We start from the raw sequence: 69,412 nt of genomic DNA, 5'->3' as shown, positions 1-69,412 counted from the left end.
TTAAATACTTTTTTATTTTCATAGTTGAATGTGCTGACAACAAAATCACACAAAAATGATCAATGGAAATCAAATTTATCAACCCATGGAGGTCTGGATTTGGAGTCACACTCAAAATTAAAGTGGAAAACCACACTACAGGCTGATCCAACTTTGATGTCATGTCCTTAAAACAAGTCAAAATGAGGCTCAGTGGTGTGTGTGGCCTCCACGTGCCTGTATGACCTCCCTACAATGCCTGGGCATGCTCCTGATGAGGTGGCGGATGGTCTCCTGAGGGATCTCCTCCCAGACCTGGACTAAAGCATCCGCCAACTCCTGGACAGTCTGTGGTGCAACGTGGCGTTGGTGGATGGAGCAAGACATGATGTCCCAGATGTGCTCAATTGGATTCAGGTCTGGGGAACGGGCGGGCCAGTCCATAGCATCAATGCCTTCCTCTTGCAGGAACTGCTGACACACTCCAACCACATGAGGTCTAGCATTGTCATGCATTAGGAGGAACCCAGGGCCAACCGCACCAGCATATGGTCTCGCAAGGGGTCTGAGGATCTCATCTCGGTACCTAATGGCAGTCAGGCTACCTCTGGTGAGCACATGGAGGGCTGTGCGGCCCCCCAAAGAAATGCCACCCCACACCATGACTGACCCATCGCCAAACCGGTTATGCTGGAGGACGTTGCAGGCAGCAGAACGTTCTCCACGGCGTCTCCAGACTCTGTCACGTCTGTCACATGTGCTCAGTGTGAACCTGCTTTCATCTGTGAAGAGCACAGGGCACCAGTGACGAATTTGCCAATCTTGGTGTTCTCTGGCAAATGCCAAACGTCCTGCACGGTGTTAGGCTGTAAGCACAACCCCCACCTGTGGACGTCGGGCCCTCATACCACCCTGCTAGAGTCTGTTTCTGACCGTTTGAGCAGACACATGCACATTTGTGGCCTGCTGGAGGTCATTTTGCAGGGCTCTGGCAGTACTCCTCCTGCTCCTCCTTGCACAAAGGCGGAGGTAGCGGTCCTGCTGCTGGGTTGTTGCCCTCCTACGGACTCCCCCACATCTCCTGATGTACTGGCCTGTCTCCTGGTAGCGCCTCCATGCTCTGGACACTACGCTGACAGACACAGCAAACCTCCTTGCCACAGCTCGCATTGATGTGCCATCCTGGATGAGCTGCACTACCTGAGCCACTTGTGTGGGTTGTAGAATCCGTCTCATGCTACCACTAGAGTGAAAGCACCGCCAGCATTCAAAAGTGACCAGAACATCAGCCAGGAAGCATAGGAACTGAGAAGTGGTCTGTGGTCCCCACCTGCAGAACCACTCCTTTATTGGGGGTGTCTTGCTAATTGCCTATAATTTCCACCTGTTGCCTATTCCATTTGCACAACAGCATGTGACATTTATGGTCAATCAGTGTTGCTTCCTAAGTGGACAGTTTGATTTCACAGAAGTGTAATTGACTTGGAGTTACATTGTGTTGTTTAAGTGTTCCCTTTATTTTTTGAGCAGTGTATATATATTGTTTTTGCAGGAACTTCTTTGTTGTTGTAATATCGCAAATGGAAATGGCAGTTTCACCACTAAGGATTCCAGCTTTAACCTACAAATATTGTCTATCATTTTACATAGACATATGTTGTCTATCATTACGTATACATTTCATTATATTTAAATTTATTTTTTCCATGTTCGAATTAAATATTCCTTCCTGCAACCCGCCTCACGGATCTTCTATTTTTTTAGACCTTATAATTGGAATCTACATCAACAGCTAGCCAGCTAATTAGCTACTTGCTATTTAGTTATTGTTAGCCACTGCTAGCGGTCTTTACCTTTAGCTCAGACACCAGACGCTTTAGCCCGGATAGCCTGGATAACCAACTACCTACCTCATCCCCATATTTGTTTTGGTTTTTCTGCTCTTTTGCACACCAGTATTTCTACTTGCCCATCCTCATCTGTACATATATTACTCCAGTGTAAATTGCTAAATTATAATTACTTTGCCACTATTGGCCTATTTATAGCCTTACCTCCTTACTATATTTGCACACACTGTATACAGATTTTTCTATTGTGTTATTGACTGTACGTTTGTTTTTCCCATGTGTAACTCTGTTGTTTTTGTCGCACTGCCTTGCTTTATCTTAGCCAGGTCACAGTTGTAAATGAGAACTTGTTCTCAACTGGCCTACCTGATTAAATTAAGGTAAAATAAATAAAATAGCAAGCCACCCCGGGCGGCGTAAGCGGCACACAGCAATTTACCGCGTGCTAGTGAACACGAGCTGTAATCTTACATCTGATATCTAATCTTAAACATAAATATTAGCGACTAGTTAGGGGTTTTCTGGGACAAGCGACCACAAAAAAAATCGGCCTAGTATGTTGTGTCTCAAAATCCGCCACGTATGTTTTATGGCTACTTTTATGATACGATCTGTAAAACATTTGAGCAACAATATACATTTTGACCACACATTCATCCAGTCACAATTTACGACTTTGAGGAGGAAACGGCAACGATGTTTGAATCCGAAAGTGTGGCAAGTGAAGTGTGTGATAATGATAGTGAAATCAAAGAACGGAACAAAACAAGCAAAAGTTGTAGTAGAAGACACGAACTAGTCCGAACAATGCATTTCTTCTTGGGCTGTGTTTTTTGTGCGAATAGTCTGGGTAGCCATTTGACAAGATGTTCATGAGTTTTTTGGCTTGGGGGAAGAAGCTGCTTAGAAGCCTCTTGGTCCTAGACTTGGCGCGCCGGTACTGCTTGCCGTGTGGTAGCAGAGAGAACAGTTTATGATTAGGGTGGCTGAAGTCTTTGACAATTTGTAGGGCCTTTCTCTGACACTGCCTGGTATAAAGGCTCTCGATGGTGCAGCTGTAGAACCTTTTGAGGATCTGAGGACCCATGCCAAATCTTTTCAGTCTACTGAGGGGGAATAGGTTTTGTCATGCCCCATTCACGACTGTCACGGTGTGCTTCGACCATGTTAGTTTGTTGGTGATGTGGATACCAAGGAACTTGAGCGCTCAACCTGCTCCACTGCAGCCCCGTCGATGAGAATGGCGGCGTGCTCGGTCCTCTTTTTACTGTAGTCCACAATCATCTCCTTTGTCTTCATCACGTTGATGGAGAGGTTGTTGTCCTTGCACCACACGGCCAGGTCTCTGACCTCCTCCCTATAGGCTGTGTCGTTGTTGTCGGTGATCAGGCCTACCACTGTTGTGTCATTGGCAAATTTAATGATGGTGTTGGAGTCGTGCCTGGCAGTGCAGTCATGAGTGAACAGGGAGTACAGGAGAGGGCTGAGCACGCACCCGAGGGGCCCATGTTGAGGATCAGCGTGGCGGGTGTGTTGTTACCTACCCTTACCACCTGGAGGTGGCCCGTCAGGAGGTCCAGGATCCAGTTGCAGAGGGAGGTGTTAAGTCCCCGAGTCCTTAGCTTAGTGATGAGCTTTGAGGGCACTATGGTGTTGAACGCTGAGCTGTAGTCAATTAACAGCATTCTCACATTGGTGTTCCTTTTGTCCATGTGGGAAAGGGCAGTGTGGAGTGCAATAGAGACTGCATCGTATGTGGATCTGTTGGGGCGGTATGCAAATTGGAGTGGGTCTAGGGTTTCTGGGATGATGGTGTTGATGTGAGCCATGACCAGCCTTTCAAAGCACTTTATGGCTACAGACGTGAGTGCTACAAGTCAGTAGTCATTTAGGAAAGTTAGCTTAGTGTTGGGCACAGGCACTTTGGTGGTCTGTTTAAAACTTCTTTGGGATAGGGGGTGTGCCCAAAAGCATGCCCAAAATAAACTGCCTGTCACTCAGGCCCAGAAGCTAGGATATGCATATAATTGGTAGATTTACAAACATTCCAAAGTTTCTAAAACTGTTAAAATTATGTCTGTGAGTATAACATAACTGATGTGGCAGGCAACACCCCGAGGACAAACCATCCCCTCAAAAAAACAATTTCACCTTACCACTGTTTTCAATGGCTAGTACTATAATTATAAGGCCAAGTTCTCCAAAATTGCAGTTCCTAGGGCTTCCACTAGATGTCAACAGTCTTTAGAAAGAGTTTCAGGCTGTTTTTTTTTTTTATTACCCAGAAATTGTAGTTTTTGTAGGTGACTCCCATTTTGGCTGTAGTGTTTCCAAGCGAGTGGAGGAAAGAGCGTTCTTTCTTATTTATTTTCGGTGTCATGAAGTTGCCCTCTTTGGGTACAGCGAGTACCATCCCCCTCTCTCTGTCTCCTACAACTAGGCTCCTGTGGTCAGAGAGGTTGTAAATTCCGGGAGGAGATTATCTCCTCATGGCCACAGTATAGAGACATAGTGAATTTTCATAGAGAACAAAGGAATTTCTTCCACCTCACAGAACTTCAGGTCCGAATCACATTTATGTTCTGGAGAAGGTATGAAATATCGGTGAAGAATCCAGCTACAAACTGGTCCGTTTGGTGTAATTTTGGGGGGCTCATGGAAGACGGTGCGGCCACATTACCATAACGCTGTTTATATAATAGGTTCAGATATGAGGTTTACATCTAATTGTTGTATAAGATGAATGAGTGAGGATGATACTGTTTGTAAAATTGTGCAATGTGATTTTGGACTGTTTAATGAAGGAAACTCCAATTCCCTTTTGAGGTTAACTAAATCAGAGGACCACCAATGAGCCCAGTTAGGGCCGGGCATCCTGGGACAGGCCCTTTTCTGCAGCCCCCGAATAAAACCCCAACTTTGAGAATTTCTCAACAGACCATGTTTCCCTCAATTACGAGAGGACAAAGGTTGCAGACCAGACTGCTGAATCTTTGAACCATACCACATGGTTAAACTCTTAGTCTATCGATACCGACAGAATAAGAACAAGTCTTTGATATTAATTACTAGTCTGCAGCTAGGAATTCGGTATCATTGAACGCAAAGAACGACAACCGCCTAAACATCTATCCATAACGACATGAATGAATGTCACTCTGAACTATCTATTCTAACCATAGAGAGAGATGGACAATTCTACAAAAGAAACAAACTTTTCAGCAGAGATCCCAATGACACACTGAGCGTAAATGTATATATTGATTGCAATTGTTCCCAAATAAGTGAGCGTTCATGTGCAAAGGATTAGCATTTCAATGGTTATAATTATCAACTGTGTGTTGTCTTATCTCAGTCGACCCCCACTTCCCTTTTGTCTAACAAGCCGCCATGCCGGTTTAGCCCATTAGGGCACATTCTCCTATCATTTCTTGCAACCATATTTACTTTGTTTGTGTGTGCACTTCTGTGATTGTTTAGTTAGTTAATAAATAATTTAAGAAAATGGATGTATGGCTGACTCATAGTGAAGACTGGGTTTGTGCAGATAACCAACGATTGACGACGTTTGGAATGAGACTAATGTGAGGTAAAATAAATAAATCATTAATTCAGAAGACTATTGATCAGATATGAAAATATCTGAAAAGTTATATTAGGAAAATTATAACTTTGTAATCAGAATATTTTCCTTGGTGCCCCGACTTCCTAGTTAATTAGTTACATGATTAATCAGTTTAATGGTGTAATACTAATTACAGAGAATATTTAATAAAAACTAAAAGTATTCAGTTAATGATAGTAAAGACACGACACCGGTATCATTTATTTGCATATTAGGATACCTAAAGTTTGATGATAAACGTTGTTTGACTTGTTTTTTTAAAGGTTTATTAGTAATGTTTGGGATTCATTTGGTATGCATTTTGAGGGAGGAAACTGGATGGAATATTGACTGATGCGTGCCAGCTAAACTGATTTTTATTATCGAACAAAATTACCATTTGTGATGTAACTGGGACTGGGACTGACTTTCTTGTCGCACCTGCCTGGTTGAAATATGTTTTTCATGTGTTGGTATGTGGGGCGCTGTCCTCAGATAATCGCATGATTTGCTTTCGCCGTAATGCCTTTTTGAAATGTGACATGGCGGCTGGAATAACAACAAGTTAAGCTTTATTTTGATGTATTACACTTGTATTTTCATGAATGTTAAATATTTATAGTAAACTAATTTGAATTTGGCTCTCTGCAATTTAACTGAATGTTGTTGAGTTGTTCCGCCATTACAGACTCGGACAGGGAGAGGTTGATAATGTCAGTGAAGACACTTGCCAGTTGGTCAGCTCATGCTCACAGTACATGCTAAAATGTTAATTGTAACTCCACATTAACACCCTCTAATGTGTTTATGCTTTGTGTATTCCAAAACAAATATTCCAACAGAGATGAAGTGATATAAAGTTGATTATAAACTGGGTGGTACTAGCCCTTAATGCTGATTGGCTGACAGCAGTGGTATATCAGACCGTATACCACGGGAATGACCAAACATTTATTTTTACTGCTCTTTACGTTCAACAGAACAGTCTGCAGTCTAGGCAAAATGTAACGCCCTGGCCCAGAGCTAAGTACAGTCCAATGTTATCCACTGACTGGGTTCGAACCAATCCTTTGTGTGTGTGTGTTGTAGTCAGCCTCCACTTCCCCCCAGCATTTCAGAACTATGTCAAAGTCAGCCATGATCTGAGGAGAGTGAGGGACGCTGAGGAGTTACATGACATACAGTACAAGGCTGGGTTTGTAAATAATAAATCCTCAAAAGAAATAAAATGTTATCTATTTCAATGACTTAAATAAACCGAGAAGTAGAAGCTATTTATTCCCAAAGTTTTTCAATGTCTTTGAAATGGACATTTTTGAAATGCCTTCAATTGAAATTGACCCCAGCCCTGTTTCAAATGCTTACAGTAGGAAAGCTAGTATTTTCTTTGCCAAACATTCAGAGTGGGTTAGTAAGACAGACTCAAGCTGAGTAGAGAACAGATAAATAATCATTTCAAACAGAACCAATGAAGCAGGCAAAAACACAGGAAATGATATGGTGTTAATTTACATTATAATGCTAATTCAGTAATACATTCATCTAATCTAACATATGACAAGTCTACGCAGCAAAACACTATAGAAACTGTCAGCCATAAAGCTTAGTAGTGAGAGGGTAGTGTAGGGATTGCATGCTATCAGAGGACATAAGTGTTAGGAGTGTTTTAGGGGAGAGTTGAACTAACCGACTGAAGACAGTGAGTCAGCAGCGCCACATCAGTGGAGCCAAAGCAATATAGAAGCAAGAGGATACAGTACAGTAGCTTGGTTTGCTTACTGGGTTAGATAATACATGGCATGCAACACTGACATGTTGAACTTGCCAATAATGTAATAAAATATTAAATTCCAATGTTTTTAATCCATTAAAAAGGATATTTTAAAAGGAAATATTGCAGTAACTAAGCGAAAGGTCCTTTGCCAATAGCTTTTCATAAACCTTGTCCTCATAGGATTGTATACCCACAGGTCATAAATGGTCAGTCCACACATAGTAGTCAGCCATAAAATAAAGGCCCTCCACACAGCCTTTTAGAGCTAATCACCTCTCTACTCTCAACAAGATAGCTTAAGATAGAGGCATCAAACTGATAGATTGAGTTGTAGTCTCAGGATGTGTTCCCATTGTAGGTTTCCGAGCACCGTAAGTCCACCTGCTGTTGCGTTGTGCTCGCATAGCCTATAGACCAGGGCTATTCAAATCTTACCCTACGAGGTTTGGAGGCTGCAGGTTTTCTGTTCTACCGGATAATGAATTCCACCCACCTGGTGTCCCAAGTCAAAATAAGTCCCTGATTAGAGGGGAACAATGAACAAATGCAGTTGAACTTGGTTTGAGCTCCAGAGTGTAGTTTGTGAGCTCTGGACTATGGGCCTTCTGTGTACATGTATGTGTTGGTTTCTCTTTACTCGTGTCATCTTCAGCTTGACTGTCAGTGTATTTGATACAGGTCAAATAGTTGACAGAAAATACATTTGGGTTACAGCACCAGCTCACCCAAACTCTCACTGATGATGAGAGTACTCTGTGCTTTTGCAGCCTTAACAGTAAATATGTTAACAGAGCGAGTCTCTCTGCACTGTCTCGTCTACTGAAACGCAATTGAATTAAGATGAAGCAGCTGTACAGAGTCCATTACGAAAGAAACTCTGACTGTGTAAAAAAACGGAGATATGAAGCTATACTCTCCTATCATTGGTACTGGATCTGGAAGTGTACGGTGCTACATTATATTGAATGATCCCTGTCTACTGTGCTACATAGTTTTGCCTGGTCTGTTTCAGAGAGTCATGGAGCTAGAAGCAAGATGCAGTGCATCATGAGCCAATATATTTTGACAAGGCAGGTTAGAAAAACAAGGTGCGGTGGCAAAAACATAATCTGACACCATGTCATCATCAATGTCCCGTGATAACATGGTGGCAACATAATGTGTGTGGCTATTAGTTAAAATGGCATTCTTCACCATCATGGAACCCTAAACCCTTACAATGGGTAATGAAGAAATATTTTCTGTATGGCGTTGGAAGGTGTACGATTGCCAGCCCCACCAACGCATGCCCCTTCTACAGGCAATAGAGGAGGCTTGTGTAGATATCGATTAGGTGTAATGCCAGGGCTGGATACGACACTTCAGGTGATATTTTCCACAATGCATCGCTCCAGACATCGCATGTGACGTGATGAAGTCTTCTTGTCGGACTGACAAAGGTGGCGAGATGTATGAAAAGATATGTAACTTATTTGTTTGATAGCACAAATGTTTTTTTTTTTTTTCCTATTGCGGTTGTTGTTTTAGGATTGTTAGAACACTGGGGAAATTATTGGTATTGAGTGTGTTATGTTTGGAATACACATCCATAATTTACACATTTTGATACCTGTGTTTATTTCGGTTTGCAACATGTATTAGAAAACTTCCTTTCAAACTGCTATGCCCTGCACACAGGAAAAACCTGTGTTTGTAAATTTATATGATCAGTGCGTAGGTGGTGCTTTGTGTGCTGATTCAAATGATGGTTTGTGTTTACTGTATGGATGCAAAAACACTTTTTTTGTGAAGAGGTTGAAGAGTTTAGCAAGAATGGATTGTTTTAGCAAGAGATGTATAATGTTTTGGTTGTTAGTGTGTAGAGATGAAAAAAGAAATAGCCTATAGTTTCAAAGATTGTGCCTGAGCAAGCCAGAAAATAAACGGTAATATACTGTTTCGCAAGAGTGGTGAGGAAGCTAATTTGAAGTATACATTTGTTTATGTAATATACTTTTGCAACTACAATATGATTGATATTGACTGCATTAACGTGTCATTTATCCTTCATGTAGTCACATGCATGTGACTGATTTTTGGGTAACACTCCACTTGCTACACCAAAGCCTACTGTGAACCTCTTGTAGCCACATATCAATTGTTAGGCAGTTTGAAGACTGTTAAAGTGCCTTGTTGGCATGGTCAGTATTATGATCTATCATAAATTAGGCAACTGTGTTTTAAAGGCCATTATAGGCACAAGTTATAGGTCAGGCTACTTGAATACAAGCCATGTCAAGCTTATATGAAGTAGTGAGTAAATAAGAATGATAAATACATGAAAGGTCACATTGGGCTCATGCTATTTCAAAAGCCTATAACTTACCATACTGGGATAAAGTTACCCAGTGAAGTGTGCTGGTTGTTGAGAAGCCATTTTATGAAGAAGTGCACATGTGAAGTTACGTCCAGGTCTTTCAGGCAAATTACTTGCAGGTGTTCACACCAATGTGTGTAGTTGTGTGAATAGATTAGAAATGGTAAATAGTTGGGTGAAAAAGGATGCTATCAGGTCTTCACTGACTGGACTGTAAAAGTAAAGGCTAAATCTTAACTGAGCTTTCAAGCATTTGCGCTCTAGAGCTGCATTTACACAGACAGGGTAAAATGTCCCCTCACCCGACTAATTGGTATTGTCTTCAATCAGCTCAGGTTTGTATTAATGCCATATTGAGGTTTTCAGGTGGTGTCCTACATGAATGATGGTTTTGTTCATGAAACTTGACAATGATCTAAAATGTCACAGATACATTTGAAGAAAATATGTAACTAATGTGCAGCTCCAAAATACTACTCTCATGAGTCATTGGGAAATAGACTTTCAACCAAAAGAGGCAACTGTTTCAGGCTGGCAGGTGTTCACCATGTGGAGGTAATGAATGTGAAATGGTAGGTTAATCATGCTTAGAAAATGTGTATATGTGATGGTGTGTAAACAGAAAAGTATTCCATCAAATGTGAAAGGAAAGTAAAGGAGTGTTAGCCTACTATTTACTAAGCATTTGTTCGGTTCCCCAGGTAGGAAAGGATGGGAAATCTTCTATGAGAGTTTTATGGGGATGGTGAGAAGTAATTTAAGTTGGTATAGATACGGTGGTTATTTGTCATGGGAAATTATCTCAAGTGATTGAAGGCAGATCAGGCTAAGAGTAGTAAACTCTTCCATCCTGGGGATCTCCCTACTCTTGCTGTAACTATTATTGAAAAGGTAAAATAAATAGGGTATTGATGTCTCAATAATATTTGGTGGCATTGATCTGTAGATTAGTAGTATAGAATCAATAAAATACTTTACGAAGCATCAAGGTATTCTCAAACAGACAAAGGGAGATGTAGCCATTTTATGTAGTATAATCAGACAGTACTACTTACAACAGCATCTAGGGTTAGATGTTAACCAGGCATTGGCAAAAGCGCTAGGACATGGGTGAAAAGTTAAACATTCAGTGTGTAAATAGCAAAAAAGCTAGGTTTTAATGCCCCCAAAACCAAAAAGTTAATAGTAAGAGAAAATATGTCAGGGGTAAGAAATGGTTAACCCAAGAGATTGGGAGGCAACAGAATGATTAGCTCTACCTGATAATTAATTACACCCACCTGTTGTGTCACACCTAAACGATTCCATGATTAGAGAGGGATAATGAGCAAATGCAGGTGAAACGGGTTGGTGCTCCAGAGGTGAGTTACAGGGTAGGAGTTAGTGAAATGGTGAACTAATCCATGGGAGACATACGTGTTGAAAAAGGAAAAGACATAAAACCACTGCAAAGAAGTCTATATAGTCTAGTTGAGGTGTCTTTGGTGGATGGTGTAGCTCAGAAGTGGTTCCACCTGTAGTGGTGTTAAGTCATAGGCATAGAGGAGTTAGAAAAGCGGCACGTACTTTGACGTGAAGGGCCAAAGTAGTTGAGCTCACCTTGTCTCTTTCAAAAGCGTGTCAGAGAGAGAGAGAGAGAGAGAGATAGGCTTGTGGCCTTCTCGCAGTCCTTCCTCGCTTGACTCCGCAGCGTGACTCACTCGTGCCGGTCTTTGTGTCTGTGGGTCTTGGTGTCTGGCTGTGCGGCCGGCGCTATGGAGGCTGGCACCCCATGTGCTTGTCCGCCCTGATATAGGCATAGAGAGAGAGAGAGATTTGGAGCCTATCCTTCTCTCTCCTCCTCCCTCTTGTACAGGTGTAAGGGATGTGAAACGGCTAGTTTCAATCGGTGACGTCACTTGCTCTGAGACTGTTGTTGATGATGTGTGCAGAGGGTCCCTGGTTCGGCCTAAAGTTATACTGCTACACAGGCTCCAGTCATTGGAGCACGAGTGGAATCCCACTCACTGTGTTATACTGGCATGCTCACATTCCTACCCTATTCATGTCAGCATCATTTATTCCCTCTCCCCCCTTTTTGACATGTCCTCCACACACACACACACACACATGGATTTGCTCTTTTCACTGACAGGGTGGGTGGCTCTTAAAAGAGCCTTTGGGTTACTACAGCACTCCAAATGGGCTGTTTACTTGGAGCTGGTGTACTTGGTCACGGCCTTGGTGCCCTCGGACACTGCGTGCTTGGCCAGCTCTCCGGGGAGCAGCAGGCGCACTGCGGTCTGGATCTCCCTGGAGGTGATGGTGGAACGCTTGTTGTAGTGGGCCAGGCGAGACGACTCTCCGGCGATACGCTCGAAGATGTCGTTCACGAACGAGTTCATGATTCCCATGGCCTTGGAGGAGATGCCGGTATCGGGGTGGACCTGCTTCAGGACTTTGTACACGTAAATGGCGTAGCTCTCCTTCCTCGACTTTCGGAGTTTCTTGCCGCCTTTCCCTGCGGTCTTGGTGACGGCTTTCTTGGAGCCCTTCTTGGGCGCGGACTTTGCTGGCTCGGGCATGATGCTGATGTCTCGTTGCTTCTCACAAACGAATGAGGGGGTGGAGAGCCCTTTCCCTCTTATGAAGACAAAGCTAAGCTAATTCGCCGGCCGTGGACACACCCCTGCTTTCTCATAGGCGCCCCTGCCATTTGCCCAGTGGAGCTGAGCGCGCATAAGAGCCTTCCACTCAGAGGCTTGCTTCCCTAACAAAGACCATAGCCTATGCTCTGTCACTGGTGGGAAATGGTGTGTTTCCAAAAAAGTCCTACAATGGCCAGACATAAGCCCCCCCTTTTTGGACTTGGTGGGGATTTCCCAGCCGTGGTGCCTTTATTTCGGGTGTCTCGTAATACGACTGTACGCAAAGCCTGCACTGAACATAGCGTCCTGTCCACTCAGAGTGGCTCATGGTTTAATACGACTGTACGCAAAGCCTGCACTGAACATAGCGCCCTGTCCACTCAAGAGTGGCTCATGCTTTCCTACGATAATGGATTTGGCCCTTTTGAAGCGGATGTGGGTGGCTCTTAAAAGAGCCTTTGGGTTCAAGTCGGGATGTTAACGTTCCGAGAAGAGTGCGTTTAACCGCCGAAACCGTACAGGGTGCGTCCCTGGCGTTTCAGAGCGTAGACCACGTCCATGGCCGTAACGGTCTTCCTCTTGGCGTGCTCGGTGTAGGTGACGGCGTCACGGATCACGTTCTCAAGGAACACCTTCAGGACACTGCGGGTCTCCTCGTAGATCAGCCCGGAGATACGCTTCACGCCGCCACGGCGAGCCAGACGGCGAATGGCGGGCTTGGTGATTCCCTGGATGTTATCGCGGAGAACCTTACGGTGACGCTTGGCGCCTCCTTTTCCGAGTCCCTTGCCGCCTTTACCTCTTCCAGACATCGTGTGTTCGCTAGTTGCGTTCAAGTGAATGAATGACGTAATTTTCGGTGCTTGGTGCTCTTATTATCTGCGTTTGGTGGACCTGATTGAAGCCAGTGGCACAGAAAGTGCACTATTTTGCCTGGCCTCTGCTGCAAAGGGGAGGGCGTTCGTTCTAGGGAACTATGGAGGAAGAAGAAATCAAAGCTACTTACATGCGCGGGAAACACACTCAAATACTGAGCTATGTTGAACACAAGGCCCAACTGTGATGTCCCACTCTTCACATTGATTGGTGTTGTTCTACTTGTTGTTGTTGTTGCACCTGATTCAACTCTTTCTATCAGCTGTGCCTCTCCAGGGCTACCACAAAAATGGCTACTCTACCCCTGCCTGGAGTTGGGAAACACTGAACTAGTAGGATTCAACCCACTGCAGTTGCCAGTCACACCTAATAGAGATAGGCGTTAAAACCTCAAATAGTGTCACAAGTACAAAGGAGAAACGAAGTGGAACATACGGGAAACAAATACACAAGGAATGCCACAAATCCTAAGGGGTCCATAATGTCACCTCAGCAGTCATGTAGCTCTTGAAGGCCATGTAATAACATCATTCTTCTTTTTCTTCCCTAGACAGGATCCAGGTGGCCATGGGAAGGGTGGTGATACCTCTGCAAGCTGAAACGCAGTAAAACATTCCTCAGACACCCACCCAACACACACACAATAAAGGGATCATTTTCCTATGCGTACAGAGGTAATAGGGATGTGCAAATATTGTATGGAACTTTTTTCAAAAAACAATAACATAGCCTTTTTATTATGGAAATAGTGGTATGAGGTGGATCCTTTATAGGCCAGATAGCCTCAGATGTTGCATCGAATGATCTCAACAGGTCATTTCAAAGGGGACAAATGAGGCCCAAGGGCACATACTGGCGATTGACCAATCGGTGCAGTTGATTCACATCTCAGATGTGACTAGGTATCATCTTACAACTTATTGTTGCCATAATTGTCTCTTACATGTACTTAGTGGCTGCCGGCCCTCGGTTTAGTACATCGAGCAACAGAGGTTGCCTTTTAGGAGAACGACTGACAAGCGTTCAACTAGCTGGGATGCAGCTAGTGTCATCAAAGCACTTTGTCATAGCAAGTTAGAAGAAATAGGTTAAGGTTACGAAAAGGCTTAGGCTTACCCCAAATGTCACGTTCGTTCGTAGCTGTACTCCGTGTAGGCACAACAAGTCATCACACAGAGAGCACACTTGAAGCACAACTGCACTGCCTGGAAGGCCGCAACGGACTGAATTGGAATCCCTCAAACAGCACGCTAACTACATTCCGCTTTATGATGTCACAGTCAGCCCCTTGGAACACTGGTCCTCAACAATCTCAAACACCTTGGATACCCAAGCCAAACATTCTCGAATCACTCACATTCACAAATCAACCAGGGAGAAGAAGGCTGCCAGGAATTGAATGCTGAAAAGCTAACCTCCTTCACAGAGCAACATCATAGGACTGGGAGTTTGTGTTCAACAGCTTGCGTTCCCCTATTATCAAGGGCTTAGTTCCTCTATAGGCTACAGTGCAGATACTTCACATGCAGAGTACAACAACAAATAACAGAGGGCCTGTTACCACAAAAAAAGGCCATGCTGGCAAAGTAAATACAATATAGCAAGTAAAACACTGGAATGGTACATTTGCAATGGAAGAAATGTGCAAAGTAGAAATAAAAATAATGCGGTGCAAAGGAGCAAAATAAACACATTCATTAAATACAGTAGGGAAAGAGGTAGTTGTTTGGCCTAAATTATAGGTGGGCTATGTACAGGTGCAGTAATCTGTGAGCTGCTCTGACAGTTGGTGCTTAAAGCTAGTGAGGGAGATAAGTGTTTCCAGTTTCAGAGATTTTTGTAGTTCCTTCCAGTCATTGACAGCAGAGAACTGGAAGGAGAGGCGGCCAAAGAAAGAATTGGTTTTGGGGGTGACTAGAGAGATATACATACACCTGTTTAGCAGATGTCGGGAAATGCTTGTGTTACTAGCTCCAACAGCACAGTCAAGTCTAACAAGTAAGATCTAACCATGTTCCAACATTCCACACAATACACCCAAATGCAATTGGAATACATCAATATATGGACGAGCAATGTCAGACCGTCCGTAGACTAACATACCTTACAATACAATACTTTATATATCCACATGACATGAGCTATGCAAACCACCTCCACGTTAGGAATGTGCCCAGTGATATCTAACAAAAACACACACCTCCGTGGAACCCACATGGCAAGACAGGAAGGAAGACATGCAGAAGTGCTCATGAAGAGGACATGAAGAAGACCGGAATCATCTCCAATCAAGTGAACAATGTCAAAGGAATAGGTCAAGTCATACAGATAGGGAGGCATTTCACCGCCACCCGCTGGACCACAAGTAATTTTGCCAACACTGGCTCATCATTCAAAGCCACATAGGGAGGGATCTTAACACCACCTGCTGGATCAGAAGTGCCACTCACAATGGCCAGACAGAGCATTTCTCCCTCAACCTGATGCAATTGTCACAACAAGTATGTGGTCAAAATCAAACATTAACTACAACAGATCATCAAATAGGCAAACACATGCTCATGTAGAGTACCTCAAATTGTACAGTTACTTTGTCACCAAACCTAATCTGTCATTCATCTACAAATACATGCTCTTCTAAAGCCACAATGCAATGTTCACATGGTACATTTCATTTCTTACAATCTATGTCACTATTACTTCATTTGACTGCTCTTAAATCATATTCACTTAACCCTTTTCTTCACCTGCTGATTTTCTGCTGGTTTTGTCTCTTGCAGATTTGGATGTTATGTGAATCTATGTTTCTCAAGTATCAAAAGAGAGTAAGTTACATTGACCTACTTTATGAAAAACGGAATGCTACTTTTCTCTCTAGCCTAGTGCACTCTTTATCTGTAAGCTCCCCTACTGGTGTAGGTAGCTCCAAAAAAAGGTCCAGATGCCATTACCCCGTGTAGCCTATAGAACTTTATCTCGACGACCACATTTTACACCAATGCACCCCGACAATCGGTTGGTGGTCGGGAATCAAGTGGATGATTCTGGGACCAATTACAGGACGGGGTCTGTTGGATGAGGGGTGTACTGAACTGTGCCTATAGCATGTCAAAAATCCCTCCAACGGGAAATAGGCCTTGGCAAATGGCCAGGGGCGCTGTCCTTTTCAGCACCACGGAGCTCCGCTATTACCTGTCTCATGAGTGAAGATGCAACAGTAGACAATTCCTGCTCTTTTGTCCTGCAATGACACACTTTAGCCGTGTCATTGCTGCATTTAACTGGCAGCCTGTATTTCAAATCAAATCAAATTTTATTTGTCACATACACATGGTTAGCAGATGTTAATGCGAGTGTAGCGAAATGCTTGTGCTTCTAGTTCCGACAATGCAGTAATAACCAACAAGTAATCTAGCTAACAATTCCAAAACTACTACCTTATAGACACAAGTGTAAGGGGATAAAGAATATGTACATAAAGATATATGAGTGATGGTACAGAGCGGCATAGGCAAGATACAGTAGATGGTATTGAGTACAGTATATACATATGAGATGAGTATGTAAACAAAGTGGCATTGTTAAAGTGGCTAGTGATACATACATGTATTACATAAAGATGCAGTAGATGATATAGAGTACAGTGTATATACGTATACAGTGCCTTGCGAAAGTATTCGGCCCCCTTGAACTTTGCGACCTTTTGCCACATTTCAGGCTTCAAACATAAAGATATAAAACTGTATTTTTTTGTGAAGAATCAACAACAAGTGGGACACAATCATGAAGTGGAACGACATTCATTGGATATTTCAAACTTTTTTAACAAATCAAAAACTGAAAAATTGGGCGTGCAAAATTATTCAGCCCCTTTACTTTCAGTGCAGCAAACTCTCTCCAGAAGTTCAGTGAGGATCTCTGAATGATCCAATGTTGACCTAAATGACTAATGATGATAAATACAATCCACCTGTGTGTAATCAAGTCTCTGTATAAATGCACCTGCACTGTGATAGTCTCAGAGGTCCGTTAAAAGCGCAGAGAGCATCATGAAGAACAAGGAACACACCAGGCAGGTCCGAGATACTGTTGTGAAGAAGTTTAAAGCCGGATTTGGATACAAAAAGATTTCCCAAGCTTTAAACATCCCAAGGAGCACTGTGCAAGCGATAATATTGAAATGGAAGGAGTATCAGACCACTGCAAATCTACCAAGACCTGGCCGTCCCTCTAAACTTTCAGCTCATACAAGGAGAAGACTAATATCCAGGTGTTAGAATGGCCAAGTCAAAGTCCAGACCTGAATCCAATCGATAATCTGTGGAAAGAACTGAAAATTGCTGTTCACAAATGCTCTCCATCCAACCTCACTGAGCTCAAGCTGTTTTGCAAGGAGGAATGGAAAAAATGTCAGTCTCTCGATGTGCAAAACTGATAGAGACATACCCCAAGCGACTTACAGCTGTAATCGCAGCAAAAGGTGACGCTACAAAGTATTAACTGAAGGGGGCTGAATAATTCTAATAATTTTGCACGCCCAATTTTTCAGTTTTTGATTTGTTAAAAAAGTTTGAAATATCCAATAAATGTCGTTCCACTTCATGATTGTGTCCCACTTGTTGTTGATTCTTCACAAAAAAATACAGTTTTATATCTTTATGTTTGAAGCCTGAAATTTGGCAAAAGGTCGCAAAGTTCAAGGGGGGCGAATACTTTCGCAAGGCACTGTACATATGAGATGAATAATGTAGGGTATGTAAACATTATATTAGGTAGCATTGTTTAAAGTGGCTAGTGATATATTTTACATCATTTCCCATCAATTCCCATTATTAAAGTGGCTGGAGTTGAGTCAGTGTGTTGGCAGCAGCCACTCAATGTTAGTGGTGGCTGTTTAACAGTCTGATGGCCTTGAGATATAAGCTGTTTTTCAGTCTCTCGGTCCCAGCTTTGATGCACCTGTACTGACCTCGCCTTCTGGATGATAGCGGGGTGAACAGGCAGTGGCTCGGGTGGTTGTTGTCCTTGATGATCTTTATGGCCTTCCTGTGACATTGGGTGGTGTAGGTGTCCTGGAGGGCAGGTAGTTTGCCCCTGGTGATGCGTTGTGCAGACCTCACTACCCTCTGGAGAGCCTTACGGTTGTGGGCGGAGCTGTTGCCGTACCAGGCGGTGATGCAGCCCGACAGGATGCTCTCGATTGTGCATCTGTAGAAGTTTGTGAGTGCTTTTGGTGACAAGCCGAATTTCTTCAGCCTCCTGAGGTTGAAGAGGCGCTGCTGCGCCTTCTTCATGATGCTGTCTGTGTGGGTGGACCAATTCAGTTAGTCTGTGATGTGTACGCCGAGGAACTTAAAACTTACTACCCTCTCCACTACTGTTCCATCGATGTGGATAGGGGGGTGTTCCCTCTGCTGTTTCCTGAAGTCCACAATCATCTCCTTAGTTTTGTTGACGTTGAGTGTGAGGTTATTTTCCTGACACCACACTCCGAGGGCCCTCACCTCCTCCCTGTAGGCCGTCTCGTCGTCGTTGGTAATCAAGCCTACCACTGTTGTGTCGTCCGCAAACTTGATGATTGAGTTGGAGGCGTGCGTGGCCACGCAGTCGTGGGTGAACAGGGAGTACAGGAGAGGGCTCAGAACGCACCCTTGTGGGGCCCCAGTGTTGAGGATCAGCGGGGTGATGTTGTTGCCTACCCTCACCACCTGGGGGCGGCCCGTCAGGAAGTCCAGTACCCAGATGCACAGGGCGGGGGTCGAGGCCCAGGGTCTCGAGCTTGGAGGGCACTATGGTGTTAAATGCCAAACTGTAGTCGATGAACAGCATTCTCACATAGGTATTCCTCTTGTCCAGATGGGTTAGGGCAGTGTGCAGTGTGGTTGAGATTGCATCGTCTGTGGACCTATTTGGGCAGTAAGCAAATTGGAGTGGGTCTAGGGTGTCAGGTAGGGTGGAGGTGATATGGTCCTTGACTAGTCTCTCAAAGCACTTCATTAGCTCAGTTACCTTAGCTTTCTTGGGAACAGGGACAATGGTGGCCCTCTTGAAGCATGTGGGAACAACAGACTGGAATAGGGATTGATTGAATATGTCCGTAAACACACCAGCCAGCTGGTCTGCGCATGCTCTAAGGGCGCGGCTGGGGATGCCGTCTGGGCCTGCAGCCTTGCGAGGGTTGACACGTTTAAATGTTTTCCTCACGTCGGCTGCAGTGAAGGAGAGTCCGCATGTTTTGGTTGCGGGCCGTGTCAGTGGCACTGTATTGTCCTCAAAGCGGGAAAAAAAGTTATTTAGTCTGCCTGGGAGCAAGACATCCTGGTCCGTGACGGGGCTGGTTTTCTTTTTGTAATCCGTGATTGACTGTAGACCCTGCCACATACCTCTTGTGTCTGAGCCGTTGAATTGAGATTCTACTTTGTCTCTATACTGACGCTTAGCTTGTTTGATTGCCTTGCGGAGGGAATAGCTACACTGTTTGTATTCGGTCATGATTCCGGTCACCTTGCCCTGATTAAAAGCAGTGGTTCGCCCTTTCAGTTTCACGTGAATGCTGCCATCAATCCACGGTTTCTGGTTTGGGAATGTTTTAATCGTTGCTATGGGAACGACATCTTCAACGCACGTTCTAATGAACTCGCTCACCGAATCAGCGTATTCGTCAATGTTGTTGTTTGATGCAATACGAAACATAACCCAGTCCACGTGATGGAAGCAGTCTTGGAGTGTGGAATCAGATTGGTCGGACCAGCGTTGAACAGACCTCAGCGCGGGAGCTTCTTGTTTTAGTTTCTGTCTGTAGGCAGGGATCAACAAAATGGAGTCGTGGTCAGCTTTTCCGAAAGGAGAGCGGGGCAGGGCCTTATATGCGTCGCGGAAGTTAAAATAGCAATGATCCAAGGTTTTTCCAGCCCTGGTTGCGCAATCGATGTGCTGATACAATTTAGGGAGTCTTGTTTTCAGATTAGCCTTGTTAAAATCCCCAGCTACAATGAATGCAGCATCAGGATATATGGATTCCAGTTTGCAAATAGTCAAATAAAGTTCGTTCAGAGCCATCGATGTGTCTGCTTGGGGGGGAATATATACGGCTGTGATTATAATCGAAGAGAATTCCCTTGGTAGATAATGCGGTCGACATTTGATTGTGAGGAATTCTAAATCAGGTGAACAGAAGGACTTGAGTTCCTGTATGTTGTTGTGGCCACACCACGTCTCGTTAACCATGAAGCCCCCACCCCTGTTCTTACCAGAAAGATGTTTGTTTCTGTCGGCGCGATGCGTGGAGAAACCAGCTGGCTGCACCGACTCCGATAGCGTCTCTCCAGTGAGCCATGTTTCCATGAAGCAAAGAACGTTACAGTCTCTGATGTCCCTCTGGAATGCTACCCTTGCTCGGATTTCATCAACCTTGTTGTCAAGAGACTGGACATTGTCGAGAAGAATGCTAGGGAGTGGTGCACGATGTGCCCGTCTCCGGAGTCTGACCAGAAGACCGCTTCGTTTCCCCCTTTTACGAAGTCATTTTTTTGGGTCGCCGGCTGGGATCCATTCCGTTGTCCTGGTTGAAAGGCAGAACACAGGATCCGCTTCATGAAAGTCATATTCTTGGTCGTACTGATGGTGAGTTGACGCTGCTCTTATATTCAGTAGTTCTTCTCGACTGTATGTAATGAAACCTAAGATGACCTGGGGTACCAATGTAAGAAATAACACGTAAAAAAATAAAAAACTGCATAGTTTCCTAGGAACGCGAAGCGAGACGGCAATCTCTGTCGGCGCCGGAAGTCCACAGATGACGCACTCACACTGCACACTGCCCTAACCCATCTGGACAAGAAGAATACCGATGTAAGAATGCTGTTCATCGACTACAGCTCAACATTTAACACCATTGTACCCTCCAAATTCGTCATTAACCTCTAGCGACGAGCAATCCCGTATCCGGGAGCGTAATCATAGCCTCAAGTGCATTACCATAACGCAACGTTTCCTATTCATGAAAATCGCAAATGAAATTAAATAAATATATTCAAACACAAGCTTAGCCTTTTGTTAACAACACTGTCATCTCAGATTTTCAAAATATGCTTTTCAACCAAAGCTACACAAGCATTTGTGTAAGAGTATTGATAGCCTAGCATAGCATTAAGCCTAGCATTCAGCAGGCAACATTTTTACAAAAACAAGAAAAGCATTCAAATAAAATCATTTACCTTTGAAGAACTTCGGATGATTTCAATGACGAGACTCTCAGTTAGATAGCAAATGTTCATTTTTTCCAAAAATATTATTTGTGTTGGCGAAATAGCTCCGTTTTGTTCATCACGTTTGGCTCAGAAAAAGACCGGAAAATACAGTCACTACAACGCCGAACTTTTTTCCAAATTAGCTCCATAATATCGACAGAAACATGGCAAACGTTGTTTAGAATCAATACTCAAGGTGTTTTTCACATATCTATTCGATAATATATCAGTCGTGACAGTTGGTTTCTCATCAGAAGCAAATGGAAAAATACTGCAGCTGGAGATTACGCAATAATTGCAACGGAGGACACCAAGCGACCACCTGGTAGATGTAGTCTCTTATGGTCAATCTTCCAATGATATGCCTACAAATACGTCACAATGCTGTCGACACCTTGGGGAAGCGACAGAAAGCCTAAGCTCATTCGTGGCCCATTCACAGCCATATAAGGAGTCATTGGCATGAGGCGGTTTCAAAAAATGCGGCACTTCCTGATTGGATTTGTATCTGGGTTTCGCCTGTAACATCAGTTCTGTGGCACTCAGACAATATCTTTGCAGTTTTGGAAACGTCAGAGTGTTTTCTTTCCAAAGCTGTCAATTATATGCATAGTCGAGCATCTTTTCATGACAAAATATCTTGTTTAAAACGGGAAAGTTTTTTCATCCAAAAATGAAAATAGCGCCCCCTATATCCAAGAAGTTAAGCTCGATACCCTAGGTCTCGACCCCGCCCTGTGCAACTGGGTCCTGGACTTTCTGACGGGGCGCCCCCAGGTGGTGAGAGTAGGAAACAACCTCTCCACCCCGCTGATCCTCAACACTGGGGCAAATCTGACCAGGGCCCTCATCTCCTCCCTGTAGGAGGCGTGCATGGGTGAACAGGGAGTACAGGAGAGGGCTGAGAACGCACCCTTGTGGTGACATGGGTGCGTTCTCAGCCCTCTCCTGTACTTCCTGTTCACCCATGCACGCCTCCTACAGGGAGGAGGTGAGGGTCCTCGGAGTGTGATGTCAGGAAAACAACCCCACACTCAACGTCAACAAAACAAAGGAGATGATCGTGGACTTCAGGAAACAGCGGAGGGAGCACCCCCCTATCCACATCGACGGGACAGTAGTGGAGAAGGTGGAAAGTTTTAAGTTCCTCGGCGTACACATCACGGACAAACTGAAATGGTCCACCCACACAGACAGCGTGGTGAAGAAGGCGCAGCAGCGCCTCTTCAACCTCAGGAGGCTGAAGAAATGTGGCTTGTCACCAAAAACACTCAAACTTTTACAGATGCACAATCGAGAGCATCCTGTCGGGCCTGGTATGGCAACTGCTCCGCCCACAACCGCAAGGCTCTCCAGAGGGTAGTGAGGTCTGCACAACGCATCACCGGGGGCAAACTACCTGCCCTCCAAGACACCTACACCACCCGATGTCACAGGAAGGTCAAAAAGATCATCAAGGACAACAACCACCCGAGCAACTGCCTTACAACCACCCCATTATCATCCAGAAGGCGAGGTCAGCACAGGTGCATCAAAGCTGGGACCGAGAGACTAAAAAACAGCTTCTATCTCAAGGCCATCAGACTGTTAAACAGCCATCACTAACATTGAGTGGCTGCTGCCAACATACTGACTCATCTCTAGCCACTTTAATAATGAAAAATGTATGTAATAAATGTATCACTTGCCACTTTAAACAATGCCACTTTATATAATGTTTACATACCCTACATTACTCATCTCATATGTATATACTGTACTCTATACCATCTACAGCATCTTGCCTATGCAGTTCGGCCATTGCTCATCCATACATTTATATGTACATATTCTTCTTTAATCCTTTACTTGTGTATAATTGTTAGATATTACTGTACGGTCGGAACTAGAAGCACAAGCGTTTCGCTACACTCGCATTAACATCTGCTAATCATGTGTATGTGACCAATAACATTTGATTTGATGCATACACACATAACATACTCACTATCCATACACATGGATTTAGTACTGTAGATATGTGGTAGTGGTGGAGTAGGGGCCTGAGGGCACACAGTGTGTTGTGTAATCTGTGAATGTATTGTAATGTTTTTTAAATTGTTTAAACTGCCTTAATTTTGCTGGACCCCAGGAAGAGTAGCTGCTGCTTTGGCAGACGCTAATGGGGATCCATAATGAATACAATTACAAATTGGCATCGTCTAATGGGGATTCTAATAAATCAAAGTTCATGGTTGTGTTCTCCATCCTTATTCTCGTATACCTATACGCACTACACTGAAGTCTTTAAGAGTCCTTTAGATGCTCGTGAGTCTGAGGACACCTGTCACCTGGAGCTCCTGCAGACCAGACCACCTGAACTACATTTGGCATCATCTGCTGGATGTTGGTCTATGCTTAAGGTCTCCTGTTTTAATGTTAATTTAGTAGTGCATGTGCAATGTCTTCCAGGTTGTGATCATGGTTTCTATATGTTCTATATTTTTCACCAAGTTAACGGGCATTTAATAAATGTACAACCTGTGAATTGTCTATTTTCTGAAGATGTATATAATTATAGTAGACTATATTTTATGGTAATCTGATTATAGGGCAACAGAACATAAGTAGTTGCCTATACAATGTTTTACAGACCTCTACCATAAGTTAAGAGGTAATTAACGGTGTTCTACAACTCGATAAATTACTTTGCAATGACCCAGTGTCACAAATGATGGCTTCTATTAATTGTGCAGCATACCCTGGGATAGCCTTGGCTGTAGTATAGCTGGACACATTGGTAAACTAACGTTAGCTAGCCATGCTGCCTCGTGCTAGTTGTGTTAAACCCAGCTATAGTTTTGTTCCATTACTGGTAGCTACTGTAGCATGTTTTATCTATCAGTGATCATTGCTTTGGTGATTGATTCGATGACTAGTCATGGATACAGCACACTACTGATTATACAGACAACGAATTAGCTAGCCAGCTAGATATCTACTTAGGACAAGCTGCCAAGCAGAGGATGAAGACCATTTGTTGCCTCACTGAAAGTGCATAAAATTCATTAGGAAAATGTCCACTATCTAATGCATTCGTCCTAAAAAAAAAACTAATCTCTATAAACAATTAGGTAAGTCAAGTCTTCCAAACGTAGTGCACTCTGTTTGTTACAGATTCTAGTTTTGGAAACAGAAAACTGTATGGAGATCAATGTTCCATTTGATGAAAACATTTGCATCATGTCGGCCAAAATCCAGCTAGCTCCATCTTCTCTCACTGCCGGTCACTGGGCATATTTTATTTGGTCGTGAGAGAAAACGCTAACCGGATGCTTCATATTTATACATCCGGTAAAATCTCTGTCTCGTTCTATTTGTGCTTTTATGCTGGCAAGAGGAGGGTTTTAATGCCGCGTTCATAACAACTGGGAACTCAGAACTCTGATCTAGGAAATATCCAACTCCCTATTCAGTGCGTTCACGACAACTGGTGTAACTCGGGGAAAAAACATATCCTTTGAATGGTCACCCAACTCGGAATTCCAAGTCGGAACCTCGGACATCTTTCCAGAGCTTCGACTTTCCGAATTTAAGATTTACCGAGGTTATGATAAGGCCTCGTGTTTTCCGAGTTCCCAGTTCTCCTGAAACCACATAAAGAGTTTACCAGGAGATTACGTCAGAAAAGCAATTCCATTAACTGACTTTCCATGAGTGGCGCACATATTACAGTACATGTTATTTTTGTTTTATTTTTGTCATTATGGAGAAAATGCGTGAGGGGAAGACTGTAAACCATTCATTTCAATTTCACTTTTCAGTCATGAAACCGTTTTCAATTGAGTGTCGAATGAAATCGACTTCTCAAATGAATAATAATACTATTAAATATTGAATTTTCTTTATTCCCGCTAGTGGAATTTTTTTTAAGTGTCAAGATTAATTATTGCAAGCACATTAATGATATCCTAGCTATATGATTCTACATTTTAACCATTCAAGAATGTGTAAATCGAATAAGCAAAGATTTTATATTAAATAATATGTTGAGTCTTGGTGGAGGGGGGTCTGAACGAGTTTACAGTGAATTATGACGACGGGAGAGGACCTTGCGTAGGTTTTAGTGGTTGGTTACAGAGGGGGTGGAGTGTAACGTGCGATAAAGGTAGATTGATCAGACACGTTGTTTGTATTTGGTCAGTGACTGGAGTGAAATAAGTAGCCAGCAATACAAGTTGAGCACTATCAAGGCGATAAAGTTGGCAACGTGGACTTTGTGGAAATAGGACCTTCAAAATAACTCACTATTGTATGCCAGTTAACAATACACTTTGTTGAAGAAACGGTCAATAGAAACATGCACAAAGTGTGCCTCGTTTTGTTTTTATTTGCTTCCGTCTTCTCTGAGTCGGTAAGTAATATTCACTGGTTAATAATGTAACTTTTACCGTAGACATTAACTAGCTTGCGCGATACTCACTAACTGAAATATTTTTGTGTTCCTTTCAATTTACTGAGCAGCTAGCTACCGTTACCACTTTTTTTGGGGGGGGGAGGCAGGGGCAGTTAGCTTTACTACTTCTGTTGGTTTAAACCAGGACGTTGCTGTGATTGCTAATCTGTTAACTAGCTAGCCTACTGTTAGCCACTGGAACATTAGTTAGCTGGCAGCACTTAATCTTGACCAGTGTTTAAGACATGGCTAATGTAATGGCTATTGGGGTACAGATTTACTAAACCTGAATGTTTACAAAGTACTTTTTGTCTAACGTTAACAAACTACACATTTAGCAGTGTTTGTTTAGCTAGCCAGTTAGCTACCTATTGTATTTGTCAACACGACGTTAGCTTGGCCAGTGGAGTCAAATTTTAAAAATGCAAAATACTTTTCTAAAATTAGTTTAGGCATACGGTTTGAGGCCCCTGGCCTCCCATCCGATAAGAGAAAGCAATGGCGTTTTAATTGTGGTAACTAGCAAGAACTTGTTCTAGCTAGATTAAATTATTTGGGAGGTGGAGTGTTTTTCATGCAAGTGATTTTTGAAATAGTTAGCCTAAATACTTTGACCAGTTAAAATATTTTATCTCGGGACACTGACATTTAACTGCTCTCGTTTAACATGGCACAACATTTTCTATTGTTTAGCCTAGTTCTCAATTCAGTATGCCTAATGCAGTTTCGTGCAGTTGGTTTGGAAATGGATATAAATCAAACCTGCACATGCCAGGATTTAGGTATACCTCAATGTGCTATTTTATGTAATCTGTTGACAAAACACCTGAATGGCATGACTGCATACTGTTATGCCATCTTATTTGGAAATAATTGCCATGTGCAGATGTCCATGCAGTGGGAAGTGGGTTAAAATGGAATGGTAATAGGCTATCTAAATGCCACCCAGGGAGAGACCCGCTTGGCAATATGCTAATGCAGTGCTCTGCACCCTGAGGATAGGTGCTCATTGCAGATGGTCCCCAGATCCTTGTCTTCTGAATACAGAGATTGCTACTGACCTTGGTCTGGTGTGACTCACTCTCCACCTCATTGTCCATACCTAACTACTGTTCAAAAGTTTGGCTTCACTTAGACATTTCCTTGTTTGAAAGAAACACTTTTTTTAGCATTAAAATAACACATTGATCAGGAAGTGTAGACATTTAAAGGTGGGAATTAATGGGAATCTATGCAAATTAATACTTTAAATGTAGATGTTTTTTGCATTGATATTTATCATAGGGGGACAAACATACATTTTACTTTATCATAAGTAGACATAATTGCAAATTATTAAATCCTTCCAAATAAATAAAATAACATTTAGTTATGATTTGAACTTTAATTGAGTTGACTCTTCACATGGGATGATTTCACTGAACAAAAGGGAATATTCAATGATCCATCGCATCTCCCAAAAAACGTTTTCAACATACATCTGTAAAATGATAGAGGAAGACAACCAAAACTTTAACTTTCTAGACCCGGGCTTCCATGTCTTCTCCCTGGAGCTCCTCAATGTCCACCTCTTGAACATCAGACTGAAGCCTCATCTTCACTGTCACTTTCCAACTTTGTTGAGGATGGCTCGCTGTCAGTGTAACGGATGTGAAACGGCTAGCTTAGTTAGCGGTGCGCGCTAAATAGCGTTTCAATCGGTGACGTCACTTGCTCCTTGAAGACCTTGAAGTAGTAGTTCCCCTTGCTCTGCAAGGGCCGTGGCTTTTGTGGAGCGATGGGTAACGATGCTTCGTGAGTGTCAGTTGTTGATATGTGCAGAGGGTCAAAGGTTCGCGCCTGGGTATGGGCGAGGGGACGTTCTAAAGTTATACTGTTACATCAGGCTCAAAAAGCTTCAAATTTGCCCAGATGTCAATCAATTTTTCAACCCTTGTATTGGTCAGCCTGTTGTGTTCTTTGGTTTGTGTTCCCAAACAAGGACCAGTTGCGCTCTGAGACGGCTGATGTTGGTGGGATTTGGAGGATGATGGAGGCAACCGGGGGAAAGAGCCTCCGATTCAAAGTCCCTTCCACCAGGTGGCTGATGAGATGTTGGCACAACTGCCATGCTCTTGTCATGTCCAGCCCACACATTCTCAGCCAATCGTGGGAAGGTTGCCGTCTTCTGTGGCTTAACCAACAAGGCTCGTAATTGAACAATTTGTCATATTAACAGATGGCATACAAGTTGAGGCACATGAAAGCGCAGATGTTCCCCAAGGCATTTCTGCCAAAAAAACAAACACATTTTGTAAAAAAAAAACACAGTTGAAATGGCTTTCCTGTGAAGTCGTGACTTGTGACATATGCGTAGTTTCCTGAAACGTGTCGCACATGCAGATTTCTCAATTTTGTTCATATTGCTTCCATCCCAGTTAGTCAGCATTTCTCATTTGCCAAGATAATCCATCCACCTGACAAGTGTGTCATATCAAGAAGCTGATTAACCTCTGGGATCGTTCGAGTCGCTAGCGTCCCACCTCGCCAACAGCCAGTGAAATTGCAGGGTGCCAAAACAGGAATCTCATAATGAGAATTCCTCAACCATACAATTATTTTACACCATTTTTAAAGATGCACTTCTCGTTAATCCAACCACAGTGTCCGATTTCAAAAAGGCTTTTCGGCGAAAGCAGAACATATCATTGTTAGGTCAGCAACTAGTCACATAAAGCATTCAGCCATTTTCCAAGAGAGGTGTCACAAAAAGCAGACGTATAGATAAAATCACTCAACTTTAACGATCATCAGATGACACTCCCAGGACTCAATGTTACACAATACATGTATGTTTTGTTCGATCAAGTTCATATTTATAGCCAAAAACCTCAGTTTACATTGGCACCATGTTCAGAAATGCCTCCCAACATCCAGAGAAATTGCAGAGAGCCACATCAAATAACATAAATACTCATAAACGTTGATGAAAGATATGTTTTGCATAGAATTAAAGAAACTGTTTCTTAATGCAAACGCTGTGTCAGATTTCAAAAAAGCTTTATGGCAAAAGCACAATATTCAATATTCTGAGAACAGCTTTCAGCCACAAAAGTAAGCCATAGTTACCTGCAAAATTATGGAGTCAACAGAAGTCATAAATAACATTATGACTCTTCACTTTACTTTGCTGATCTTTGTCGGAATGCACTCCCAGGACTCCTACTTCCACAAGAAATGTTCATTTTGTTCGATTATGTCCAAATACCTTTTTTGTTTGCGCGTTTAGTTCACTATTCCATAGGCACAATGCGCGAGCGCAAAATCCAAAGTCAAGAGTTCCATTACAGTTTGTAGAAACATGTCAAACAATGTTTACAATCCTTAGGGTCTTTTTATAATCAATCTTCAATAATATTTAAACCGGACAATAGCGTATTCATTAGAGGAAAAAGAAGGAATGGCGTGACCGTGCAGTAAACAACTGATTGGCCTTAGCCTAGTCCACTTGTTGAAACCGCTCTTATTCGACACCCTTCCACAATAGACGCCTCAAACAACTTTCTAAGGACCGTTGACATCTGCTGGAAGCCTTGAAATGCAATCTGGCCCCATAGACACAGCATATTGGATAGCCAATCACTTAAATGAAACTATAAACCTCAGATTTCCCACTTCCTGGTTGGATTTGTCTCAGGTTTTCATCTGCCATATCAGTTCTGTTATACACAGACATTATTTGAACAGTTTTAGAAACTTTTGTGTTTTTCTATCCAATACTACCAATTCTATGCATATCCTAGCTTCTGGGGCTGAGTAACAGGCAGTTTACTTTGGGCACCTCATTCATCCAAACTTCTGAATACTGCCCCCTAGCCCGAAGAAGTTAACTCTACCTACATGTACCTTGACTAACCGGTGCCCCTGCACATTGACTCTGTATCTGTACCGCCTGTATATAGCCTCACTATTGTTATTTTACTGCTTCTCATTAATTAACTATTTTTCTTAACTGCATTGTTGGTTAAGGGCTTCTAAGTAAGCGTTTCACTAAGGCCTGCACGTTTCATTCAATTTGATTTGGGTACAGGTGGAGCCATGAAGATCTCTACATGAGTCTCATGCTAGGGTGGGGTATACAAAATCTGTGAACTTTGATCTCCTTTTCAATGTTTTGCCATTCAGGTCCCTAAGTCACTTTCTCACCAGTTCCACCATGGGCAAACATATGTATGAATGGTTTAGTTCAAATCATCGGGTGCAGCCAAAGTGATTGAAATCAAACTGAATGACCCTATGCTGGTCTATGGTACCTAGATTAAGTCAATACTAGATTCAGGGATTGTTTTAAATTGAATGGATTAACCTCAGTAAGTGTGGTCAATGTTTAACTTGGTAACAGAAGGCAGTATTTTCACATCCGGATGAAATGCATGCCCAAATTCAACTGCCTGCTACTCATCCCCAGAAGATAAGATATGCATATTATTAGTAGATTTTGATAGAAAACACTCTGAAGTTTCAAACTGTTTGAATCCTGTCTGTGAGTATAACATAACTTATTTAGCAGGCAAAACCCTGAGGTTTAAGATTAAGATTTTGAGGTCACTCTTTTCAATGGGTTTTCATTGGGAATCCAGATTTCTAAGGGACCTTCTTGCAGTTCCTACCGCTTCCACTGGATGTCAACAGTCTTTAGAAATTGGTTGAGGTTTTTCATTTTTTGTAATGAAGTATCCCTGTTCAGAACGAGGGTCACTTGTAGTGTACTGTTAGAGGCTACGGTTTGTTTTCCTCCTGTATTGAACACAGATCATCCGTCTTCAATTTTATAGATTATTTACGTTAAATACCTAAAGTTGTATTACAAAAGTAGTTTGAAATGTTTTGGCAAAGTACAGGTAACTTTTGAGATTTTGTAGTCACAAGTTGGAACCGGTGTTTTTCTGGATCAAACGCGCCAAATAAACTGACATTTTTGGATATATATCAACTGAGTTAATCGAACAAAAGGACCATTTGTGATGTTTATGGGACATATTGGAGTGCCAACAAAAGAAGCTTGTCAAAGGTGAGGCATTAATTATATTTTTATTTCTGCGTTTTGTGTCGTTTATTTCTGCGTTTTGTGTCTCTCTTTGTTTACTGTTGTGCTATCATCAGATAATGGCATCTTTTGCTTTTGCCGAAAAGCCTTTTTGAAATCTGACCTGTTGGCTGGATTCACAAGTGTAGCTTTAATTTGCTATCTTGCATGTGATTTAATGAAAGTTAGATTTTTATAGTAATTTATTTGAATTTGGAGCTCTGCATTTTCCCTGGCTATTGGCCAGGTGGGACGCTAGCGTATCCCAGAGAGGTTAAGCCTTAACCCCACAATGTAAGATAAATATTGTACCATGCAACAGTGGTTCAGTAGCCATTACATTAGAAGGGATATTTTACGTTGGGTTGTAAAATTCCTTATCTTTAGACTGGAGTTTAATAGGTTACTTCCTTTTGGCCTAATCAATGTCTCTGGAGAAGTGCGCTCAGAACAGACATAACAAGGGTCTTGCGCACAATCTGTCAAGGAATTGTAATGCCTTGAATCATCCATTCATTGCATCAACATTGGTCACTTCCCCCAAATGTGACCATTCAGCCCCTTACGATACACTGCATTTACCAAGGAAGTGAGCTAAATCTTCAGCAATGCTAAGAGCAGCACACCATTTATATTAGTTTGAAGCCTGGCTTTAACTGCACTGACACTACTCCCATTTTTTTTTAAATGCTTGTTTCAGCCCCCCCCCCCCCCCCCCCCACACACACACACACACACACAAACACACAAATAGATGTGTTGTTTCTGAGTGCCTCTATGACCGTTGTAGAGTACGGTTCACACAGTTGGTTTGGAAAAGGTGCTCTGTCACAAGCTGTCACATGCACAAGGTGTGCATAATGAAAGGCAGGGGTCCCTCGGCAGAGATTCTCGTGAGATCAGCCAGCCGCAATACGCATCTGAAATCAGTTTTGGTTCAAGTGGCAACAGCAGGGGGACAAGGGAGGTTAAGATGTAATTTGCTGTGACCCAAAAGGACACCACATAGTTTTTTTTCCTCCCCTCTTTGAGGACATCAGAATTGTAAGGGTCCCTGAATATGGCATTTACATTGTCTTCTTGATGAGGACAGTTAAATTGCTGGACACATGCCGCAATCTAGGTTAATATGCCGCTTGGTTAAGGATTAGGCTACTGCATTGACCACTGTGCAGCTAACATTCCTAATATGCCCTTCTGAGTAATTGGCTTATGGTTTTAAATGAGTCCATCAAATGGCTGAGAAGATGGGAGATTCAAATACTTCCCAATTTGTAAAATTGGTTCTAGAAAAGTAGCCCCACACACATTATAGATACTTGTTCAATGGAACAGATGCTCTGCATTTTGTTAGCAGATGGAGGGATTTTGTTCCCCTGGCCAGTCAGCCCTTGGTAAAGCCATGCTTAGCGACCATGTTAATGTATATGCTCTTCAGGCACCCAGCAGCATTGTTGGGTTCGAAAGACTGAGGACTGCCTTTGGTCTAGTGAGGAGGGGGAGGCATGTTGGGGGTTCAGTAACTCTTTGCTAGTAGGAAATATAAAATGGAGGCAGTTTACTTCAGATGAGGGTTGCACATTTTGGGGAATATTGAGGCGGAAAATTTCAATGGGAATTAATATTAATACCATTTTAAATGTAGATATTTTTTGCATTGATATATTTACCACATCATATACAACAAACACAACTTTTTACTTTATCATAAGTAGACATAATTGCAAATGATTCAAACCTTCCAACCTTGTTGAGGATGGCTCGTTGTCAGGCTCAAAAAGTTTGGAGGATGATGGAGGCAACTGGGGGAAAGAGCCTCAGATTCAAAGTCCCTTCCACCAGGTGGCTGATGAGATGTTGGCACAACTGCCATATTGCATCTCCATCACAAAGCCCTTGCTTGGAAGTGTACTTCGCCAGACTGCCAAGAACCTTGCCCTCATCCAGGCCAAGGTGGCGAGACACGGGAGTGATGACACCATAGGCCTTGTTGATCTCCGCACCAGACAGAATGCTCTTGCCAGCATACTTGGGGTCCAACATGTATGTTGTGGCGTGTATGGCCTTCAAGCATACACGCTGCAAGTTAGATTAAGCAACTCATTTTGTAAGATATAAATGTTTTTAAAATGAAATGTATGGAAACAGGTGAAGTAATGCTCAGGAGGCTAAAGAAATTTGGCTTGTCACCCAAAACCCTGAAACTTTTACAGATGCACTATCGATAGCATCCTGGCTCACAGCCTGGTATGGCAACTGCACCGTCCACAACCGCAGGGCTCTCCTGAGGGTGGCACTAACTAGTGAAGAATATGAACAAATGTGCACACGTGGCTACATGCTGTAAACACAGTCCAGTTCAAAGTGAATGGCACAGATTTGCATATAGGTCTAGTGAGTCTTTGCTTGGTTATGGTGCACCGGTTTGTCTAGAGTACGTGCCTGTCAATGCAGTAGAATCCTACTCCAACGCGCTCTGGCTACAATAAAGTCTATAGTTCTGCTTACTAAAAGTCTTGCATAGTTTTTGTTTCAGGATGTTGTATTGAAAGTGGCTAATTGTGTTGCTTCAATCACAATTCCAACAGTAAAATTAAAGTTTATAGTTTTAACTAATGGGTAAATCTGTAGAAAGTTGACGTTCAATCTCGTGCTTCTCTGTGTGTGCTAATAATTATTTTGCACGGCAGTCCTGGAGGAGGTGCGCGCCCATGTGCAGCTTGGAGGCAACGTTGGATGTGGCATTGGATGAAACACACCTTTCAATGTAGTTTTTAGCGCCACGCTAAAATGTGCTGTTTTGTCACAACACATTGCCACAGATGTCCCACGTTTTGAGGGAGTTTGCAATTGGCATGCTGACTGCAGGAATGTCCACATGGTTGCTAGAGAACTGAATGTCAATTTCTTTAACAGAAGTTACCTCCCAATGTCGTTTTAGAGTATTTGGCAGTGTGTCCAACTGGCCCCAACTGCAGACTGTGTAACCACTCCACCACAGGCAACATTTCACAGGCTACTAGATGTAGGCTTCGACTTGATGTAGTTCTCCACTGTTGAAAAGTGGTTTTGGGGAGATAGCCATATGCCAGCTAGGATTTGTTTCTACTTGCTGATCTTGGATTAGCATTCTGCCTCTTAAGTGCTGTGTTTGTGCCAGCAGGTATGGGAGACTGAGACATGGATGCCCATGAAGACGACCCAAGCTATTTCTCATGACGAGCTCATCTCGTCTGGAGACTCCGCCAACGGCTCAGACTTTGGCTTCCCCGATGAGGAGCATGACACAATTGACAACGAGGACAATGAGGATTATGACGACTTCTCTGGCTCTGGCGACGGAGGTTGGATTTAGCAAAAAATTACTTTGCTTTTGCTAGCTGATAGAATATAATTGTGATTTCTTTTCTCTACAGTACCAACTATTACATTCAAAAATGACAATACCATGAAATCAAAGGTAAAGTTTCTCATAATTGACTATCATGTTCCAAATGGGAGCCCACAAATTGCTAATGTTTTGTTTCCTCTTTTTAGTTTAATGACTTATAGGCCTAATTCTCACTGCTTTTTGTCCATAGCCTTCTATGAACAACAAGATTCCAGACCTGAGGCTCAAACCCACAGTGAACGAGATTCAATTGGTCCAGAAGAACAATGAAGTGTCAGTATGGGTTTCTCCCAAGCCTGAGGAGCACCCATCAAACGTACTGATGGCCCATGCAGGGGAGGAGAGCATCTTCAACAAGACTGAGATCCTAGCAGGTGAGGCAATGGCACTTTTTTTTTATTTGTGCTAGTTCATTTGTAGAAGTTAAATCTAAGTTTATGTAACTTTGAAAAAAGGTATGGAAGTTAAATTTCGCTTCGTCAGAAATGTGGCTTGATTTGCAGCTTGTCAAATTAAAGCAATGCAAGAACGTTAATTGTAATTCCACTGTGTTTTGTTTCAGCTCTTATTGCTGGTGGAGCAGTGGGGCTGTTCTTTGCTGTCCTCCTCATCCTCCTGCTTGTCTACCACATGAAGAAGAAGGATGAAGGCAGCTACGACCTGGGAAAGAAGCCCATCTACAAGAAGGCTCCCACCACAGAGGTCTACGCATAAAGCCCACCTTCGCCGGGGCCGCTTGCCTCTTGAAAGCAAACCTCTCCTCTTGTCTGTACAGCTGGGAAGTCCCAGAGGGAGAAACGATCACAATCAAAAAACTGCTTCTCTTCTACCATGAGTTCTACAATGGTTCATTTAAATAAATAAAAAATCGGCAACAACACTTTATTAACTGTCCGTTAATAGGAAGAGGACCATTTCAGCTGCCAAACAATGCAGTGCAAGATATTTTGATGTTTTTTCTTGCCCATGTAAAAACAAAAGTGTACATTCTGCAGCGTCACTGCAGCAGAATCTTGACATTTCCCTCCCACCTTCTCTTTAATGACACTAACAAGGTGAATGAGAACTTCACACTCAGTGAGGTGACATGGTACAAATATTGGTACAGCTATTTATTTTCCTCCCCCTAACCTTGGACCCATTCTTGTGTTAATACTGCTATTACAGAAGTCTGTCACTATTGCATTTTATATTTGCAGTGCATTCGTAAAGTATTCAGACCGCATTTTCCACATTTTGTTATACAGCCTTATTCTAAAATTTATTGAATTGGGGGGAGGGTTCTCCTCAATCTACTACACCTAATACCCACCCTATAATGACAAACCAAAAATAATACTGAAATATCACATTTGCATAAGTAATCAGCACCTTTACTCAGTACTTTGTTGAAGTACCTTTTGGCCGCGACTATAGCCTTGAATCTGCTTGGGTATGACGCTGCAAGCTTGGTAAACTTGTATTTGGAGTTTCTCACATTCTTCTCTGCAGATCCTCTCGAGCTCTCAGATTGACTGCACAGCTATTTTCAGGTCTCTCCAGAGATGTTCGATTGGGTTCAAGTCCGGGCTCTGGCTAGGCCAGTCAAGGACATTCAGAGGTCACGAAGCCACTCCTGCGTTACCTTGGTGAACCTCCCAGTCTGAGAACCTGTTCCAGAGCGCTCAGGACTTCAAGGATCTTTCCCTTGATCCTGACTAGTCTCCCAGTCCCTGCAGCTGAACATCCCCACAGCATGATCAAATCAAAGTTTATTTGTCACGTGCGCTGAATACAACAGGTGTAGTAGACCTTAGAGTGAAATGCTTACTTACAGGCCAACAGTGCAAAAAAGGTATTAGGGTGAACAATGGGTATGTAAAGAAATAAAAACAACAGGAAAAATAACCGTAGCGAAGTCGGGCTGATTGAGGTAGTATGTAGATATGGTTAAAGTGACTATGCATATGATGAACAGAGTAGCAGTAGTGTAAAAGAGTGGCTGGTGGGTGATAGCCCGGTTAGCCAGTGTGGGGACACTGGTTGGTCGGGCCAATTGAGGTAGTATGTACATGAATGTATAGTTAAAGTGCCTATGCATATATGATAAACAGAGTAGCAGCAGCGTAGAAGGGGGACACACACACACACAATGTAAATAGTCCGGGTAGCCATTTGGTTACCTGTTCAGGAGTCTTATGGCTTGGGGGTAAAAACTGTTGAAGCCTTTTTCTCCTAGACTTGGCACTCTGGTATCACTTGCCATGCGGTAGTAGAGAGAACAGTCTATGGCTGGGGTGGCTGGGATCTTTGACAATTTTTAGGACAGCCTGGTGTAGAGGTCTTTGATGGCAGGCAGCTTAGCCCCAGTGATGTACTGGGCCGTACCCACTGCTCTTCTCCCCCGATTGCTCAGTTTGGCCGGGCCGCCAGTTATAGGAAGAGTCTTGATGGTTCCAAACTTCTTCCATTTAAAAATGGTGTTCTTGGGGACCTTCAATGCTGCAGAATATTTTTTTGGTACCCTTCCCCAGTTCTGTGACACAATCCTATCTCGGAGCTCTGCGGACAATTCCTTCGACCTCATGGCTTGGTTTTTGCTCTGATGTGCACTGTGTGGGGTGTGTTTTCAAATCCTGTCCAGTCAATTGAATTTACCACAAGTGGACTAATCAAGTTGTAGGAACATCTTAAGGAGGATCAATGGAAACAGGATGCACCTGAGCTCAATTTCAAGTCTCATAGCAAAGAGTCTGAATACTCAAGGTTTTTATATTTTTAGATGGGGGGGGGTTATTTTACCCAATTGAGAATAAGGCTGTAGAGGGAAAGGCGTCTGAATACTTTCCGTGTTTGTGTGGTATCATGATTGGTTACGTTTTGATTCAAATGTATTTTGTCAAGAACAGATTGTCTGAAGTGAATCCCACATTGATGAAAATACCTTGATACATGCTACCATGTCACTAGCAGTGGCCAAGCTTGATCCTCCAAGGTGTTTTATGATTTAATTTGGACGGTGCACAAATCGGCATGATGTTATTCCTCTCGGACAACTCGCTGTGTGATAACACCCACATTCCACCCACTCAATTATATCATACATGCATGACTGGTGATCTCATTTTTTTATGTCAGGCCTTATCTCAGTGATGACCATGCTTGTAAACTAAGCTATTTGAACAGGTTATGGTTTATCGCTGTTGACAGAAAACAACAAGACTTGTCACTGCACATGGACTATACGCTTCCGGGGATCTGTAATATAGCCATTTTGAATAAATGTTAAACTTGGTACTTAGCCATTTCTTGTCAGATGTTTATTTACCAAATATTTTAAAATGCCAAATGAAAAAATCATCTTCCCAATACATTCAGGTTAACATTACTGTAAATGTTTGGAATAATTGGTTTCTTCATGCCTAAGAAGCCTATAGTGGGAAATGTTTTTTTTTTAATTACCAATGCTAGTACTAACTATGTCTTCAGTAGATTACTTGTTAAAAACAATTGGTATTTAACTGTCAAAATATTTTGTCTTTCAGGTTGGCACTTCCCCTTTCTAAGTTGTTGTATGTGTTAACATTTTTATGTACACTAGAAGCAGGTTTTTTTATTTTGTAAGGGTTTGATTTCTTGTAAACAATTTTAAGCCGTTTATGTTTTGTAGAAGGATTGCTATGTAATTGTTCAGGGGAACTGAATTAAGCCATGTCATTTGCATGGGGGAAAAAATATGCTGCTTTGTCACAACGAGATGTGACGCTCAATTGAGTGTAGAAGTCAATAAATCATTGATTTCTGCACGCAGGTTCTGATTATAGTTGGAAATAAAGCTATTTTTATGCACATGAATGGTTGGCTCAGTCTCTCAGTATTCCAGAGGTTTTCAATTCTCAATGCTGCACAAAGATTTGTGAGTTTTCCTGTATACATTACTCTTGTTGTTGCCAGGGCAGTTCGCCTGTTTATTAACCCAACAATTTAATAAGAGCTATAACACCAGAGCTTATGGTGTACACAAGGTGTATGTACGTCATTTAGCAGATTCTCTTATCCAGAGCGACATACCCACAACACCGGTGTTGCAAGCACCCTACTGGAACGACTGAGCACCCTGGGATGGCCTGTACCCTGACATAAGACATCCCCAACATGATTATTCCCTGTACTTGTCCTAATGTTTGAGTACAGGACTGGTGTACTGTAGAACACTAGCTGTTTTGAGTCCACTCTTGATGAGATCAGTCTCGCCCCCAAATTGGCACATGCTCTTTCCATCAGCATAGTCTGTAAAGAGACCTCTGGGCAACTATGAAGGTGGGGAGGGGCTGCAGTTGCTCACGGGTCTCTGGGTAGTGAGGTCTCTTTACAGACTATGCTGCTGGAAAGAGCATGTGCCATTTGGGGGCGAGACTGATCTCATCAAGAGTGGACTCAATGCATAGTACATAGTGAACCATTTCAATAACCAAAAACACTATGTCCTTGACTCTCCTCTTGACAGCAGAAAATTATTTTTGTTTGTGTAATTCTACACATTTTGCAATACGATGGAGAGAAATGTTTGATATCGGAGTGAGACTGATTAACAAGATCAATGGGAGGGAGGCCTCACAGATGGTATTTCGACCATGATTACTACGTTTAGATGGCTGGCCGCTAGACTCATTTGCAATCTACGAACATGTAACTGACATAAGAGAAACTGCTGATGCACAACCAAATGTTGAAATTGCACCTTGTGTATTCTATTATTCTAACAGTCAGTTGAGACCCGACTGAGTTTGGGGGAATTGATACGAGGGCCAGTTGCCCATCCCTGTGATACGACTTGATATTTTTTTTTGTCACAATCTTTGAGTGTAGGACAGGTGTTGTGAACCTGATGTACTTCCACCACAGGACAGTAGCTGTTTTACGGTTAGTCTATAGATAGACCTAACCTCTGAAACAGCACATGTTCTTACCTTGCTGCTGGGATTGTTTTGTATGACACTCCCAGCAAAGCTGACTGAGTAGCTGTGTTATTGACACCCAGACAGAATGGGGAAGCATGCTGATACCTGTTTCTGATGCTGTGCTGCGGGGGAAAGCTCTGGTTGAAGATGTTTCATGTAATCACCCTTTCAAATAGTAAGACCATTTAATGAAAATCCTTATTGTGGGATGTTTTGGCAAATAATTCAGGATCGTTCATCTAAAAAATTATCATGCTGCGTTGCTTGGATCATGTCCCTCTAATTTGGTCATTGCCTCATTCAACCTGTCTGGATTTCTCGTTTTAGATTTGTTTTGAGAGTTTTGGGGACGCACTGCATTCGACGTGGATATTTTTGGGCGGGAAATTTCCAAACGCAATACTGCCAGGCACACTTTGACCAAATCAATCAGGTCTACTCACTGAACCATTATATTAGAATATAATTGTATAAGTGTTTCAACATCTTTCCCAAAGTGTTGAACTTGAAACATTGAGGTAGACAGGCTTTGTCTTGACTCAAGTACAGCTTCGTTCTTATTACGTTTCACAAGCTGTTCTTGATTTTTCTCACCCAGGCCAGAATTTATTCTGTAAGCTGGTGCTGTCTGATATATGAACAGGAAGTCCGGGATAAAAGATGAGAGCTCCCCCCCAGAGTCAAAGGGCAAATGAAGATGGATTCCAGGAAATTACACTGAAGTTGGAGCTCTTTGTGGGGATTGCATTCTCAAATGAAGTTCAACGGATTCGTAATCTAGGGTCGCCACAGTCGCTCATTGAACTAAACACGATTAGTTTCAATGTAGTCACTCACTGACTGCATTAACTATCTATAGTGAGCTCATGCCATGGGGTATCACAGCATACATTTGAGTTGTGGTTTGCCTCCAGTTCCCATATGCTGCCAGAGCTATTTTGGATTTAAGGTGGTTTAGTTTCCATGGCAACAACCAACTGTAGTGGGGCGAAGGGGATGATACACCAATAGTCCTTTTTTATTTACTAGAGCTCCAAAAAACATTGGGCAGCAGGTAAGCAGTGCATCAGCTGGTCTAATGGCAATTAAACAAATGGGATCCACATGGCTAAAATGTGTGAGCTATAGCTAGCTATCCTTTCCTCCCAGTGTTGGGGGCAGGTTGCCTGGGTACTGACTGCAGTTCTCCCACAGTCATTGGCAGCCTTTTGTCTCCATTCAAAAACCAAATTCCATACAACCTCTGACACAGTCAGAGACATTCCTTTCACGCACAACAATGAGGGCTTTTGTGTGCACACTGCCCTGTGTTTTAATTTCATTTGTATTATTTTGGAACTTGTTGCATGGAAAATGTAATCATCTTTCTGGTGGTTTTGCTCCATTTGAAAATGCTCAATCCCAGCTGTACTAGTGTCTTCCCCCAGAAGTCAAGGACAAAATAACCAATTGCTTTGACGCACCTGACTATCTTTTGTTGAAGTCTTAACGTAATTGTTTTTATGTCTGTTTTTTTTTGTTGGTGAAAATATGAAGAAACTCCGTTATATTACCAAGAGGGTATACAGAAGCCCAATGAAGCCATGTTTCCTCTACTATTTGGACTCTTAAAGGGGTAATGTGCAGTTACTATATCCCATTTTTTGATTTATTAATTAATGATATGCACACATTGATTCTTGAATAATATAACTTACAAATGCCACATGAGCTTTGTTCAACTGTCGTACCCCATCAGAACCCCAAATATAAGCTTGTTTTACTCAAATGTTTGTAAACATTGCAAATGTAAACAAACACTGTACAGCCTCAAAACATGGTAAAAACTATATTTTTGATATCATGGATGGTCAGTCCTTGCATCCATAGCATAGGTCTTGGCCCATCACAGCTTTTTACCAAAACAGAGGCAGGGTGTCACTTTGTTATTGTTTCAACTGAGGATTGGCCCTTTTATATTTTATTATTCTTTATTTATTCAGGGGGGAAATCCATTGAGACCAGGGTCTCATTCCTAAGTGTGCCCGGATCACAGCAACACAACAACCAATACAATGTAAAACAAAACCGCAATCAATACAAAACACAGCATTTAAGAAAAACAGTTACTTTCCTAAACTGCCCAAGCGGCACCCAAACATCCAATTGTTCTGCAAATTGTTTCAGCAGTGAGGAGCAGTACAACTAAAAGTGATTTTCCTTCATTTGGTTAGGGTAAGGGCTAACCCTAACTGGCAGGAAAGATTGACTGTACAATCTGATTCCTGCTGTTCAGGGAAGGCCAATATATAACGTTTTTCAAATGTTAAATCCTTGTCAATCCAAAATCCCAGACAGATATTTATAGGCAGGAACCCGATTGATGGGAGAGACAAAATGCGAGCAAAGGCAGCCAGAAATACATCTTAGAAAGGAATAATGAAGGAACCATGCTTCTACATAATTTTTTACAATGAGAGTACAAAGTAAAGAATATGAAAATGGTTACCTGTTAGCATTTTTTTAAACCTCCCAATTAACCCATAAAAAAACACATGTATAACCTTACCACCAGTAACCACTTACAAAATGAGACCTAAAAGTTTTTGAATTTCTGAATTTGTTAACTGTTTCACTAAGTTAAAATACATCAAAGAAATAGTGCAACATTTTGGCAACTAAGCCCTTTTTTTTACTAACCCAGAACCAGATGAACTCATGGATGCCCTTTGTATGTCCCAAAGTGCACGTCTAAGCCATTGATAAATGACTGGAAGTCTCCAGGAACATCTAGCTTACTCCTCTCAAAGGCAGGGAAAAGACCTTCTTACTCCTCTCAAAAGCTGGGTGGATAGCACTTTGTACTTTTTTTTAATAAGTATACACTGAGTATACAAAACATTAGGAACACCTGTTCTTTACATGACATATACTAAACAGATGAATCCAGGTGAAAGTGATGTCACTTGTTAAATCCACTGTAATCAGTGAGGATGAGACAGGTTAAAGAAGGATTTCTTTTTAAGCCTTGATTCAATTGAGACATGGATTGTGTATGTGTGCTATTCAGAGGGTGAATGGGAAAGACAAAATATTTAAGTGCCTTTGAACAGGGTATGGGAGCAGGTGCCAGGCGCACTGATTTTAGTGTGTCAAGACAGAAAAAAGTCTCCACACACTTCCAGTCAGTTGCAAATTAATTTTAATATAGCTGCGCTTTCGACAGGGCATATCTCCACAACCAACAGTGGGACAGATAAGGCCACATTGCGAGGCAGAGATAATTGCAGAGACCTGTGATAATCTGAATGGCCATTAGGTGTCATATCAGATAGAAATACAGGATGGAACAGAACATGTTATAGATGTATTTCTACGCATATGTCTATACGCATATGTAGATATTCCATAAAAAATCTGTCATTTCTAGCAACAATAGTCATTTACAACATTAACAATGTCTACACTGTATTTATGATCAATTCAATGTTATTTTAATGGACAAGAAAATGTGCTTTTCTTTCAAAAACAAGGACATTTCTAAGTGACCCCAAACTTTTGAACAGTAGTGTATATATACATAAAATATCTTCCCAAACCTTTCCATAAGTCCACACAAGTTTCTTCAACTGTCTTCTGACTGTGGTCAGAGCGATGTCGATGTGCTGTTATTGCCAGCAGATTACAGATGGCCTTTGCTGAGCGCTCATCATCTTCATCCATTAGTGAGTCGATCACTTAAATAGTCTTGCTGGAAACGGAATACCATGTAAAAATGTAAAGCATACAGTAAATACCAGCAGTCGATTTATTTAAACATTATTTTTTGCATTATTAGGCCTACTTTACAGTATTGTAGCCTACTGTACAAAATGTGCTTGTGCCAGTTTTCACGCAAAAGTTGCCATTTATAAAATGAGAATTGACATGAGAATGTACATCTGCTGCTAGTTTAAATATTGTATTGCATTTGCAAGCTGGCAAGTAAATAGGCCTATTGTGTGCAAAAGCTTATTAATAAAAAACTAAAAACAGGAAAACACATTAAGAATGCAGCCATTTGCCAGAGAGTGAAAATCTGTGTTTTATTTTTAGAATCTAAAATAATTAAACATCTTTTTCTTGCATAACCATTGCAGAATAAATTCCTTACCTTTTCTGGCCTTGATGGGTTCCTATTCCCAAAGGAGTCATAGCCTACAACAAATTAGCATGTGCATCTCTCATTTAATTTGACCTAGTAGCCGAGTAAATGGATAGTCTATATGTATTTCAAGTTTTGCAATATCATAGGCAGCGCGGTTTATAATACCGTTATACTGACACATTTAACAGGTGAACAGTTGATCTTTTACATTGAAGTAGTCATATGTATGCTACTAAGTATTGTAATTGCCTTTTTTGTAGCCTGTGTTACACACCTCGGACTGGAACATGGTCAGCAGATAATACGCCTGAATTAACAGGGTGAAATGATGAGACAGAGAAATATTAGTAGTGTTCAGTAGTAGGCTCCAAGATGTATTAAAATGTTGTTTTCTTTTGTTAATCTTTTTAATCAAAAGTAGCAGTAATATAATACTTTGGATGGCTCCATAAAATAGCCAACAAAATAAAACCAGAAGTACATTTCCGCGTGCCGCTCCGGCCGCCATGAGTGGCTCGCTTGTGGGTGTGCTGACAGCATATATAGCAGCACGTTCGATTGTGCGTCAAGAATTCAGCTTAGCAAGTGTCTGGTTATTAAACGGGGCAAATAGTTTAATCCATTCTCCGTTTAATGAATTTATTCACAGGTAAATAGTAGTACACTCTAAACTGCTCTGTCGACAAACAGACTTTGTTGTCCTGTCTCCAATCATCCGTGTGGATGGGAGAACCTATTCAAGAAAGCAAATACATTTTGAAAATGTAAAAAAACGTATACATTATTAGCTAGCTCGGTACAGTGCAGGCTAAATCGAATGAGCTGCTAACGTAGCTAGCTAGCCAATGTTACATACTATATAGATAGCTAGCTAAGTGAATTAAATATCACCAGCTACCTAACTTCATATTAGCTAGCTATCTTGATGTATTTATTATTGTAAATTAAAAACACAAACTCCAAATGCATTTGTAGGTAGTTACCTAACAGCCATGGAAGAGGGTGAAAGGATAGCAGCTCCAACTGTCAAAGAAGGGAGAGAAGGCTTTTCTGGATAGGACAGGTACTTTTGTGTAGTTCCAGTCCCTAGAAAAAAAACTGAGGACAGAGATAATAGCAACATAATATTCAGTGCTGTCTAATACGAGAATACTGAAGCTTGTTTCTTGTGATGTTTTCTTTCATCAGATTACAGAAAGCCTGCCTGCAGATGAAGAGGTCCCAATGAAGAGCAGTGGTTCTCAGTCCTGGTCCTGGGGTCTCAAAGGGGTGCACATTTTTGTTTTTGCCTTAGCACTACACTAATAGTCCCCGCGATATGCAACTGTTCAGGGAAGTCAGGAACCAATACACGAAGTCAGTCAAGAAAGCAAAGGCCAGCTTTTTCAAGCAGGAATTTGCATTCTGTAGCTCTAACTCCAAAAAGATCTGGGACACTGTAAAGTCCATGGAGAACAAGAGCACCTCCTCCCAGCTGCCCACTGCACTGAGGCTAGGTAACACGGTCACCACCGATAAATCCATGATTATCGAAAACTTCAACAAGCATTTCTCAACGGCTGGCCATGCCTTCCTCCTGGCTGCTCCAACCTCGGCCAACAGCTCCACCCCCCCCCCCCCCCCCCCCCCCTCTCCCTCCGCAGCTAATCGCCCGAGCCTCCCCAGCTTCTCCTTTACCCATATCCAGATAGCAGATGTTCTGAAAGAGCTGCAAAACCTGGAACTACCGCATCCCCATACTGTTTTTATTTATCTACTTTTCTGCTCTTTTGCACACCAATATCTCTACCTGCACATGACCATCTGATCATTTATCACTCCAGCGTTAATCTGCAAAATTGTACTTATTCGCCTACCTCCTCATGCCTTTTGCACACAATGTATATAGACTCTCTTTTTTAGATGTTTTTTTTTCTACTGTGTTATTGACTTGTTTATTGTTTACTCCATGTGTAACTCTGTGTTGCTGTCTGTTCACACTGCTATGCTTTATCTTGGCCAGGTCGCAGTTGTAAATGAAACTTGTTCTCAACTAGCCTACCTGGTTAAATAAAGGTGAAATAATATAAAACATTATAAAAAACACAGCTGAATCAAATTATCAACTCATCAAGCTTCAACTGGTATCTATGCATTCATTTGTGATGCTATCCGTGATATGACCCTGCTGTTGTCATGTGCATCTATCTATCCAATGTTATACGATATATGATTCTTTTAGTAATCCACAATGACCTGGTGATGATAAAAATGTAATGATGACATTATCTTCCATATTCCTACAGATACCTTGAGATTCTTTCAAAACGATTGCCTACAGTTACAACACAGAGTTGCACATGGAATAACACTGCATGGTTGGGTGCATTGTTGCGAGTGTGACCAGGGACACTCGAGTTGAAAGTCCGTGTTGCCCAGCAACAGCCCCAAAACATCACTGCTCTAGAGGAGATCTGCATGGAGCCTTCGCCAGGCCAAAATACCAGCAACAGTGTGTGAAAACCTTGTGAAGACTTACAGAAAACGTTTGACCTCTGTCATTGCCAACAAAGGGTATATAACAAAGTATTGAGATAAACTTTTGTTATTGACCAAATACTTATTTTCCACCATAATTTGCAATAAATTTATAAAAAATCCTACAAGCCCAGTCACGGACCAGGATGTCTTGCTCCCAGGCAGACTAAATAACTTTTTTGCCCGCTTTGAGGACAATACAGTGCCACTGACACGGGCTGCAACGAAAACATGCGGTCTCTCCTTCACTGCAGCCGAGGTGAGTAAGACATTTAAACGTGTTAACCCTCGCAAGGCTGCAGGCCCAGATGGCATCCCCAGCCGCGCCCTCAGAGCATGCGCAGACCAGCTGGCCGGTGTGTTTACGGACATATTCAATCAATCCCTATACCAGTCTGCTGTTCCCACATGCTTCAAGAGGGCCACCATTGTTCCTGTTCCCAAGAAAGCTAAGGTAACTGAGCTAAATGACTACCGCCCCGTAGCACTCACATCCGTCATCATGAAGTGCTTTGAGAGACTAGTCAAGGACCATATCACCTCCACCCTACCTGACACCCTAGACCCACTCCAATTTGCTTACCGCCCAAATAGGTCCACAGACGATGCAATCTCAACCACACTGCACACTGCCCTAACCCATCTGGACAAGAGGAATACCTATGTGAGAATGCTGTTCATCGACTACAGCTCGGCATTCAACACCATAGTACCTTCCAAGCTCGTCATCAAGCTCGAGACCCTGGGTCTCGACCCCGCCCTGTGCAACTGGGTACTGGACTTCCTGACGGGCCGCCCCCAGGTGGTGAGGGTAGGCAACAACATCTCCTCCCCGCTGATCCTCAACACTGGGGCCCCACAAGGTTGCGTTCTGAGCCCTCTCCTGTACTCCCTGTTCACCCACGACTGCGTGGCCACGCACGCCTCCAACTCAATCATCAAGTTTGCGGACGACACAACAGTGGTAGGCTTGATTACCAACAACGATGAGACGGCCTACAGGGAGGAGGTGAGGGCCCTCGGAGTGTGGTGTCAGGAAAACAACCTCACACTCAACGTCAACAAAACTAAGGAGATGATTGTGGACTTCAGGAAACAGCAGAGGGAACACCCCCCTATCCACATCGATGGAACAGTAGTGGAGAGGGTAGCAAGTTTTAAGTTCCTCGGCATACACATCACAGACAAACTGAATTGGTCCACTCACACAGACAGCATCGTGAAGAAGGCGCAGCAGCGCCTCTTCAACCTCAGGAGGCTGAAGAAATTCGGCTTGTCACCAAAAGCACTCACAAACTTCTACAGATGCACAATCGAGAGCATCCTGGCGGGCTGTATCACCGCCTGGTATGGCAACTGCACCGCCCTCAACCGTAAGGCTCTCCAGAGGGTAGTGAGGTCTGCACAACGCATCACCGGGGGCAAACTACCTGCCCTCCAGGACACCTACACCACCCGATGTCACAGGAAGGCCATAAAGATCATCAAGGACATCAACCACCCGAGCCACTGCCTGTTCACCCCGCTATCATCCAGAAGGCGAGGTCAGTACAGGTGCATCAAAGCTGGGACCGAGAGACTGAAAAACAGCTTCTATCTCAAGGCCATCAGACTGTTAAACAGCCACCACTAACACTGAGTGGCTGCTGCCAACACACTGACACTGACTCAACTCCAGCCACTTTAATAATGGGAATTGATGGGAAATGATGTAAATATATCACTAGCCACTTTAAACAATGCTACCTTATATAAATGTTACTTACCCTACATTATTCATCTCATACGCATACGTATATACTGTACTCTATATCATCGACGGTATCCTTATGTAATACATGTATCACTAGCCACTTTATACTATACTATGCCACTTTGTTTACATACTCATCTCATTTGTACATACTGTACCCGATACCATCTACTGTATCTTGCCTATGCTGCTCTGTACCATCACTCATTCATATATCCTTATGTACATATTCTTTATCCCCTTACACTGTGTACAAGACAGTAGTTTTGGAATTGTTAGTTAGATTACTTGTTATTACTGCATTGTCGGAACTAGAAGCACAAGCATTTCGCTACACTCGCATTAACATCTGCTAACCATGTGTATGTGACAAATAAAATTTGATTTGATTTGATTTGATACAATGTGATTTTTTTTTGTGTGTGATTTAGTGATTTTTTTCTCTCATTTTGTCTGTCATAGATGAAGTGTACCTATGATGAAAATTACTGGCCTCTCATCTTTTTAAGTGGGAGACCTTGCACAATTGGTGGCTGACTAAATATTTTTTTGCCCCACTGTACCTGAGTGTCTGGTTAGACTGTAAGCTCTCCTTCGACTCACATTAAGCATCTCCAAACCAAAATTAAATCTAGAATCGGCTTCCTATATCGCAACAAAACAGCCTTCACTCATGCTGCCAAACATACCCTCGTAAAACTGACCATCTACCGATCCTCGACTTCAGTGATGTCATCTATTAAATAGCCTCCAACACTCTACTCAACAAACTGGATGCAGTCTATCACAGTGCCATCCGTTTTGTCACCAAAGCCCCATACACTACCCACCATTGCGACCTGTATGCTCTCGTTGGTTGGCCCTCGCTTCATACTCGTCGCCAAACCCACTGGCTACAGGTTATCTACAAGTCTCTGCTAGGTAAGACCCGCCTTATCTCAGCTCACTGGTCAGCATAGCAGCACCCACTCGTAGCACGCGCTCCAGCAGGTATTTCTCACTGGTCACCCCCAAAGCCAATTCCTCCTTTGGTCGTCTTTCCTTCCAGTTCTCTGCTGCACATGACTGGAACGAATTGCAAAAATCTCTGAAGCTGGAACCTCACATCTCCCTCACTAGCTTTAAGCACCAGCTGTCAGAGCAGCTTACAGATCACTGCACCTGTACATAGCCCATCTGTAAACAGCTATCTACCTACCTCATCCCCATACTGGCATTTATTTATTTATTTTGCTCCTTTGCACCCCAGTATCTCTACCTGCACGTTCATCTTCTGCCGATCTACCATTACAGTGTTTAATTGCTATATTGTAATTACTTCGCAACCATGGCCAATTTATTTCCTTATCTTACCTCATTTGCACTCACTGTATATAGACTTTTTGTTTTCTTTTGTTCTACTGCATTATTGACTGTATGTTTTGTTATTCCATGTGCAACTCTTGTGTTGTTGTATGTGTCGAATTGCTACGCTTTATCTTGGCCAGGTCGCAGTTGCAAATGAGAACTTGTTGAAATAAAAAAAATTAAACAATGCTTGATAATGTATGTGATATCAACAGAGAAGTATATTTTCTGGGTGATTTAAATATTGACTGGCTTTCATCAAGCTGCCCACTCAAAAAAAAGTTTTAAACTGTAAACAGTGCCTGCAACCTTGGATCAGGCTGTCAGTCAACCTACTAGGATAGTTACAAACAGCACAGGAATGAAATCATCAACATGTATTAATCACATTTTTACCAAGGCTGCAAATATTTGCTTTAAAGCAGTATCCAAATCCATAGGATGTAGTGATCACAATATAATAGCCATATCTAGGAAAACCAAAGTTCCAAAGGCTGGGCCTAATACAGTGTAGAAGAGGTCACACAAGAAGTTTAGTAGTGATTCATATGTTGATGATGTAAGAATATTTTCTGGTCTGTGGTGTGTAATAAGGAGCAACCAGACGCTGCACTTGACACATTTATGAAACTACTTATTCAAGTTACTAGAAAGCACGCACCCTTTAAGAAAATTACTGTAAAAACTTGTAAATCTCCTTGGATTGATGAGGAATTGAAAAATGGTATGGTTGAGAGGGATGAGGCAAAAGGTATGGCAATTAAGTCTGGCAGCCAAACTGATTGGCAAACATACTGCAAATTAAGAAATCGTGTGACTAAACTAAATTAAAATAAACTACACTATGAAACAAAGATAACTTATATAAAGAATGACAGTAAAAAGCTTTAGGGCACCTTAACCTTTTATAACTAGGGGGCAGTATTTTCATTTTTGGATAAAAAAAATTCCCGTTTTAAACAGGATATTTTGTCACGACAAGATGCATATAATTGACAGCTTTGGATAGAAAACAGTCTGACGTTTCCAAAACTGCAAAGATATTGTCTGTGAGTGCAACAGAACTGATGTTACAGGCGAAACCCAGATAAAAATCCAATCAGGAAGTGCCGCATTTTTTGAAACCGCCTCATGCCAATGACTCCTTATATGGCTGTGAATGAGCTACGAATGAGCTTACGTTTTCTGCGTATTCCCCAAGGTGTCTACAGCATTGTGACGTCTTTTTACGCATTTATGTTGAAGAATAGCCCTGTAAGGGATCACATTTAGCACATTTAGCATGATGGCTCCCGCAGAAAATCTTGTGTAAAGTACACAAGTAGCCATTTTTCCAATCACTTCTTATGAGAAACCAATTGTCCCGACGGATATATTATCGAATTGTTATGTGAAAAACACCTTGAGGATTGATTCTAAACAACGTTTGCCATGTTTCTGTCGATATTATGGAGCTAATTTGGAAAAAAGTTTGGCGTTGTAGTGACTGCATTTTCCGGTCGATTTCTCAGCCAAACGTGAAGAACAAACGGAGCTATTTCAGCTACAAAAATAATATTTTTGGAAAAAAAGGAACATTTGCTATCTAACTGGGAGTCTCCTGAGTGAAAACATTCGAAGTTCTTCAAAGGTAAATGATTTAATTTGATTGCTTTTCTTATTTTCGTGAAAATGTTGCCTGCTGGTAGCAAAGCCTAGCCATAGCATTATGCCATGATAAACTTACACAAATGCTTGTCTAGCGTTGGCTGTAAAGCATATTTTGAAAATCTGAGATGACAGTGTGATTAACAAAAGGCCAAGCTGTGTCTCAATATATTTCATTTGTGATTTTAATGAATAGGAAGATTTTCTAGGAAGATTTATGTCCGCTGCGTTATGCTAATTAGTTTGAGGCTATGGTTACGCTCCCGCATGCGGGTTTGAGAGTCATGAGAAGTTAAATGAAATTTGGGGAAAAAAAAGCCAACTTGGCTCCTTCATTTATTGATTCAGATAGCTCATTCATCACAAAGCCCACTGATATTGCAAACTACTTTAAATTAAGAGCCTATTTGGTTTAGCCAAAGAAAAAGTCAGGAACCTTCCCGCTGGCCATGATTGGCTGAGATAATGAGTGGGCTGGACATGCTGAGAGACGAGTTTCAGATTGTTCTGTGGTGTAGCACCTTGTGTCTCTAAAATGAGCTGCTCGTTATGCATAGATAATCCTTCTACTACAGTTTGTTTTAAGATATAACGTTAGCCATTGTTTGGTTCTTATTTTTCAGAGAAAATAACCCATGGACACTAGAGAAGCTTGTAGTGGAAATTTCCTGTATTACCAAATCATGAGAAGCAAACCACACACCAGACAGAGTTATCATAAAGTCCATCTTTAATTTTATATGACCTCCATCACAACCCTGTGACTCTCAGATCAATTCAGTGTCTATAAATGAATTCTCTGAGAGTGCTTACACATTGCAACTGAGATCCTTTATAGCAAAGACACACATAGCCAGACAGCATTGGCCATAAATTATAGTTCAGCTTTGTCTCCTAAACTATGTTCTTATCTCGCTCTTGGTACCACTCAGGACCAACACCATTACCTCACCCAATGGCATATATCAAATACACCCCCTCCTGGACAAGATCACAGAGAGACAGTGACTGGCACACAGACATTGTGGAGCCAAGAGATAATTGGTTCCCCCTCAATCATCCATTCACATGGTTTAAAAGATACGTTTCTGTGGCCCAAGTAACTGAACCCTGACAGAGAACAGATAACTGCAAACGGCCAACACTATAGTACAACAAAATACATTCTAAATGACAAGTATCTCACAAGCATATTATGAAAATTAAACATATTATCTATGTTACCCAACTAATTCTGATTCTGCCACGACAAGCTTTAACCAAGTTTAATTATTTCCAAAGGTTCTGTACAGCTGTAATTCAGACACTTCAACATTTGTCCCACTCAGATATATATCCCACTTAAAACACTCCTTCTTCTCTCCAATCCTTACATCTTATGGTTTAACAGGAAAATAGTAACAAATCCCAAACCCTTATTACTCCCTTCAGGTGACCTGTCCTCACCTCCTGACCTCAACCCCTCCTTCACCTAATCCACAGATGTCCATCTGTCTTTCCTATATCAAGACAGTTCTCTGCTCCCGTCCCCAACACATTCCAACACATTCCACAGCTATCTGTCTTTCTACAGAGGCCGAGCCTCTTTCTCCTTTGATTCTATGCTTCTTTCCTATCATTTATTTAATATCTAAATGTTCAAAATGTTGAATCCAACACCATAGAGAACTGCAAATATGTTGCTTCTCAATAAAATTGCTGCCCTGAATTTATCAGGCGCCATCGACAAAGGTCAGTGTGAATAAGTTGTGGTGGACTACTTTCTGGAGGATGATCGTGCCATGCTGACTCTCTCTGACTCTGAAAATGAATCAGACGATGAGGAAATCCCTGATGTAGGTAAAAAAAAAAAGACATTGTATACTCTTCTGTGATGATGGTGGTGGGGAAGAAACGACAATCAACAGTGTTGTTGTCAAGGAAGAAGTTGACCGAGTTTTGAAATTAGTGGAACACACCGGGCCAAACAAGCTGTGCAAACTTAACGGAAACAACACAGGACGTCTTATTTAATGAAAGGGGTTGCAGTCTGCCGTGAAGCTTTCATTCATGTAAATGGTAAGAATCTAGCTACAGTTTCAGATATTATACGTTTCAAATTTAGTCAGAAAGTTGTTTTCATTGCATGTTAAGGCTTGCTGTTAGCTAGCCAGCTGGAGTTCGATGGCTGGCTTGCTAGCTAACATTAACATTGAACCTAATTTATTTGGTTAACTTTAGCCATGACAATAGGTTTGTATTGCTAGTGTTAGTGTTCAAATACTGGAGAGTTGAGACCAAATCACGGACGCTGGACAGAGTGGATTTCAGTTGTAACGAAAGACAGTTTTAATGAGTCAGGGATATCTTGTCCCGCAGTTTTACGTGCACGGACCTAGTTCACATAACTCGGCAAGGAGCCAGGTGAAAAAGAGGCCTATACAATGGTTACATACATTTTTATACATAGAATAAAGTAGGTGGAGTCTTGTCGTTTCGGTCTTCTTGACTGGTCGGAGGGTTGGAGGCGGGCCTTGCTCTAGCCAGAGCGGGCCCCATTGGTGCACAGCAAAAGTTCTTTGCTCTTGGGACCGGCCAGTTAGAGGGAGATGAGATGTGTGTTTATATAAGGAAGAGGGGGTCAGTCTTATGGCTGGGTGTATGTGTTCTTACGACGGAATGTCTTTGTTTATATGAGCTATGTGTATGAATATTTATATAACAAATCCCCCTCTTCACGTCTATTAGACGTGAAAACTATAGCAGAAAGGTGGCGGTTGCAATCGTGGGTATACATAAGGTGGTGCTCCTAACCTTGTCTGGTTTGCATGGTGGGTCTGTAGGTGTAGTGCTACGTTTGGGACGGGAGTGATTGGAGGGAGTGATATCAGGAAAGGAGTTAGGGACATGTGTAGGGGTTGGTGTATGTGATGTGGCAGGGTGAAATAGTTGTTCAATTAACCATGTGAAAGTCCTAGGGTTACTCCAAATATCAGTATGAATATCACAAATAAGGGACCAGATATCCCCAGCCTCACCCAGAGAGGGAGAAATTTCCCTCTAACTGGGCGAGGTTCCCTTCTCAGGGGAGGCGGAGTTTGATGCCGCATCACCTGAGGAAGGAGTGTCTTCATTTGGAATCGAATTTAGGCCGCTCAAATCAGCTCTGACTTCAGTCAGTGTTCTAGAAGGAATTGGGGCTGGGGTGCAATGTGTAAGGCGGTGTCAAGGTGTGCCTGATTTACCTTTGACCTGGACTGAGTGTGAAGTAACCTCCTTCACTTCGTACGGTCCAGTCCACCTGGGTTCCAGCCACTTTCTCTTGTGGACAGTAACCCTCACCCCGTCACCAACCTTTACCTTCAGTAGTGGCGTGTCCCCCGGCAGCTCCCCCTCCTGGACCTTGTGAACCTGGGTAGAGAGTGCTGCAGAGAGAACCGTCAGTTTTTTCACATAATTAGACATTACAATTTGTTGTACATCAAGGGCGGGCATATGACCTCCCTCCCTTGGTGGACCATGTATGACTCTACCAGTCATTATCCCAAAGCTATCTTAGCTTTTGGTTTGACGTTCCACCAGATTTTGGGATTGGGGCCTGTACACAGATCCAAATCTGTGGGTTATGCCAAATCTTTCTTCCACCTGTCTCAGGTGTTTGTTAAATGTGAGCCATTTGTCAAATTTGATTTGTCTTGGGATGCCATACCTGGGTATTAGTTTGGTTTGTAGCCACTTAAAAGACTGACCTAGCATCCTCCCCTTTTGTTAGTATTGCCTCTACCCATTTGGAGAACCTATCTACTATGACTAGGAGATAGAGTTTGCCTTTAGATAAATTTTCGGGGCCCATGTCGGTGTAGTCTATCCTAATATCCTGAAAACATGCATTAGGAATTACGTATGAGCCCATTGGTGTTTGATATGGTTTCTTTGGGTTGTGTCTGTCACAACCATTGCATTCGTCACAAAATAAATCATCGTCATAAAATAAGTCAGTCATATTTTTTATGTGAGGGTGCCACCAGATGTGCGAGGCCTTTTTGGAGGGTCTTTAGTTTGCCTTCGTGTGTGGGGCCATGTGTTTCTCATAAAAGTTCTGGGTCCATCAGTGTGGCCTGCTTCATGGGCATGGGCTGAGTCTGTATAGATATTCAGTCTCTCCTTTTCCTCTGATGAGGACCTGCGTCCATCCGATGATTTCAGCTAATTTGGCCGATGCTGGTTGAGGGTTGATGGCTGATTGAAGGGTGACATGTGAACCGTCTGGGAGTTGCTGTTTCCTTCTTCTGCCGTGGGTGGTTGGCATTTCTATGACCAGGGGATGGTGCTCCCAGTCATTCCCTGGAACTGCGGTTGGTTGTATGCGGGTTGCTGATGCATGGGTGTGGGTCCTGGTTGCTGATGTTCGTACTGTTGAGGTCTATTTCCACCCCTTTCCTTCCCATATGGACCTCTCGTAGAGTTCCACTGGCGTTGTTGTGGTGTGAGTGGGTATGGACACTCTCGTGAGTAGTGCCCTGGAGTTCTACAGTTGAAACAAACCCCTCTTTTTGGATGGCCTGGTATCCATTGCGGCTGGTATGCAAATTGTGGTTGCGGGGGATACCAAGGCCCCGGGTTGGCTGGTTGAGGACCGGCCTGCTGTTGAATCATCTGGGAGATAGTCTGGGCCACTATTTGAGAGATGTCTGTTTTGGTGCCCGTCTCCTTCGTTTCTTCCGCCACCATCTGTTTCTTAGGTTTTTCTCCTTGTTGTGCTTCCTTCAATTGGAGTTTCAGGAGTTGTACCTGGAGGGACTGCACCTGGCTCTCAGCACCAACTCTTTCCTTGTTGTGCTGGGTCACATGGTGGTGCACATGAGTGTTGAATTGGGTCAGAGGAAGTGCAAACAACCCTACCGTTCCTCTGAGTTTGGTTTTAACATCTCCGGGACACCCGTTGACCACCATTTCCTTCCACATGCTGAGTGTGGTATCAGTGTGATCGAATGGTTCTTCGTGGACCGATCTCCATGTGGTCTTAGCCCTGTCCAGGTATGCTGCAGGTTGCTCACCTGGGTTGATTGTAAAGGAGGATAAGGTGGCATGGTTTCTTTCTGTAGGGTATGCTCTCCGTAGAACTTCCCATAATCTGGTACGGAAGTGGTCTATGGGCAGTGTTGGGGCCCGCCATCCAAGGTCAGCTGCTGTCATGAGGGCCTCCATGGTTCCGTGGTCGGTGGCTCTTGCTAGAAGTGCTTTCATGTCTCCTAGGCAGAGTTGCAGGCCTGACGTAAGTGTCTGCAGTTGATGTAGCCACGCTGAAGCTCCTCCATGTAGGCTAGGCATCTGTCCCATCAGTGTTGTTAAATCAGTCATTTTCCAGGGCTGGTACTCCACAGTGTGTGCATCACCTGGTGTCGGTCGCAGGGGGTACTGTCCTGCCATCTCCTGCTCTCGCTCTCTTCTATCAGCAATTCTGGAGGACCGACGGAGTGTTTCGGACCCCATTGATTCGGTAACTTTGGTTACTGTTCCTCTCATTATGCCTTCCACACGGTAGGCTCCCTCTCTGTTGTTATCTTGGTTAGCTATTAGCTCCCTGAGTTCCTTAGCTCGAGCTATTGATGATTTCAGCAGCTCCTGCATCTTAGTCACGTTTGGAGCTCCCATCGGAGCTGGGGTGAGCACCATGTCAATTTCTTCTTCGTTTTCGATATCCATGTTCTGATGACAGTCCTCCCTATCCGTCTGATAGAAGTGGTTTGAATCTAATCTTGTTTGTAAGTGTCCTCTGGTTTCAGAGGTGAGAGAGTTCACAGAGGAGCATTGCGGCCTCCGTTCCTGGGGGAGGTCTCCTGCTCCTGGAATCCCAGTTTCGAACTGTTCACATACCATATGGCCAGCCGTTATCCCCAGGGTAATTTCCCCTTTTAACTCCCCTTGGTCTATTCTCAGAACTGGAGCCTGTATTGTGGGAGGTGCCCTGGGCAGGAATGGGTTGTGTGACGGGCTCCGGTGATTTTGTCCCTTTGAGTATGGCGGGGGCTGAACTGCCTCCATTGTCAATTGTGGATATAGTGAGGGAGAAACGGCCACAGGGGGAGCCGTGGGCAAGTTCTCAGGCGGAGCTTTAACATCCCCCGACGCCACAATGGCCACGCCCATCATGTCTGGTGTGTTTTTGGGCAGCACCCTCCTACTCTCCTGTATGGCCCATGTACCTATCTTGAGCTCCCCCTCTGCTCTCTCTCTCTCTCTTGTACCTACTTTTTTGAACCTGTGTATGTTGTTTCTCTCCGCCTCACTCGCTTTTGCATGCTCTACTGCGTCCTCTAATTCTGTCTGCATATCTTGGAGTTTCCCCCCTGTAGGTGGTCCTCCGCTAAAATAACCTGCTTGTGTCCATCTTATCCGTAATCCTTTCCACACTTTCTCCACTTTCCCATACTGTTTTTTACCTCCCGCTCTATCAATCATACTCTGATCTAAATATTCATTGAATTTTAGTTTGGGCGTGGTAGCTGCAGACATTTTATCTAGTTCGTCTGATAATGTGTATACTGCGTTATTTAGGTATATTCAATCCTTACTATGTGGTGTTTATTTCTATCGTTGTATGCGTAGCCTGTCCCTGGTCGAGACAAAGGGGGTTATCAGTATGTGACGCCCGCCACGTGTGTATTTCACCGGTATTTTATTTGAATTTGTTCAGCGATTCGTTTAGGTATTTTCTATAAATGATTATGCGATTTCCTTTTGGAACAATATATCAGTGAATATATGCGGTTCTATAACAATTTTCAGAGTAATTCTAGCTCTTTAGGAAATATAGATAGAATGTCTAGACAACCAAGAGTTGTTCAGTGAATTATTTAAATACTTTCTGTAAACAATTCAGTAAATTCCTTTATGAACTTATATCAGTAAATTCGAGCGATTCTATAGCAATTGTCAGAATAATTATATATCTTTAGGAAATATGGATAGAATAGAAAAACCCAAACATCAGTGTGTAGCTTTTAGCGTCTGTCAAACAAAGTCTGTACTAAGCTCGGCGGCTTATTTAAATACTTTCTAGAAACAATTCAGTAAGTTCCTTTATGAACTTATATCAGTAAATTCCAGCGATTCTATAGCAATTGTCAGAATAATTTTAAACTTTAGGCAATATCAACAGGAATGAAAAAAACGAAAATCAGTATTCCATTCGATACTAAGGTGGCTTTGTCTACCAGCACGTGTGCATAATAGCCCAGTTACGTATCCCAACCTACTCCGCGACAAACGTTTCTTTCAATTTAATTTCCCCCATCTCCAAATCATGGAATGTCAACTCTGGTTCATCTTATGTTTATTGTTTGATGTGCAATAGCCACATCATTCCCGATCTCTGTCTAGTGGAAGGCCAAACTTACATATCCTATATCTATTCGACTACACCTCTAACATAACCAATTAAACAGTTTACAACTCATTCAATAGGATCTTTTACATGCAGATTCAGTCGATCTATTAATTAACTAAATCTCTAAACACAACCAATTAAACAGTTTAGAACTTATTCAATAGGAACTTTTACGTGCATACTACACTTCTACACAAAACCAATTAAACAGTAAGCACTTATTTAATAGGAACTTTTACATGCAGATTCAGTCGATCTATTAATTAACTAAATCTCTAAACACAACCAATTAAACAGTTTAGAACTTATTCAATAGGAACTTTTACGTGCATACTACACTTCTAATAATAGGCCAATTGATAAAAAATAAAAATACAAATAAAAAATAAAAACGAGCAAAACAAGATCTCCCCGATCAATGTCTTAGGTTCTTATGTAAAAAATTTGGGCACCGATTCATACTCACGCCCAGTACTTTCTGATCAAAATTTGGTTTAGGCTATAATACAATATGCAGATTTCGATATAACGGGCTCTGCTCACCTTTATATAGAGCGCTCCGATCAGATTTCCTGAGGCAAGATGAATGGCTGGGGAAGTCACTCTTCCGTCTGATTTTTTAGCCGTGATCAGTCTCGTCCTCTCACACTAACTTATAATAGATCGAATTCGAGAACAACCATCCTCTGCTACCAATTCTGTTAGTGTTCAAATACTGGAGAGTTGAGACCAAATCACGGACGCTGGACAGAGTGGATTTCAGTTGTAACGAAAGACAGTTTTAATGAGTCAGGGATATCTTGTCCCGCAGTTTTACGTGCACGGACCTAGTTCACATAACTCGGCAAGGAGCCAGGTGAAAAAGAGGCCTATACAATGGTTACATACATTTTTATACATAGAATAAAGTAGGTGGAGTCTTGTCGTTTCGGTCTTCTTGACTGGTCGGAGGGTTGGAGGCGGGCCTTGCTCTAGCCAGAGCGGGCCCCATTGGTGCACAGCAAAAGTTATTTGCTCTTGGGACCGGCCAGTTAGAGGGAGATGAGATGTGTGTTTATATAAGGAAGAGGGGGTCAGTCTTATGGCTGGGTGTATGTGTTCTTACGACGGAATGTCTTTGTTTATATGAGCTATGTGTATGAATATTTATATAACACTAGTAGTGTTACTATATGGCTTGGGATTATAGTTCATTTTTTAGATAGCTAATGTTAATGTGACATGTCTAAACAAAATACCCCAAGTTAAAGCTTGCTGTTAGATAGCTAATGTTAGATGAGGTTAGATGGCTGGCTTGCTAACTAACATTAATTTAAGTGTACGAATTATGTGTAACGTTAATGATGTTGTCTAAGACTGTCATTTCGCATTGCTAGTCATAGCCTAATGTTAGCTAACTAACATTGAACCTATTTGGTTAACTTTAGGTAAGTATGACAATCGGTTTGTATTGCTATTTAAAGCTTGTTGCTGACGTTAGATGGCTGGCTAGCTAACATTACATGTATGAAGTGTGTGTAGTGATGTTATGTCAGAATGCCATTTCACATCTATTGTATAATAATGCTAAAATATTTGTATCTGGAATTTGTCTTTCAGCATCAGTAGAACACGCCTGATTCTCCTGCACTGGTCATACAAGGAGAATGGTCTAATGGCTCCCATCAAAAAGAGAGCTGGCCCAAGAAAGCAAAGGCAGCAGCGCAGTCATCAATTACATGGACCATTTCTTCACCAACTACGGAATTGGGGAAACACGTGTTGACCTGAATTGTGATAACTGCAGTGGCCAAAACAAGAACAAGTTTGTGCTCTGGTATTTGCCTGGGGGACCATGCACAAGCTGCACCACAGTCTGGACAGTCTGGACCTTCACTTCAGGATCACAGGCAACACCAAGCAGCGCTTCAGAAAGACCAGAGTGAACACTTTGTCTGAGATTGCTGGTGTTGTTTAGGACAGCACTGTGACAGGGGGCAACATCCCACAGCTGGTTGGACTGGAGGATGGTACGGTGCTGCCACAGATCAAGCAGTGCAAGCACTTTAGGTGAAAATCATTTTCATTGCATGAGGTTATTCTTCTTATCTAAACTCGGGAGGTCAGTTGATGTTGTTCAGGGTTGTAATGTCTTCTGATTTTTGTTGTTGTTATTCCCTGTTTTACAGCTTCGATGCTCTGAAGCCTGGTGTTGTTGCTGCGCAACGCTGACATCCTACCTTCCATAGACAGTCTGCCTGTAAAAGCACCACCTGGACTTGACACAGCTAGAAGATCAGGGAGTTTTGCAACGAAGAGGCTATGGACATCGCATGCTCTGCACCAAAGTCAAGAGCAGGATAGAAACAGGCTCTTCAAATCTAGATTCCCTTGTTCATGTGTGGTTCGGACTTACCAGTTTTTCTATTTTTGTATTTATTATGGATCCCCATTAGCTGCTACCAAAGCAGAAGCTACTCTTCCTGGGGTCCATCAAAATAAAGGCAGCTTATACACTTTTAAAACATGGCTTCATTGGTGCCATTCAGACTGTTTTTAAGTTGAAACAACCGACTATGATAGCTGAGGTTCATAGCTAGGTTCTGAACTAATATTTATACCAAACATTTTTATACCATACACAGATCAGCTACATACACTACATGGCCAAAAGTACAGTTGAAGTCAGAAGTTTACATATACCTTAGCCAATTTCACAATTCCTGACATTTAATCCTAGTAAAAATTCCGTCTTAGATCAGTTAGGATCACCACTTTACTTTAAAAATGTGAAATGTCAGAACAATAGTAGAGAGAATGATTTATTTAATATTTTATTTCTTTCATCACATTCCCAGTGGGTCAGAAGTTTACATACACTCAATTAGTATTTGGTAGCATTGCCTTTAAATTGTTGAACTTGGGTCAAACGTTTTGGGTAGCCTTCCACAAACTTCCCACAATAAATTGGGTGAATTTTGGCCCATTCCTCCTGACAGAGCTGGTGTAACTGAGTCAGGTTTGTAGGCCTCCTTGCTTTCACATACTTTTTCAGATCTGCCCACAAATTTTCTATGGAATTAAGCTCAGGGCTTTGTGATGGCCACTCCACCTTGACTTTGTTGTCCTTAAGCCATTTTGCCACAACTTTGGAGGTATGCTTGTCCATTTGGAAGACCCATTTTGCGACCAAGCTTTAACTTCAAGACTGATGTCTTGAGATGTTGCGTCAATATAGCCACATCATTTTCCTACCTCATGATGCCATCTATTTTGTGAAGTGCACCAGTCACTCCTGCAGCAAAGCACCCCCAAAACATGATGCTGCCACCCCTGTGCTTCACGGTTGGGATAGTGTTCTTCGGCTTGCAAGCCTCCCCCTTTTTCCTCCAAGCATAACGATGGTCATTATGGCCAAACAGTTCTATTTTTGTTTCATCAGACCAGAGGACATTTATCCAAAAAGTACGATCTTTGTCCCCATGTGCAAACTGTAGTCTCGCTTTTTATGGCGGTTTTGTAGCAGTGGCTTCTTCCCTGCTCAATAGCCTTTCAGGTTATGTCGATATGGAACTCGTTTTACTGTGGATATAGATACTTTTGTGCCTGTTTCCTCCAGCATCTTCACAAGGTCCTTTGCTGTTGTTCTGGGATTGATTTGCACTTTTTGCACCAAAGTACATTCATCTCTAGGAGACAGAACGCGTCTCCTTCCTGAGCAGTATGATGGCTGCTTGGTCCCATGGTGTTTATACTTATGTACTATTGTTTGTACAGATGAACGTGGTACCTTCAGGCGTTTCTAAGTTGCTCCCAAGGATGAACCAGACTTGTGGAGGTCTACAATTTTTTTTCTGAAGTCTTGGCTGATTTCTTTTGATTTTCCCATGTCAAGCAAGGCACTGAGTTTGAAGGTAGGCCTTGAAATACATCCACAGGTTCATCTCTAATTGACTCAAATTATGTAAATTAGCCTATCAGAAGCTTCTAAAGCCATGACATCATTTTCTGGAATTTTCCAAGCTGTTTAAAGGCACAGTCAACTTAGTGTATGTGAACTTCTGACCCACTGGAATTGTGATACAGTGAAATAATCTGTCTGTAAATAATTGTTGGAAATATTACTTGTGTAATGCACAAAGCAGATCTCCTAACCAACTTGCCAAAACTATAGTTTGTTAAAAATAAATGTATGGAGTGGTTGAAAAACAAGGTTTTAATGACTTCAAGTGTATGTGAACACCCCTTCGAATTAGTGGATTCGGCTATTTCAGCCACACCCGTTGCTGACAGGTGTATAAAAATTGAGCACACAGTCATGCAATCTCCAAAGACAAACATTGGCAGTAGAATAGCCTTACTGAAGAGCTGTGACTTTTAACATGGCACTGTCATAGGATGCCACCTTTCCAACAAGTCAGTTCGTCAAATTTCTGCATTACTAGAGCTGTCCCGGTCAACTGTAAGTGTTGTTATTGTGACATGGAAAACATCTAGGAGCAACAAAGGCTCAGCCACAAAGTGGTAGGCCACACAAGCTCACAGAATGGGACCGCCGAGGGCTGAAGTGCGAAGAGCATCTGTCCTCAGTTGCGACACTCACTATTGAGTTCCAAACTGCCTCTGGAAGCAAAGTCAGAAGAACTGTTCGTCGGGAGGTTGATGAAATGGGTTTCCATGGCCGAGCAGCCACACAAAAGCTTAAGATCACCATGCGCATCACGGTGTAAAAGCTCGCCGCCATTGGACTCCGGAGCAGTGGAAATGTGTTCTCTGGAGTAATGAATCACGCTTCAACACCATCTGGCAGTCCAACGGACAAATCTGGGTTTGGCGGATGCCAGAACTCTACCTGCCCGAATGCATAGAGCCAACTGTAGGGTTTGGTGGAGGATAAATAATGGTCTGGGGCTGCTTTTCATGTTCTGGGCTAGGCCCCTTAGTTCCAGTTAAGGGAAATATTAACAGTAATGACATTCTAGACGATTCTGTGCTTCCAACTTTGTGGCAACAGCTTGGGCAGGCCCTTTCCTTTTTAGTGTAGATTGGAGGGAAATAAAGCATTTTACCAATTTTAGAAAAAGGCGTTAATAGTGGAAAAGGTCAAGGGGTCTGAATACTTTCAGAATGCACGGTAAACCAAATAATCTATTAATAAACTAAATGTTTGCCTGCCGTGGCCTGAAGCCAATAGTTCCAAATTATACAGCAAATAAAAAGGGGTTGTCGTCACCATAAAAAGGTGAATGGAGGGCTTATTCCAGGCAGACTTTCACACCCGTGCAGTTTTATGAAAGGTCTGATAACAGGAAACATGCCATGCGCCAAGTAAATAAATCTCAATAATTTTGTACATGCGTAGACTTCAGAAATGGAACAAGCAGACATTTAGAAATTGAATGGTTATAATTGAGGCACCATGACATTTTTGCCCAAAACCTGGTTGCCTCTGCAAGGAGGCAAGTGGATATTCCAGCAAGAACGAATATTACTCAGTTTAATATTCTTAAATATTTGTGTGTATACCAAATGGGAGGAGAATAGAAGTGTGCTACGGACAGTATTGAGCAAGTAAAGAAACTGGATGACTTTAAAATACATTTTAATCAAGGTCTTTACAAAATCAAATCTTGATTAGAAAACAGATACTGAAAAACCAAATGTCTCTAAATGAGCACAACTGAAATCAGTCATTACGTTTTCAGAGCTCATGGAGCTTAAAACATTGAATAATATTCTGATGTATAATTGAAACTGCAATGTTCGAATTGTATTTTTTCTCCAAAAATAATCAATATCCTCTTTTCTTGTGTCTGGGTGTCTTAAATTGTACACTTCAGGGAAAACATGCCCATCAAAGCGATCAAACACAAGACAATGTATGAACAAGAATACATTTTACAAAAGATAAAATGGTAAATTGTCCAGATCCACCAATAAACTCTTCAGGGACTATAATCCCTTTATTAGACTGGCTGAAACTCCACCAACAAACTCTTCAGGGACTATAATCCCTTTATTAGACTGGCTGAAACTCCACCAACACTGTTGGATGTGGCTACGCAGATAAAGCTTTGATTCGTTTCACCACCAACGTAAGGAAAGTCTCAACAAAAAAGAAATGCACTGAAAAAAATAAAATCTTACTTCATCTACTAACAAAAGAAAAACATACTGCCATAACTTGCAGGAATGAAAAACAGACCATCGACAACAAAATGTCAAACTTTTAAAAAGAGAAAATAATCAATTATACAGTGTCCAACAAATCAGTTTGTGTCTCGCTGTGAGATCATCGGCGAGCAGGAGGGATCAGGAGCTGGGTAGCCGTCACAGAATCAGGAAAAAGGTTGTGATATGTCGGGAGAGGGACGTATGCCGCTGTGATCATTTTACCTGTGAAGAAAATTACAGTTCAGACAAAACATCTTCATAAACAATGACTGCATCACTGACAATTTACAGTCACCAGCCAGTTCATTAAGTACACCACGTCGGTCCCAAAAACTGATCGCTCCTACAGTGAGTCACATTGCCGTGGCAATCAGACAGGCATCCAGTTACTTTTGTTTGAAAGTTAGAAATGGATAAAACGAGGGCCTAAGAGACTGAGCGTGGTATCGTCGGTGCCAGGCGTACCGGACCCAATATCTCAGAAACGACCAGCCTCCTGGGATTTTCACACACGACAAAAGACATTGTCGACGGCAGTCCTGTGGGTGAAAACAGCTCGATGAGAGGACGAAGGAGAATGGCAAGAACCGTGTGAGCTAACAGGCGGGCCACAATTGGACAAATAACAGCGCAGTACAACAGTGGTGTGCAGAAAGGCATCTCGATACACACAACTCGTCGATCCTTGCTTGGGCTATTGCAGCAGAAGACCACACCGGGTTCCCCTCCTATCAGCTAAAATGCACACGTTCACAAAAACTGGACAATTGGGCGGGAAAACATTGCCTGGAATATGACAGTTTACTTCAGTGGCCTGCACAGTTCCCAGACCTCAACCCAATAGAGCCTCTTTGGAATGAGATAGAACAGACCGTTTGCAGCATGAATGTACCACCATCCAATCTGCAGAAACTGATGCCATCGCGGCAGCTTAGACAAACATCCATGTGGAAGGTTTCCGACACCTTGTACAATGCCCCCCAAAATTCTGGCTGTTCTGGAGACAAAGGGAGATGCGACACAATACTAGATGGGTGTACCTAAAAAAAACTGTCCGGTGAGTGTATAACGAGTACCAGTCAGTCAGTTCTCTTACCTGCAAAATATCGACCATGTAATGCGTTTACTGCAGCCATGGCAGCAGGAATGGTTGGACATTTCACATACACGTTGCCCTAAAAATAAAAACAATAACTTTAATTTCTATTTAAGACTGCAACCATTTCGAAACCATTCAACTACACTTAAGTCTTACTTCAGTGGAATTCTTATCGACGTATATGTGCACAACTCCTCCATGTTTGTTGCATTCCTCAATGACATCATGCTGAATGTCAACATCCCAGCCTGGGTCATCTTCACTGTAAAACCAGATGGGAATTCATCACCCACAAGGGACTAGTGATTGGGACCAGTATTTGGGAACAAATATCATCTTACGGTCAAAGAAGTGTATGGTTTGTGTACTTTCAGCAGCTGGCCCCACTTGGGTTACAAAGATGCTGCATTGAACAACTAGATTAATAGTTCAATACTTACGACTGAGGGTTGAACATGTTAGACAGCTGGAAACAGTGTGTAGCAAGTGGCTGGGATGGCAAGTTCATAGCTGTATTCATGTTCATATTCATGTTCATGTTCATAGCAGGATTCATGGCAGCTAAAAAAAAAAAGTCAAAATACATCATATCACACTAAACTAACTGAACTTTATTCGTGTTTAATGTGCGTGTCAAGCCAGCCCAGTTCTGAAGCGATTCTCACAGACCAGCTCCTCGCATCATATCAACCAATCATAGCGTCTCACTGGCAAAATCAACAGATTCAATCAATGCCGGATAAAACATGCCATTTCCAAAAAGCTCAGAGAAAAAGAGCCATGGCAGTCAGATGGGCTTGTACAATTGATCATCCTTTTATTACCTGATACAGCAGCCATGGCACCAATAGCAATGGCCCCACTCATCTGTAGGGCTTGCTGTGCGGCTGGAGGAATTTGCAGTCCCGTGCCTGAAAGATATTGGGCTCGACATTTGTACTTGTTCACACTTTATAAATCTGTTCTGAAGTGAAACTATAGAATCATGTATAGTACATGATTTAAGTATTATTTCAAGATTCTGTGAATACAGGCCCTGGGCTCTCAGGCTTTACCTTCAGCCAGTCTGGCCATGAGCTGCAGGCGCCCGGTGGTGCCTAGGTCAATGCCCGTCCTCTCCAGCTCGTCACTGTCCAGGAATGAACTGGCGGTGGAGGCATCTGTGCGCTCCGTGACATGGCCCACCTTCATGGGCCGGCCGGCCAGCTCAAACCCGTTCAACTGCTCCAGGGCCTTCTTGGCACACTCTGCGTCCGAGAACTAGAGGACACAAATGCAATTTAAATGACTTACATAAACACCAAATCAGGGTTTGTACAGACAATTTTTTTTTTTAGGGGTGGATCGGATTAATATTGCGGAACGATTGTTGCTTCAATCAATGTAATTGTCAATCCCCCCATATATTTGGGGGGTAAATAAATAATGATATATACAGTGGGGCAAAAAGGTATTTAGTCAGCCACCAATTATGCAAGTTCTCCCACTTAAAAAGATGAGGCCTGTAATTTATCATAGGTACACTTCAACTATGACAGACAAAATGAGAAGAAAAAAAATCCAGAAAATCACATTGTAGGATTTTTAATGAATTTATTTGCAAATTATGGTGGAAAATAAGTATTTGGTCAAAAACAAAAGTTTTTCTTTGTTATATACCCTTTGTTGGCAATGACAGAGGTCAAATGTTTTCTGTAAGTCTTCACAAGGTTTTCACACACTGTTGCTGGTATTTTGGCCCATTCCTCCATGCAGATCTCCTCTAGAGCAGTGATGTTTTGGGGCTGTTGCTGGGCAACACGGACTTTCAACTCCCTCCAAAGATTTTCTATGGGGTTGAGATCTGGAGACTGGCTAGGCCACTCCAGGACCTTGAAATGCTTCTTACGAAGCCACTCCTTCGTTTCCAGGGCGGTGTGTTTGGGATCATTGTCATGCTGAAAGACCCAGCCACGTTTCATATTCAATGCCCTTGCTGATGGATGGACGTTTTCACTCAAAAGCTCATGGCCCCATTAATTCAGTCGTCCTGGTCCCTTTGCAGAAAAACAGCCCCAAAGCATGATGTTTCCACCCCCATGGTGTTCTTTGGATGCAACTCAGCAATCTTTGTCCTCCAAACACGATGAGTTGAGTTACCAAAAAGTTATATTTTGGTTTCATCTGACCATATGATATTCTCCCAATCTTTTTTTTCCCTTTATTTAACTAGGCAAGTCAGTTAAGAAGAAATTCTTATTTTCAATGACGGCCTAGGAACAGTGGGTTAACTGCCTTGTTCAGGGGCAGAATGACAGATTTGTACCTTGTCAGCTCGGGGATTTGAACTTGCAACCTTCCGGTTACTAGTCCAACGCTCTAACCACCTGCCGCCCCTCTTCTGGATCATCCAAATGCTCTCTAGCAAACTTCAGACAGGCCTAGACATGTACTGGCTTAAGCAGGGGGACACGTCTGGCACTGCAGGATTTGAGTCCCTGGCGGCGTAGTGTGTCACTGATGGTAGGCTTTGTTACTTTGGTCCCAGCTCTCTGCAGGTCATTCACTAGGTCCTCCTGTGTGGTTCTGGGATTTTTGCTCACCGTTCTTGTGATCATTTTGACCCCACGGGGTGAGATCTTGCGTGGAGCCCCAGATCGAGGGAGATTATCAGTGGTCTTGTATGTCTTCCATTTCCTAATAATTGCTCCCACAGTCGATTTCTTCAAACCAAGCTGCTTACCTATTGCAGTCTTCCCAGCCTGGTGCAGGTCTACAATTTTGTTTCTGGTGTCCTTTGGTCTTGGCCATAGTGGAGTTTGGAGTGTGACTGAGGTTGTGGACAGGTGTCTTTTATACTGATAACAAGTTCAAACAGGTGCCATTAATACAGGTAACGAGAGGAGGACAGAGGAGCCTGTACAGGGATCAACATCAGGGGAAATTTCAGAGTGACAACTAAAAATACAACGTCGTAACATTAAACATTCTTGAAAATGCAAGTGTCTTGCATCCTTCAAAATATTAGAATCTTGATAGTCAAACTACGTTTTCCGATTTAAAATAGCTATTTCAGAGAACAAATGCTATGCTTTTGTTTGAGAAGGAGCAATCAACAGAAACATTTTCCGCCATGACAGTTTTTACACATTCACATCTGAAGGTAAAATTATGACTTACATTCTGATATCTTGCTCTTATTTCTCGAGGGTCCCAGTGATCAAATTAAGAGCCGTTTTCTTTGATAAAATCCATTTTTATAGCCTACTTCCTTGCGCACCAATAATTTTAGCGAAGCTTCATTGATTGACTGTATTTCTGCCCAATGACCACTGATCTTCTTGAAATCAAGCTGGGTAGATAGCCAATGAGCTGAGGTAAACTCCAGTATGTAATGGTTTTGGGTTGGACCACCATTCCTTGTTTGTAAATGCACGCTTAAGGAACTCCATTCTCACCTTGACTATCAGAGGACTTGCTGTGACGCTTGTTACGCGCAGCAGTATTTCGGAAAGTTGTATTTTCCACGATTTCATTGAAGATATCATGGAAGAAATCAGGAAAAGCAGTCAGTCTAAAGTGAAAGTTTTTTTGTTTGAGGAATCTTTGTGTTATTTTTTTTTAACATTTCTTCAGAAAAATACATCATTTTTTTAGCAACTAATATATTTGAGTTTAATCACAATATTTGTTGTATTATTTGTTCTGTCTTTTCAGGTGGATTAAACTGAAATTGCAACCAACTTTAAGGCTTGTTTAAAAAAATTACGATATTTGAGATCATTTCCTTTTCAAACAACGGAAAGTGAGCAGGTGTAATCTGAATAAAGGGAAAAAAGCCATTCTTGAACACTATTTACTAGAGAACCAGTTTGGATTTAAGTATGACTTTTGTATGACTGATGCCTTTAGTGAGAGGTCTAAATGCTTTAATATTTAATCATTTCTGGCCTCTGAATTAATATTAGTTTTATAAATAGGGCCTTTAATTTTGTCTGGCTTGCCATTCCAAATAAAATGGAGGGTTTTTTGTTCATATCATTTGAAAAGCAGGTCACTAGGTGTAGGACAAACCATAAGAAAATAGGTAAACTGACATAACTAAAGAGTTAAATCAGGGTGATTTTTTCACAAATAGACAGACAAATTGAAGGACTTTCTCAAGCACTTAATTATAAAATTGAGGTCCTTGAAAATGGTTGTGTAAGAGAAAAGTCCAACTAAACTGCTAAGAATAAAGCATTATGCATTGACATTTTAAATTATAACATTCTAA

The 69,412-nt window shown here is 42.3% G+C and overlaps 3 protein-coding genes and 1 pseudogene across 9 annotated transcripts in view; 1 reads left to right on the top strand and 3 right to left on the bottom strand.

Moving 5' to 3' along the window:
* Positions 1-11,610: 11,610 nt before the first annotated feature.
* LOC139369689 (histone H2B-like) lies at positions 11,611-12,310 on the bottom strand (annotated as a pseudogene).
* Positions 12,311-12,690: 380 nt separating this feature from the next.
* Positions 12,691-13,002, bottom strand: LOC139369688 (uncharacterized). The gene has a single exon (XM_071108948.1). It carries the CDS (start codon positions 13,000-13,002, stop codon positions 12,691-12,693), a length of 312 nt encoding a protein of 103 aa, XP_070965049.1.
* A 12,419-nt stretch (positions 13,003-25,421) lies between these two features.
* On the top strand, positions 25,422-38,033 carry LOC139370636 (syndecan-4-like). Its single transcript, XM_071110234.1, has 5 exons — positions 25,422-25,708; positions 33,979-34,159; positions 34,232-34,275; positions 34,397-34,580; positions 34,769-38,033. The coding sequence occupies exons 1-5, from the start codon at positions 25,655-25,657 to the stop codon at positions 34,918-34,920; spliced, it is 615 nt and encodes a 204-aa protein (XP_070966335.1). The 5' UTR covers positions 25,422-25,654; the 3' UTR covers positions 34,921-38,033.
* Positions 38,034-63,469: 25,436 nt separating this feature from the next.
* LOC139370634 (RNA-binding protein 39-like) overlaps positions 63,470-69,412 on the bottom strand; it is a 28,605-nt gene continuing 22,662 nt past the window's right edge. For all 7 annotated transcript variants that reach the window (XM_071110226.1, XM_071110225.1, XM_071110228.1 and 4 more), the window contains 6 exons: positions 66,213-66,417; positions 65,982-66,068; positions 65,598-65,718; positions 65,314-65,419; positions 65,155-65,233; positions 63,470-64,280 (listed from right to left, as the gene is read on the bottom strand). In XM_071110226.1, the coding sequence (XP_070966327.1) occupies positions 64,177-64,280; positions 65,155-65,233; positions 65,314-65,419; positions 65,598-65,718; positions 65,982-66,068; positions 66,213-66,417 (702 nt within the window). In that variant the 3' untranslated portion in view covers positions 63,470-64,176. The remainder of the gene's footprint in view (positions 64,281-65,154; positions 65,234-65,313; positions 65,420-65,597; positions 65,719-65,981; positions 66,069-66,212; positions 66,418-69,412) is intronic.

The sequence above is a fragment of the Oncorhynchus clarkii genome, chromosome 17, assembly GCF_045791955.1.
Source record: "Oncorhynchus clarkii lewisi isolate Uvic-CL-2024 chromosome 17, UVic_Ocla_1.0, whole genome shotgun sequence".
NCBI lineage: Eukaryota > Metazoa > Chordata > Actinopteri > Salmoniformes > Salmonidae > Oncorhynchus > Oncorhynchus clarkii.
The sequence above is the reverse complement of the archived record's forward strand: the minus strand, read 5'-3'. Positions and strand labels throughout refer to the sequence as shown.

What these genes read in the sequence shown, in the direction of transcription:
- LOC139369688 (XM_071108948.1), bottom strand. Translation starts at nt 13,002, where the DNA reads ATGTCTGGAAGAGGTAAAGGCGGCAAGGGACTCGGAAAAGGAGGCGCC.
- LOC139370636 (XM_071110234.1), top strand. Translation starts at nt 25,655, where the DNA reads ATGCACAAAGTGTGCCTCGTTTTGTTTTTATTTGCTTCCGTCTTCTCT. An exon ending in CTTCCGTCTTCTCTGAGTCG is followed by an intron (nt 25,709 to 33,978) that starts GTAAGTAATATT and finishes TTGTGCCAGCAG; the next exon opens with GTATGGGAGACTGAGACATG. An exon ending in CAAGACTGAGATCCTAGCAG is followed by an intron (nt 34,581 to 34,768) that starts GTGAGGCAATGG and finishes GTTTTGTTTCAG; the next exon opens with CTCTTATTGCTGGTGGAGCA.